Genomic DNA, 72,089 nt, shown 5'->3' on the forward strand with positions numbered 1-72,089 from the left:
GATTGCGGATGTGAGGTTAAGCATACAGTCTTAGCCAGCATAGCAATGACCTTGCCGGAGGTCAATGATGAGGGGCCTCTCGCGAGAGCCGGAGGAGGAGGCGGCGAGTGAACTCTCCAAAAGTATCTACTCATGGTGTTGCGAAGTACTAAATTGTGGACGTAACTTATTTCGGCTTTGTGATCATGGGAAAGTTAGTTCAATTGGCCCTTGCCTCTTTGAACGAGGTCTGCTAAAATAATTGAACGTTGGAATATTTGGATTTTAAGTTTTGTGAGTGATGATGTGTGATTTTGGTTGGTAATTCTAACTGTAATCAATGATTTAGAATAAAGTTACTTCCACCATGTTATAACTTATTTCAGTTGTGTGTACTTCATGTTCCCCTTTTATATGTCCCACCGGGCAGTTGGCCGTGCGGTTAGGGCCACGCAGCTGTGAACTTGCATCCGGGAGATAGTGAGTTCGAACCCACTCTCGGCAGCCCTGAAGATGATTTTCCGTGATTTCCCATTTTTACACCAGACAAATGCTGGGGCTGTCCCTTAATTTTTTTCTTTTTGCAAGCTGTTTTACGTCGCACCGACACAGATAGGTCTTATGGCGACGATGGGACAGGAAAGGGCTAGGAGTGGGAAGGAAGCGGCCGTAGCCTTAATTAAGGTACAGCCCCAGCATTTGCCTGGTGTGAAAATGGGGAACCACGGAAAACCATCTTCAGGGCTGCCGACAGTGGGATTCGAACTCACTATCTCCCGAATACTGGATACTGGCCACACTTAAGCGACTGCAGCTATCGAGCTCGGTGTGTCCCTTAATTATGGCCACTGCTGCTTACTTCACAATCCTAGGCCTTTCCTATCCCACTGTCGCCATAAGACCTATCTGTGTCGGTGCGACGTAAAGCAGGTTGTAAATATATATATATATATGTCCTACTCCATTGATCGCTTTGTTTCGTCGTTTAAGTTTGCATGTCTAATAAACCTGGAGTTTTGACAGCCAGTTTTCTTTCATTTGGCAGCTAGAGATATGTAGACAGATGTTTTTGTTGGTAATGTCCGACGAATTCGAGTTAAAGTGGTTAACTTGCTTGGTCTAAGTCAAATGAGTTGCTTCTTTTAATAATTCACATAATTCCTTGTTTCATGCAGCTAAAATGAAACACAAATGTAATGTTTTCTCCATAAAGTGGGGGCGGGGCGACTGCCGCTACTGACCACTGCCAGCTACAGGAGCATCTAGACACTTATCGGAGTGTAGACAAGCAAAGAGAAGAGAGATCGATCAAGACTTATATTCCTGACGTGAAGATGGACAGAACGTGTGCCAACCAAACTCAAGATCAAAGGCACATAAAAACGAGAGTGACTGTGGTGTTCTGGGTGGTAGTTGTGATTATTGTTTTAAGAGGAAGTACAACAAGCAGCCATCCTCTATAAAGCACTAATAAGAGAGAAAAAATGGAAGGGATCCGATACTTCAAAAAATGAAGGCATCGATCAAAGAAAGAAAAGGGCCACGAAGGAAGGGAAAATGAAAAACTCCCTAGGCCTCGGATGCTCTAATATGGTCGGGGTTGGAAAAGAACAAGTGTTGACCAAGGGAGATCGGATAGGATAAATGAAAGTGATCCTTTTTCCTTTGTGTTTCCATAAAAGATGTATTATTATTATTATTATTATTATTATTATTATTATTATTATTATTATTATTATTATTATTATTATTATTATTATTATTATTATTATTTGATATCGATGATACATTACATACTTTCTTTGTGTGTGTTCATTGGCTACCACAAAGAAGATGCTTAGAAGTTATGCGGGGAGAATTGACACCAGCAGGCATCGTGTCAGTAATGCTGCGAAGTCAGGAGTCTTGGGATAAGGTGGCAGTCTACGTAGAAAACATTCTGCCTCAGAAGAGAAGGATCTGGATGATTACGACAGATAGTAAAGCAGAAGAAGGAAGATGAATTACAAGATGCATTAAGCACGACACCGTCCTGAAGTAATGCGAGAGCGATTCCGGGGCGGAGACAGACGTCGTGGGAAAAGGGTGTGTGGTTTTTAGTGGGTAAGAATCTCCACACACTTGTTCAGTGCGGACCCTCACAAGCATCTTATGGAAGATTTTCCACACTTCCTCGCAAAAATAAATAAATAAATAAATAAATAAATAAATAAATAAATAAATAAATAAATAAATAAATAAATAAATAAATAAATAAATAAATAAATAAATAAATAAATAAAATAAACAAATGCATTATCAGTAAGTTACATGCTCCTATTCTACTTACTTGAACCTGACCGACTCGTTAGCTGAATGGCCAGCGTAGAGGCCTTTGTTTCAGAGGGTCCCGCGTTTTGATTTCCGGCTGGGTCGCGAGTGATCAATTCTGCTAGCTTGGCTGTGTTTGTATGTCCCAACACTCTCTTCTTCATATTCAGACAACACACCATACTACCAACCACCACAGAAGCACGTTGCGTTAGGAAGGGCATCCGGTTGTAAAACAGGGCCAAATCAACATGTGCTACACAGTTCGCACCTGCGACCCGACAAGGCGTTGGAAAAGCAGTAGAAGAAGATGAAGATCATATCTTAAAAATATATGATATATATGATAAGTGAGCAAAAATAATAGGAACTGTCATCTGAAATGTAAAAAGAATCACAGAATAACTTTCAGTGGTTTTTTGTATAAAAAATTAATTACCGAAAAAATCAGGGTTATCCATTAGAGCCAAAAATATACTATCGTATAAAACGTTCAATATTCAGTCTCTGATATCTGAGTACTCACCTTCTGTTTCAAAAGTATTCACAGCTTCAATAAGTTTGAACTCCGAAACCATGCGTCATCCAATACATGAAGCCGTTTTTTTTTTTTTTTTTTCATAGCCTGAGTTGCGTACTGTGCTGAGTGCATTATTTCAGATATTTGCCTGCAGATAGGTTCTAGAAATTTAGTTGACGTTGCCAACGAAATATCTCGGGCGTGTAGCAACGACGTCCCTCTCTTCATCTTTAACCCGTCTGAATCTCCTGGCTGGAGAGGAGTCACAAGCTCGTACAACCATTGCTTCAACTGATGTGTGATGCATGTCCGTTATCGTTCATCTCAAAGCACGAAGAGGGCAGTCAGCAACAATGTGGTGGGCAGTCTGAAGGAAGGCACCACAGCCACAATGTGCAGAGGTAGCCAATCCCCACTTGTGTAGCAGATATCTACATCCGCCTTGTCTAATTCGGATCCGGTTGAGTTGATGATCTTCCACAGACGTCTGGGAAGGTCAAATCCTTGTATTCGCTTAGAATGGACTTCAACTAGATGTACAGTATATTGACTACTGAAGACTGCATTCACTGGATTTTCCATCCCCACATCCAAACGCGCAGGTCGCCCATTGCCGTCAGATATAAAGACCTGCACCAGGCAAGCCAAACATGTCCTTGAACACCACCAGCACTAAAAACCATACGTTGCGATGTTAAACTCCCAGCAAATAAAGAAAAAACAAACGATAAATACATGATTCAGAAGTAAACATGTGTGGTGAATGACAACACAGTAGTCTACCGAGCGCGCACGAAGTCCTTTTACCACTACTTATGATTAATTTATTTATATTGTCAGATACCCATTGTTGTCGACTTCTATTGTTGACAGCAGTTTGTGCCAAGATATCGAAAGGATGACTGATACAAGTGATTATATTGTTGAGGAAAGTTTGTTGCCCGCTAGTGGATTCATGGGCATAAATTAGTGGCAAATCAGTTAAAAATGTGAGGGACTACTTCGTTGCGCGGTTTGTGAAAGCAGCACCGACAAAGAAGATGTTGTTAGCGTGGGAAAATAAAGCCTTTCTAACGGGCAGTGTTCGCGACACGCCGAGATGTGGAAGAACATCCACCAGACGTGGAAAAATCTATCGAAATCAACCAACAGGAAACACATCAAAGTGGATCTGAAAATGAGGTGTTGGCGCCCATTGAATGTCAATAAATTATCATATGATGTCCGGATCCATGGCTAAATGGTTAGCGTGGTGGCCTTTGTTCACAGTGGTCCCGGGTTCGATTCCCGGCAGGGTCGGGAATGTTAACCATCATTGGTTAATTTCGCTGGCACGGGAGCTGGATGTATGTGTCGTTTTCATCATCATTTCATCCTCATCAAGACACGCGGGTCGCCTACGGGTGTCAAATCAAAAGACCTGCACATGGCGAGCCGAACATGTCCTCGGACACTCCCGGCACTAAAAGCCGTACGCCATTTCATTTCATCAGATGATGATTTGGAAAGACGTGTTGATGGTTGTGGTCGGATGCTGAAACAATTCCAAACAATAGCTCGTCCCTCACATTTTTCATTGATTTGCCACTAATGTTTACGCTCATGAATCCACACAGCGGCCAGCAAACGTTCCTCATCGTATAATCAGGTGTATCAGCCATTCTTTCAATATATTGGCACCAACTGCTGTCAACAATCGAAGTCCATATCATCATTGGGCATCTGACAATAGAAATAAAAATAAATAAGTAGGGGTATATAGACTTAGTGCGCACGTTGTATGTTGATACTGTACGTAACGTCTATGAACACGATTATGTAACTTAGAAAAAACCTGCTTACTTCAATCAGTATAAGTATTAAAGATAACTCGGAGAGAAAAAGCAGCATTTTTATTTTGTTTCTGATCACTAATTAGATTTCAAGGATATGAATGTGATACTTTGCACTCTGTCATAAATCTTCACTACCTGTTTTTCCAGTTGGTTGTGTTTAAAGGAAAGAAAACCGGCCGAAAAACATCTCCATTAAGTAACGCACATTTTATATTCAGCCCACACACGCTCGGGAGATAATTTAATTATGATAATTTTCAAATTTAGTGCTGATTTCCGAGGAGAGATTACGATTTTACATATCCTGAAATAAGCTGTCGAGATTTATTCCGAGGAAATTGTGCAAGTTCATAATTCATCACTTACAAGATATAACGGTTGAGTCCAGAGATCTCGAATGCATGATAATTGTAAATGAAAGTGAGTGAATTGAATTTTACTGGCTTGAAATAAACTGGATGTTTTTACCTCAAACTTATGACTTGTTTTCGTAATGAAAGTTTTATTGAGCACCTAATCAATAATCTTATCATCTTGCTCAATACTCACCGGACAATGATAGATTAATGTCATTTGTAATTAACAAGTGTTCATTAAGATTTTAAAAATCCTTGTATGTGTACTATATCAAATATTTTAAGAACGTACATATGTGTGTTTTTGCGACCATGTTTATGGTCATAGCTATTTAGGATTCAGTTCTGTTTGACGTTTGTATTAAATCATTCCATTTTAATAACACTATATCCAGCGGCGCCGACTTTGGGTGGGGCAAGGCGTTCTTCTGCCCCCCCCCCCACCGAAAATGATCTTAGGGGGGAAAAGTGCCATTTACTCTCCCCCTCCCCCATAAGTCCCCTTAACAGTGGGGTATGGTCAGGCTACTGAAGACTTAAATCTGTAGAAAGTGGTAGATGATTTTGTATCAAGAAATGTGATCATAAAGCGGACATTCCTTCAGAGAACTACATTTCCGAATGGAGACTGTTCAGGTGGTACATCTGGTGGTAGAGCTTTTCAAATTTCGTATCATGAAATGCATAATATACAGTATGGTAACAGGATGTTTATTAAGAAAATGTATTTATGTATACTTTAAGGTTAAGTCAATATTCCACCTTTACAATACCAAAAGTTTATTGTCTAATTATTTAAACAACATTATTTAAAATAAGACGGGACATGTTTCGTCTAACTTGTAGAGATCATCAGCCGTAAAATATTCAAGAAAACGCACAAAAAAGACAAGGACAGAATATCACGTTGAAATAAATCGGGTTGCCGAATGCGTCAATTAAAATAGTGAGGCTGTTCTAGATTGTTCCGAGCAAAAACATTCAAAGGTTGTCTTTTTTGTGCTTTTTCTTGAATATTTTACGGCTGATGATGTCTACAAGTTAGACGAAACATGTCCCGTCTTATTTTAAATAATGTTGTTTAAATAATTAGACAATAAACTTTTGGTATTGTAAAGGTGGAATATTGACTTGACCTTAAAGTATATGTACGACAATACGGACTTTACAATGAAATTTATTTTATGTAATGCATTTATGTAAGCAAGTTCTAATTTTTTATTGTGAATATGTTTGATAGCTTCGTACAAAAAACACTCCTTCAAAATATTATCTGTATTTATGAATCAAGTTCTTTTTTCTGTTTGTATGTGAATATTGTTATTATATAAGAATGCTTGCATTAATAGTTGTTCCTCATTTCACATTCATGTTAATCATTCACCCTCCCCGCCCCCCATGATTACACAAAAGTCGCCGCGCCTGACTATGTCCTTATTTTAAACTATCTTGCTATGAATAGCTGAAAATGGCCGTTTACATCGGCCGAAACTAGTCCTAGTAAAATAGTACATTATGCAACAAGCCTATGATGGTATTAATTACGACACAAGTATGCATATATTGTGGAGGAGGCTTGTTAACCACAACCGGGCGACTGGAGTGGAACATTGATGATGATGATGATGAGTATGCTTATAAAACGAGCGAGTGTCTTAATTACCATTATAGGAGAGTTGAATATGACTGCTTATGATCGACGATAATTATAACTCTATTTTTTCAAATATTCTTTAATTTCGGTCGAGATGTCGCTTGACAATTGAGTTTACTGAACAGAACGCATGCGCTGGGTTATTGATTGTTCCGTGAGTGGATCAGAGACCTTGACAATGTCATATGTTTTCAAAGCTTTGATAGAAGGTTATCATAACCTAGTTTTATTTCAAATACAAATTGTTTATTGTACAGTTCGTGAAGTTAATTTGCGGGAGTGTGCCGTGTGGTTGTGGAATATTGGAAGTAAAAGATGCATTGATGTTAATATGTGTGTCCGACATGTTTGATTTTGGAAACAAGTGCGAAGCTAGTGCGTTAAGCGCAGGTGCGATGCTATCCTTACCTAATTGGTCAAACAGTTGTATCATAATGAAAATCTGAACTCTGATTGGTGGAGAACCTGTATCATAATCAAAATCTGAACTCTGATTGGTGGAGAACCTGTATCATAATGAAACTTGAACTATAATGAGCCTCATTAAGATTCACTTTTCTGGCATATAGCATTTATATTTAGGCACCGTTGAGCATAAAAATACAATGTATTGATTAGGTGGTCAATAAAACTTTCATTTAAAAACGTCATATCCATCAATACGGGACTAATAATAAAAACATTGTATGATGTAGCCACAAGTTTAAAATCTACCGGCACCGAGCTCGACAGCTGCAGTCGCTTAAGTGCGGCCAGTATGCAGTATTCGGGAGATAGTGGGTTCGAACCCCACTGTCGGCAGCCCAGAAGATAGTTTTCCGTGGTTTCCTATTTTCACACCAGGCAAATGGCAGTACCTTAATTAAGGCTACGGCCGCTTCCTTCCCAGTCCTAGCACTTTCCTGTCCCATCGTCGCCATAGGAACTATCTGTGTCGATGCGACGTAAAAGCCAATAACAAAAAAAAAAAAAAGTCTACTGGGCGAGTCAGCCGTGCGGTTAGGGGCGCGCAGCTGTGAGCTTGCATCCGGGAGATAGTGGGTTCCAATCCCACTGTCGACAGCCCTGAAGATGGTTTTCCTTAGTTTCCCATTTTCACACCAGGTAAATGCTGGGGCTGTACCTTAATTACGCCCACGGTCGCTTCCTTCCAACTCCTACGCCTTTCCTATCCCATCGTCGCCGTAAGACCTATCTGTGTCGGTGCGACGTAAAGCCACTAGCAAAAAAAAAGTTTAACTCTGCGTTAGAATATTATGAGAAATACGACGAACACTCCTACTTACCTATCTTCTAAGTTTCGTTTCCTTTCCTCATTCCATGAAATTAGTAACCCTTCTGGTTCCTTACTTGAAATTCCACTAAATCGAACGAATTCTTACAATCACTCCTTTCTGGTTACAGCATCGAGCCACTAGAATACACTCCCAATAGACATTCGGCACGTCACTTCCCCTCATAAATTTAAATCCGCCTGTCGAAAGTTTTTCCTGGGAACATATTATCGAGTAGTGTGAGTGAGTTTTCTTTTATCTATTCAGGTATTATTATTATTATTATTATTATTATTATTATTATTATTATTATTATTCCATCAATGATCTCAACGACTCACTCTGCAGTCTTGTATGGAACACCAGTATCTCATGTCGATTTTGGTGTTTGTCTCCCTAGATTTTTGACTGGGAAACTTTTATGGCGCTTTTTCATAAATAATAGTTATTATATTCTGCGTAATAAAATAGAAAATTAATAACGAAATACAGAAACACGATAGCCTTTGTTATTTTCAAGCAATTGGTATTTCTAAAATAGTAAGGACTTGATATGTCCAGATCAAAGCAGGCTACTTGAGGTGGTAGATGACCCCGGTGAACTCCAGGTTGATAAATTAAAACAGGTGAGGGACAACGAGGCGAGATCGCTTTGAAAAGTGTGAAGAGGCATCTCCATTTGCAGTGAGCGAAGAGCGGCCCGCTATTGTCACCCGAGCTACCACAGTGACCGGGCCGGCATGTGAGAGAACAAAAGACCTTCATTACAAGCCCATCCGCCATTGCATTTCGCGCTGAAATCACCCTCGTCTTTAAAAGCTTGGCGACGCGATTTAAACGGGTGGAATTGGAATGTTGTGCAGCAAGAGAGAGAAAATTACATCAAATGCTGGTGGCCCCAATGGCGAGATCCTATCTTTACCGGGCTAATACAGTGTGCCCCACTTACTAGGTGAATGTAGTTGTTGAATTATATAGAGGCCTAGGATGGCAGTGTTAATACTGTATAATGAGGTTCATAAAATAAACACGATATTATTAGGGCGATGAAATGGCGTATGGTATTTAGACAAGCGCATCGGTATAACACTACGGTAATACGACCTCGCCAATCAGAATGCATTACCGAAAAGTAGGGCCAATGTTGGCCTCTGCCTTTTGCGAAAGTGCTGCCATCTGGTATGATCTGTAATAAATATGACATTCTATTAGCAATTGTTTTTGCGTAAATGGAGATATAATTGTTGTTTGAATAATGTCACCATAATGGTCAATACGTTCGTTGGAATAATTTTTGCTATTTGTTTTAATTGCGTCAACACACGGTCAATAAGTTCACTTGGAAATCTCTATATATAAAATAAGAGTTTTGTTTGTATATTGCTCAGGATTTAAAAAGAATGGTATTTTCGTATCGGCCATGTCCTCAGTAAAAATTAAATTCGCTTTTTAAATTTCCGTCATCTCAGTCTGTCTGTCTGTCTGTCTGTCTGTCTGTCTGTCTGTCTGTCTGTCTGTCTGTCTGTCTGTCAGTACACGCATCACGAGAAAACAGCTGAAGAGAATTTAATGAAAATCGGTATGTAAAGTCGGGTGATGAACCATTACAGTCTAGGCTATAAATTATTTTTTTCACGCTGAGTGAAATGGTAGTTTAGGGGAAGGCCTGAAATGTGATCTATATATATTGCACCCATAAGCCTTGAAATGGGCACAATATAAAATAAGAGTTTTGTCTGTACATTGCTCAGAATTTGAAAAGAATAGTAATTCTGTATCGGTCATGTCCACAGTAACAAGAAAATGCATTTTTTACTTTTCCGTAATGTCTGTCTGTCTGTCTGTCTGTCTGTCTGTCTGTCTGTCTGTCTGTCTGTCTGTCTGTCTGTCTGTCTGTCTGTCTGTCTGTCTGTCTGTCTGTATGTATGTATGTATGTACAAGCATCACGAGGAAACGGCTGAAGAGAATTTAATGAAAATCGGAATGTAAAGTCGGGTGATGAACCGCTACAATCTAGGCTATAAATTATTTTAATCACTTGAGTGAAATGGTAGTTTAGGGGAAGGCCTGAAATTGTATTCTCAAATATTTATGTTATTAGTGGTCGTGTCTTAATGAAAATCGCTAGACAAAGATGGGAAATAAGTCGCTACAATATAGGCTATACACGCCGAAAAAAATGGTAGTTTAGGGGAAGACCTAAAATGTAATTTTCAAATATATATTTTATTAGTGGTCGTATCTTCACGAAAATTGGTATGCAAAGTCGGGGAATAGGTCGCTATAATCTAGGCTATCAATAATGTTATTCGCACTGAGTGAATGGTAGTTTAGGGGAAGGCCTGAAATGTAATCTATACATAAAACAAGTGTCTTGCCTGTGCATTGCTCAGAATTTGAAATGAATGATATTTCCGTATCTGTCATGTCCACAGTAACAAGGAAATGCAATTTTTACTTTTCCGTAATGTCTGTCTGTCTGTCTGTCTGTCTGTCTGTCTGTCTGTCTGTCTGTCTGTCTGTCTGTCTGTCTGTCTGTCTGTCTGTCTGTCTGTACACGCATCAATAGAAAACGGCTGAAGGGAATTTAATGAAAATCGGTATGTATTGTCGGGTGATGAACCACTGCAATCTAGGCTACAAATTATTTTATTCACGTTGAGTGAAATGGTAGTTTAGGGGAAGGCCTGAAATGTAATTCTCAAACAAGTTATTTATGTTATTAGTGGTCGTATCGATAAATACTACGTAACTAACATAACTTTAGTTATGTCGTAAGTTAGTAATAGTTATGTAAGAAGTTATTAAATTTCCGATCACTTATGTCTTATACATTGTTACCGTACCGCGTATAATCAGAGATATTCATGAATTTTGATTTTTGTTACTAGGTCCATACCAGCGCCGAGTCACGAGAAAATGGGTAAGCAGAATTTAGTGAAAATCGGTATGTAAAGTCTGAGAATAAGGAACTACAATCTACGATATCAATAATTTTGTAAGACACCCTAATATCACAGAGTCGAAAGAAAACTAATGTGAAGGCCTGCAATATAGAAAGCTCATAAACTTTATCAACAATAACATTACATTGACAATTGTTTGTTGTGATGTGCAAAAAGCATCCCCGATAGATAGGATTACTGCAGCGTTCCGATGTTTTTCAATTTGCTTGACGTCGCACCGACACAGGTAGGTCTTATGGCGACGATGGAATAGGAAATGAATAGTGGTGTGAAGGAAGCGGCCTTGGCTTTAAGGTACAGCCTGGCGTGACTGGTGTGAAAATGGGAAACCACGGAATACCATCTTCAGGGTTGCCGGCAGTGGGGTTCGAATCCACTATCTCGCGGATGCAAGCTCACAGCTGGGCGCCCCTAACCACACGGGCAACTCGTCTGGTCGTACCGACTGAAACAGCCTGCCTGTATATTGGCGGGAAGTAGCTGGGGAGTAAGATAACTTTCTTCATGAGCATGCCATTTCTCTGGTTCACACATTTTCTGATATTACTGGTACGTAACACACTGGTTCATCATAGTATTCGAGCTATTGAATCCCTACTCTGAGGCACTGATTGGAATGAGTAGTGTGCATATTTAACGGAATAATGTCAGAGAAGTGTTCACAGCAGTCTGCGACCTGGTTATTCCAGCTCTGGAACTTTGGACTCTTAGATCGGCACCGTAGTACTGTTCGTTGAAAGTGTGCGGTTTTTCATTTGATCGAGTATTTTATATGATAACATTGCTTTCAATCGCTACATTCCTACTGACGTTTTTTGTAATGACCTATGTTGAATTCAGTTAGGAAAACCACAAAGTCAGTCTTTCTGACAATCCCGTAGCGAAGCACGGGTACATCAGCTAGTTCTGAAATAAGTTATTTATGTTATTTGTGGTGGTAAGTTATCGATAAATACTACATAACTAACATAACTTTGGTTATGTCGTAAGTTAGTAGTAGTTATGTAAGAAGTTATTAAATTTCCGATCACTTATGTGTTATACATTGTTACCGTACCGCATATAATCACAGAGATATTCATGAATTTGAATTTTTGTTAATAAGTTCATATCAGCGCCGAGTCACGGGAAAATGGATAAACAGAATTTAGTGAAAATAGGTATGTAAAGTCTGAGAATAAGGAATTGCAGTCTATGATATAAATAATTTTGTAAGACGCCCTAATATCACAGAGTCGAAAGAAAATTAATGTGAAGGCCTGCGATATAGAAAGCTCATAAACTTTATCAACAATAACATTTCATTGACCATTGTTTGTTGTGATGTCCTTTTTGTCTTCTGTTTCCACTCATCCCCGATGGATAGGATTACTGCAGCGTACCGAGTTTTTAAAAATTTGCTTTACGTCGCACCGAGACAGGTAGGTCTTATGGCGACGATGGGATAGGAAAGGAATAGGGGTGTGAAGGAAGCAGTCTAGGCTTTAATTAAGGTACAGTCTGGTGTGACTGGTGTGAAAATGGGAAACCACGGAATACCATATTCAAGGATGCTAGCAGTGGGGTCCGAATCCACTATCTCCCGGATGCAAACTCACAGCTGCGCACCTCTAACCACACGGCCAACTCGCCCGGTCGTACCGAGTGTAACAGCCTGCCTGCATATTGGCGGGAAGTAGCTGGGGAGTTAAATACCTTTCTTCTTGAGCATGCCATTCCTCTGGTTCATACATTTTCTGATATTACTTGTACGCAACACACTAGTTCATCATAGCATTCGAGCTGTTCAATCCCTACTCTGAGGCACTGATTGGAATGATTAGTGTGCATATTTAACGGAATGGCGGTAGTATGGAATATTATGAGTGAGGAAAGGAAGTCTCCAGGCCAGAGATAAATCATTACAACGAAAAACCCCTGACCCGGTCGGGAATCGAACCCTGGGCTGCCGGGTGACAGCCGGACTCTATTACTCTTAATGTGCTAAAATTGACGACTTTTCAAGTTCCATAAATTAGTGTTCCATTGAAATGCGATTAATTAAACATGAAGTTCTCACTTAAGTAATAAATTACACGATAGCTGTCTATTGAAATAGTTGTGGGATCGGATCGTACTGGTGTCCGCTTGGCCATATTTGTCCTGTACTTAACATCTCTTTAACATGTAATATATGTACGTAACACGACCTAATAGGTTGAAAGGCGATTTCGATTACAATGCGGTCGTGAAAATTCAATATTCATAAGAGAAAGCATTTCGCACTACATGGATGGGGTTTGAAGTGCCCGCTTTCAGTTCATTTTCTAGCAAATCACAAGGCGTATACGGTAAGTAAGCGAAGATATGTGACCAATTCTGAATCCAGGTTTCCAGCATGCCAAACGTTTGTTCGTGAAAAGTGAATATTCACTGAATGTTGGATATTCTTTGAAATGGCCCGGAATGGGGGCTCTACAGTCGCGATGACTGAGCTGGGTAGCTGCAGTCGTTTATTCGAGAGGTAGTGGGTTTGAACCCCGCTATAGGCAGGCCTGAAGATGGTTTTTCCTCATTTCCCTTTTCTTATTTTCAGCAGAAAAATGCTGGAGCTGTACCTTAATTAAGGCCACGGCTGCTTCCTTCCCACTCCTAGCCCTTTAGTTTCTCATCGTCGCCTTAAAACCTATCTGTGTCAGTACGACGTAAAGCAAATTGAAAAAAAAAAAGATGGAAATCATTCCTGGTAGAAATAGGAGTAACAGTATACAATTAACACCTTACCTTCATTAGTCTGTTTTAAAACAAACAAACAAAAAAACAAACAAACAAACAAACAAAAGGGCTTATGAATATTGATATTTTCTGTGACTTTCTAAATAGTCCACTGGAATTTATATGTGTACAACAATTAAAATGAATGATGCAAAATTCAATAATTTTAAACACTATTTCTGTAATCAAATTAATAAATCTTTCACTCTTAATGTACTAAGCCTGAGGCTTTTCAAGTGCCATTAATTAGTTTTCCATTTAAATACTATTAATTAAAAGACAAAAATAAATTTCTCACTTAAGTAATTAATTACTCGATACCTGCCTCTTGAAGTGGGCAACTGCCATGTATTTAATAATAAAGATTACATAAGAGTTGTTGTATACTATTGCATAATTAAAATTTATCTATATACGGCTCAACGCAGCAAACTCATTCATAAATACACGAGTGTTACCTTTCACTGTGTTCTTGTAGAAGACAGTTTTGCCATTTAGAGCGACAGTTAATATGAATTCTGCCTAGCGGCGGTTTATAGCCATAAACAATTGAAACAAGTATTATAGTCTTTACGTTAACAAGGACAAGTGTAGAGTACATGCATGGCATGTTAACATCTTCATTAATCGCCCGGCAGTCGTGAAGAACAAAGATACTAATTAGTAATGCTAAGTTGAACAAAATGTTTCAGTACTCATCTATTAGGTTAAAGACAATTATTTAAATGAATTGCATTTATTTCACTTATGTCTTCTGATGAAATTCAATCGCAAGAGAGTATACTGATTGTGAGATTGAGTGAGTAAAATTTACTATTAGAATTCTGATCTGACGTGTCTTCCTTGTAAACAATTCTTGTACCATAATAGCGAACGCTAGTTCTCACGGAACATTTGTAATTCTTAGTGTGTACTAGCTGATGTACCCGTGCTTCGCTACGGGATTCTCAGAAAGACTGACTTGGTGGTTTTCCTAACTGAATTCAACATAGGTTATTAGAAAAACGTCAGTAGGGATGTAGCGATTGAAAGCAATGTTATCATATAAAATACTCGATCAAATGAAAAACCGCACACTTTCCCACTTTCAACGAACAGTACTACGGTGCCGATCTAACAGTCCAAAGTTCCAGAGCTGGAATAACCAGGTCGCAGGCTGCCATGAACACTCCTCTGGCATTATTCCGTTAAATGTGCACACTAATCATGCCAATCAGTGCCTCAGAGTTGGGATTGAACAGCTCGAATGCTATGATGAACCAGTGTGTTGCGTACCAGTAATATCAGAAAATGTATGAACCAGAGGAATGGCATGCTCAAGAAGAAGGTTATTTAACTCCCCAGCTACTTCCCGCCAATATGCAGGCAGGCTGTTACACTCGGTACGACCGGGCGAGTTGGCCGTGTGGTTAGAGGCGCGCGCTATGAGCTTGCATCCGGGAGATAGTGGATTCGAACCCCACTGCTAGCATCCCTGAATATGGTATTCCGTGGTTTCCCATTTTTACGCCAGTCATACCAGACTGTACCTTAATTAAAGCCTAGACTGCTTCCTTCACACCCCTATTCCTTTCCTATCCCATCGTCGCCATAAGACCTACCTGTCTCGGTGCGACGTAAAGCAAATTTTAAAAAAAAAACTCGGTACGCTGCAGTAATCCTATCCATCGGGGATGAGTGGAAACAGAAGACAAAAAGGACATCACAACAAACAATGGTCAATAAAATGTTATTATTTTTGATAAAGTTTATGAGCTTTCTATATCGCAGGCCTTCACATTAATTTTCTTTCGACTCTGTGATATTAGGACGTCTTACAAAATTATTTATATCATAGACTGTAATTCCTTATTCTCAGACTTTACATACCTATTTTCACTAAATTCTGTTTATCCATTTTCCCGTGACTCGGCGCTGATATGAACTTAGTCACAAAAATCCAAATTCATGAATATCTCTGTGATAATATTCGGTACGGTAACAATGTATAAGACATAAGTGATCGGAAATTTCTTACATAACTAATACTAATTTACGACATAATTAAAGTTATGTTAGTTATGTAGTATTTATCGATACGACCACAAATAACATAAATAACTTATTTCAGAATTACATTTCAGGCCTTCCCCTAAACTACCATTTCACTCAGCGTGAATAAAATAATTTATAGCCTAGACTGTAATGGTTCATCACCCGACTTTACATACCGATTTTCATTAAATTCTCTTCAGCTGTTTTCTCGTGATGCGTGTACAGACAGACAGACATACATTACGGAAAATTAAAAAAATGCATTTCCTTGTTACTGTGGACATGGCCGATACAGAAGTACTATTCTTTTCAAATTCTGAGCAATGTACAGACAAAACTCTTTATATATATATTAAACTTTAGGCCTTCCCCTAAACTACCATTTCACTCAGCGTGAATAAAATAATGTATCGCCTAGATTGTAGTGGTTCATCACCCGACTTTACATACCGATTTTCATTAAATTCTCTTCAGCCGTTTTCTCGTGATGCGTGTACATACATACATACATACAAACAGACAGACAGACAGACAGAAATTACGGAAAAGTAAAAAATGCATTTCCTTGTTACTGTGGTCATGACCGATACAGAAATACCATTCTTTTCAAATTCTGAGCAATGTACAGACAAAACTCTTATTTTATATATATAGATTCAAATAGTTTAAGAAACGAATAAGTAGACAATTGATACGTAATCTCCCACTTGGACGACAGCCCTAAATTCATATCATTGATTGATTGATTGATTGATTTATTAATTGACTGGATTGAAACTGCCACACTTTAAAACATATCAGGACTGTTCTTATTATAGAATGCAATCCTATCACCTATTTCCTGGACAGTACTAGTTCAGAGAAAAGACTTATATTTTTAATTTTCCACATATTGCTTATATAAACATAGGCTATTTCTAGATAGCATTGGTATATTACCCAAAGTAAAGTATTCTGTTCGTTATTATTGACAATTTAACAGTTCAATACAATAATCAGAAGGTTATGTTTATGTATCACAGGCTTGTTTACATTCAACCGATGCTTCGGCCATGTTGATTCTGTATTAAGGTCTGATCCGATTGTAGATGATCTTCATACTAGCTGCAGTATCCATCGTTGGCGGAACAATCATAGTACTACTTCCCGCCAATATTCAGACAGACTGTTTCACTCGGGACGCAGCAGTAATACCGTCTATCGGAGAAGAGACAAATTACATGACAACAATGGCCAATATAGTGTTATTGTTGATTAGTTTTATGAGCTTGCGATATTGTAGGCCTTCACATTTAATTTTCTACCGACTGTGGGGTATTAGAGGTCCTTCCTCCTTTCTTGACTCCCTCTTGTCCTGTTCTTCAAGCAATCCTTACTTTACTATTTTTTTCATTTTCGATACGTCTTCACATTTTGCCTTGTCAATGCGAACCTATGACCACGCGATTTTACACTTAAACAATCATGACAAAACCTATCGCCAGTTAACACTTATTAAACAATAGTTCCATGTTAACAATGCTTGGCGTTGATATGGACTAAGCAACAAAGGTCTAAGTTAGTTACTCTAATATCACAGTCGGTACGGTAAAACTGTATAAGACACAAATGATTGTAACTTGTATTCCCTATAACTTTTGTTACGGTATATAATACGTTTTGATAGGACGAATAACATAGGTATTTAAAAAATTACATCTTAGGCACTTTCCCCTAAACTACCATTTCATCCAGCGTGATTAAAAATTATTTATAACCTAGACTGTAGCACCTTATTCCCAGACTTTACATACCGTTTTCCACCCATTTTCTCGTGGTTCGGCGTTGATATGGACTTAGAATCAAAAGTTGAAATTCATAAAAATGTCTGTTATCATAGTCGGTACGGTAAAAATGTAGTCTATCCCTATAAGACATAAATGATAGGAAATTTGAATCTATATCATTCTATATAACTATAGTCTATAGTTATGTATAACTACATTCTTTATTTATGTAGTACTTACCGATAGCACAATTAATAACAGAAATATTTGAGAATTAAATTTTAGTCCTTCCCCTAAACTACCATTTCACTCAGCACAAATAAAATTATGTACAGCCTAAATTTGTAGTGCCTCGTTCCTCGACTTTACGTACTGATTTTTCTTCAATTATCTTCGGCCATTTTCTATGGATGGCTAATAAATTTCTTGAACGAGGTAGCTTATTATATTTAAAGGCATATGGTAATAGAAAGGTCATTCAAATAAATGTATTTCTAAAACAATTATTGGTTTATAGGAGGAAGATTTACGGTCTGGAATAATTTACCAAGGGTGCCCCCTGCGAAATCCTCACCAATTCATACATACACACATGTATACAGACAGACGAAAATGACTGAAACTTAAAGAAGTGCATTTCCTTGTTACTGTGGACATGACTGATACAGAAATAACATTCTTTTTAAATTCTGAACAATGTACAGACAACGTGGGAAACGGCTACGACTGGGAAGGTAGGCGCCGTGGCCTTGATGTACTGTCCCGGCATTTGCCTGATGTGGAAAGGGTAAACTACGGCTACCAGGGCTACCGAAATTGGTATTCGAACACACCATCTCCCGAATGCAAGCTCACAGTTACCCGACACTAACCACAGGGCAAATTCGCTCGATCGGCATGGTACCGATTCACGATTCAGTCAATATCTAAGTGATATCCTGCGGTAACATGTCAAGACAAGTTCCCTCTCTAACAGTGAATGCCACTCTACCGGAACAAACTATGGTTAAATTCAAAATAGGCTTCCTTGTTCTTCACCTGCTATTCGTCCGGCTTTATTGCTAAATGGTTAGCGTGCTGGCCTTTGGTCCAGAGTGTCCCGGGCTCGATTCCCGGCTAGTCGGAGATTTTAACCTCCATTGGTTGGTGCTGGGTGCTTGTGCTGTCCCCAACATCCCTGCAACTCAAACACCACACATAACACTATCCTCCACCACAATAACACGCAGTTACTTACACATGGCGGATGCCGCCCACCCTCATCCGATGGTATGCCTTACAAGGGTTGCACTCGGTTAGAGATAGGCGCACGAAATTATTATTATTATTACCTGCTATTCCAAACTTTTGTTGAGGCTTGTATCTAAGTGACTGTAATAAATATCCCGTGAAAATGTAACCAGGCCGTATTCTTTCCCTGGATCTGTTAAGTAATGAACAAAAAAGGAGAATTTAGAATCCACGCACAGTACCAGTGGACATAGATGTCGAAGGCGGTTATTGTAAAATTTTGCACGCAATAATGCCACTCTCTATGGTTATTCTCAAACTGATAGTAGGCAAGGATACTGAGGACAACATGATAGGCATCCATAATGTTACGCGTAGTTAGGTGGCTACCCCCTTGCGTGTTCTACCAATGACGTAACATCAAGTATAATATCAATAACCCTTATCCCACCTTGAGACTTGTAGTTATCAAACCTGGACTCTCGTAATTAGTGAGCCATTAAAACAACAATCACTGAACCAGAGGAGTTGACGTAGGACTGTAATGTACTCTCTAGTTGCGAGAGGCCGACGCACTGCCGCTTGATCCACGGGGGCTCCATGGCTGAATATTGGTACGGATATAAACTGATTAAAAGTCTGGGATTTTAGTCGCATCGGGTAATTTCTCTGACTTGGGGACTGCAACAACACACTTCTCTTCATATGCACACAGCACATCACAATCCCAACCACCAAAGAAACACGTAACTTAATAGTGAATACATCCTCCCACATAGGGTTGCGTCAGGAAGGGCATCCGTCCGTAAAACAAGGACAAATCGCCATCTGCGACACAGTTCACACCCGCGACTCTACCAGGGTGTGCAATAAGACGATAACATAAATTACTAGAAGTTCATTGAACTAAAATTAACTGTCTGACGTTCCATAATACGCTCCTCCCTCGCAGCGCACTAGAAACCAGATGGGCCTTGGCCTATGCTCATCCCGAACGAATGCATATTACGAGGTGACGCATGGTCAGCGCGACGTATCCTCTCGGCCATTATTCCTGGCTTTCTAGACCGGGGCCAATATCTCACCGTCAAATAGCTTCCGAATCGTTCTCACATAGCCTGAGTAGATCTCGAACCAGCCTTCATATTCTAGTAAAATATTCTCACCGGACGAGTTGGCCGTGCGGTTAGGGGCGCGCAGCTGTGAGCTTACATCCTGGAGATGGTGGGTTCGAACCCTACTGTCGGGGTTTCCTATTTTCACACCAAGCAAATGCTGGGGCTGTACTTTAATGTTTCCTTTCCACCCCTGGGCCTTTCCTATTCCATCATCGCCATCGGTGCGACGTAAAATAAATTGTAAAGAAAAGAGAAAAACCCTGACCTGGCCGTGAATCGAAACCGGGGCCTCCGGTTGAAAAGTAAGCCTACTACCCCTAGAATGTGGGACCTACGCAACAGCCCAATATTCGACCTGATAAACCCATTTATATTTCTGCCCTATTGATAAATTTCCTGTGACAGTTGCCACTAACTAATCACAAATGACCAGCGGTCTACTAATAATAACGTACTAACTTTCTCTGTTAGTTTGTGGTCCTTTCTCGTCCGCGACCTCGAGGTACGATCCGTGATATACGTTACATCCTATTGCTACATACGCCTACATAATATCGCAGAACAGTCTCTGAACTAAATGACGTAATGGAGTGTGAATGGTAACCAAATTACGATTATTCTATTATGTTGACTACTTCTAATTATACGCCATCTAACCTTGCTTTTTTCTTTAATCCGTTTCCCCGTTTTACATACCATTACTTTTCTTCTATTCATGATAATTTCAACTCCGTTTTCTGAAATACTGAACAGTTCTTTGATATGGATTTGCATACCAACTGATGTTAGAAGGAGCAAAACTTAGCTAGGAATTTGTTTATTACTACGACATGGGCTTGGCATACGCTCCTCACCATCATTATTCAAAATATTGTTAGTAAACACAATGAACAATATTGGTGAAAGTTTGTACCTCTGATTTGAATGAATCTCTCCTACGTTAAGTCTCACTTTACTTTAATTGTGGATTTAACTTCTGAATACAGTTTTTCTATGGCACGGATCATTTTATTTACCATCCCCTTTTTAACCAGCTTCGCAGCGATCGCCCGTCTGCTGACAGAATCCAAAGCTTTCTGTAGATCGATAGCATTAACACTTTTCTCTTTAAATGTTTATCCATTACTGTATAGAGTAATCCTTCGCCCATTTTATGAGCGACAAAGTAGGGGTCCGCAAACTACGTAAACAGTGTTGCCAACTTATATTTTCAAGATCCGCTAAATACTACTAAATATCCGCTAAAATTCCGCCAAGAAATCCGATCTCAAATAATGAGCAATAAAATGAGCAATAATGATAATAATAATAATAATAATAATAATAATAATGTCTGCACTCACCTGATCTGTGAGTTTCACTGGGATTAACCTCTGTCTGCGAGCCGGCGAGCTAAAACTTGTAGGCGTTTTAGTGCCGGGTGCAAACTAGGTGAATCCCCTACCTCATGAGCCATACACAAAACAGGCCAGTTCATAAAACGGTCTTTCTACGCAGCATAAATGCTACTCTCTCACAGTTTTCTTATCTGTCGTCATTCGTCAACTAAGGGAAAAGTACCTTTCCCCACGCATTACACATTTATGATACCATGATCTCATAACATCAAATCCAAATAACATGTTTTCCTCATGTGACTGCTAGCTCCTGATAAGAAATATGGAATAGATTGGAAACAGACTGGAGTAAAAAATTTTTAAAAAAACTTAAAATGGATAAAACACTAAATTCTGCTATAATAAATCTAGAATTCCGCCAAAACAATCCGCTGTACGCTAAATTATATTTTTTTCCGCCGGCAGTCTTCGAATTCCGCCAAATTTAGCGGAAAATCCGTTAAGTTGACAACACTGTACGTAAAACCGAATTGTGCCGAAATTTGAAAATCCAAAGGGCCCGTAAAGGATTCAAATTGTGAGTCTTTGATAGCTGAATCAAACTCAAAAAGAAAATTTCGATAATCACTTCCGGCCTAAATGCAGTTCTGAAAAAACAGCCTGAAATCGCTCCTCTATTTACACATTTTCTTTTTTATTCAAATCCTAGCCAAATTAACTGGATCGGTGTTGCAGAATGGGGTTCAGCTGATCCGATAGTTCTGCACTCCGACCGACCAACCGAACAGAGGAGGGGTGGCTACGGCTTTTACCGTGACTCTACACCTCTGTATTCGGGAGACAGAGAGGGGGTGGTCCCCTCCGTCACCTGTCCTGAGAATGGTTTTCCGTAGTTTACCATTCTCCTGCTCCAAGGCGAATGCCAGGACAATTCCTACTATAGACCACGGCGGCCAACCCTCTCATCTTCTCTGATACAAATCTCTTGGCCTGAGAGACGGCGTCGCCGACTAGGAGGCCCGCCTCCACCTTCAGGGGAAGAATGAAAACATTTTAGTATTAGTAAGGAACTTATTTCCACAATACTTTCTGTAATGTGTTCCTTGGATCAATACCCTCAGGCGTTTTCTGATTTTTGAAAAACGTCCACACCGAATTAAGTTATATGGTCTAAAGTGAAACTCTGCACTGACTCACATCAGCGCTCGTAGTGGTAGAAAAAGGCAAATTAGTAATCTAATCGACCGGATAACATTATTAAGAATAGGGTTGTGATTTTTAGGAATAAGTAAAGAATATATTCACATACTTTATTATATTTACCTAAAATACGTATCTCATACACCCTAGGATGTTTTCAACGTTGAGTTGCTTGCATGAAGGGCCAAAACTGTGGAATTTTTGTAGCTAAAATGCAAGTATAAATCTTGCAAATTGTATCCAAGTTATTTATATTGGATCACTCTCCCTTCCAGTCCGACTCGTTGGCTGAATGGTCAGCGTACGGTCCCGTGTTCGATTCCCGGCCTGGCCGAGGATTTTAACCATCATCGGTTAATTCCAATGGTCCTAGGGTTGGACGCTTGTGCTGTCCCCAACATTCCTGCAACTGACACACCACACATAACACTATCCTCCACCACAATAACACGCATTTACCAACGTATAGCAGATGCCGCCCACCCTCATCGGAGGGTCTGCCTTACAAGGGCTGCACTCGCTAGAAATAGCCACACAAAAATTATTATTTTGTTTTTGATTTTGTTCGTTCTATCAAAGCACTGTACCAACAGATCGTTTACAGACGCTTCCATATAGATAATGGGGGTGCACTTTTCAAATATCGGACATTTGAAAAGAGTCTAGCAAAAACGTTTACATACGCGTACCAGGAAATTCTTAAGCTTGGGGGATTAAGAAACAGCAATAGCCTCCTTAATCATTAGTTTCTTGAGAGGAGGTTTACACCAAAATAGAGGATAGGAACTGCAATTTCATTATTATCATGTTACCGGGCGAGTTAGCCGTGCGTTCAGGGGCGTGCAGCTGGGAGTTTGCATTCGGGAGACAGTGGTTTCTAACCCCACTGCCGGCATCCCTGAAGATGGCTTTCCTTGATTTCCCATTTTCACATCAGACAAATGCTGGGAATGTACCTTAATTAAGGCCACAGCCACTTCCTTCCCATTCCTAGGCCTTTCATGTCCCATCGTCCACATAAGACCTATCAGTGTCGGTGCAACGCAAGGTAAGGTAAGGGTTGTTCTGCTCGAAGGCAGGTCCGAACCTCCGCAGAGGTGTTCCTGAGCCGGAGTTTACGTGCGGTAGGGTGGCCAGTTCCTTTCCGCTCCTCCATTCCCTTACCCCTCACCAACAGCGCGTGGCAACCCATCCAACTCCTGACCACGCCCAATATTGCTTAACTTCGGAGATCTCACGGGATCCGGTGTTTCAACACGGCTACGGCCGTGTGCAACGTAAAGAAAATAGAAAGAAAAAAAACACCATCATGTTAGTATGCACGCAGCAAGTATCTTGTTACTTCTGCGCTCTAGCTCATGCCTCTCATCTGACATTAAACGCGGGAATGGACAGGTAATGTGTCCACGAGGCGTTCCCAATTATCTACAGAAAAGAGAGAGACGTAAAGCAGGGAGAGTGAGTTCCCGCGAGCAGTGTCGGTTGAATAATTTTGCCGAGTAAGGAAGCTCCGACACTGCTTCTAGGAAGCATTATGGTCTGCAGTTTCAGAGTCAACGTGTCGCACTAATAAGCAGAAATGTGAAGATCATGAAAATGTTTGTGGATCAGAATTGATTATACAGTATGTCGGCCCATGTACAGGGACGAGATCAACATCAACTCCCAGGGATATAGGTGTATCTTACATGGTGTGTGTGAAAATTTTGCCATTTCAGGCAGTGTGTTGTGAGCTGACATTCATTTAAAACATACTTTACTGGGCGAGTTGGCCGTGAGGTTAGGGGCACGCAGCTGTGAGCTTGCATTCGGGATATAGTGAGTTCGAACTCCACTGTCGGCAGTCTTGAAGATTTTCCGTGGTTTCCCATTTTCACACCAGGCAAAAGCTGGACCTGTACCTTAACTAAGGCCACGGCCGCTTCTTTCTCACTTCTAGCCCTTTCCTATCCTATTGTCGCCATAAGACCTGTCTGAGTCGGTGCGGCGTAACGCAAACTGTAAGAAAACACATTTCTCTTTTACAGGAACATTCACATATTGTATATTTTCGGATTCAGGAAATCTCACTATTAAAATTAATGAAAGATCTACATATGAATTTTCTGATAACTTTACGTCCAGGTTTCCTTAAGAAGAAAGCAGTCTTTAGAGATTTTATAAAATTGCATTCACTCCATAATATGATAAACTTCTATATAAGAAGTATCCTGTCATTCTAGTCATGCTTTTATTGTTGTATATTAGATTAATATCATTCCCTACAAGTATTTCTAATTATCTATTAACGTACTGTAGAATATGAATATTGAATTTTCACGACCGCATTGTAATCGAAACAGACTTTCAACGTATTAGGTCGTGTCCAGCTGGCCATTTTTGTTCTGTACTTAACATATCTTCAACACGTACTACATGTACGTAACACGACCTAATACGTTGAAAGTCTGTTTCGATTACTGTAGAATAGTTTAGATATTATATTATTAGACTGATTGAAACATTTAAAAAAGCATGTGTAAACATTTGCCACTGTAATTGGGATAAGAAATCCTGTAGTGCGCAGTAACTAACTACGTAACTAAATAAATAAATAATTAAATAAATACATAAAAATAAATAAATAAATAACATTTTGAAGCTTTCAATACTGTGTTAAATAGAATAGGTGGTAAAGGAAAGCAAATAGGATTTTGGAAAAGGAATCACAATCCCAGGAGAAGAAATCAAAGCACTGAGATTTGTCAACGATATTCCTATTTTATCCGAGTCCGCGTAAGATCTAGGGAAATTGCTGAATTGCACGGACACACGCTTAACGAAGGAGTGCGAGAAGAAAATAACTAAATCGAAAACCAAAGTAATGGAGTGCAGTTGAACGAAATCATGTGATGCAGGAAATTCTGGATTAGGAAATTCTTAAGGGAAGTAGGTGAATATTGTAACTTGGATTGTAAAAAAACTAATATTTGCAGATGCAAGAAGGACATACAATACAGACTAACATAAGCAAACAAGAACTTTCTTAAGAAAAGAAATTTGCTGTTTTCGAACATTGATATAGAAATTAGAAGGATGTGTTTGAAGACCTTCGTCTGGAACATGGCTTTGTACGCAAGTGAAACATAGAAGAAAACTAGCTCAGAAAGAAAGAGAATGTAAGCTTTTGAAATGTGGTGTTACAGAAAGATGTTGAAGGTAAGATCTCATCACAAACAAAGACATACTGAACTGAATTGGTGGACGAGAACGATTTGGTAAATTTGACGAGAAAAAGAGTTTTTGCTCGTTGCTTTACGTCGCACCGTCATAGATAGGTCTTATGGCGACAATGGGATGAATGAATGAATTTCGTGTGGCTATTTCTAGCCAAGTGCAGCCCTTGTAAGGCAGACCCTCCGATGAGGGTGGGCGGTATCTGCCATTTGTAGGACACTGCGTGTTATTGTAGTGGAGTATAGTGCTATGTGTGGTGTGTGAGTTGCAGGGATGTTGGGGACAGCACGAACACCCAGCCCCCACGCCATTGGAATTAACCAATGAAGGTTAAAATCCCTGACCCGGCCGGGAATCGAACCCGGGACCCTCTGAACCGAAGGGCAGTACGCTGACCATTCAGCCAACGAGTCGGACAATGGGATAGAAAAGGACTAGGAATGGGAAGGAAGCGGCCGTGGCCTTAATTAAGGTACAGCCCCAGCATTTGCCTGCTGTGAAAATGGGAAACCACGGAAAACCATCTTCAGGGCTACCGACAGTGAGATTCGAACCCACTATCTCCTGGATGCAAGCTCACAGCCGCGCGCCTCTAACAGCAGGCCAACTCGCTCGGTAGAAGAAGAAGAGATAGAATGATAGGACGCATCTTAAGACACCCAGGACTTGTTCAGTTGGCTTTTGACGGAAGTGTAGGCGGTAAGAACGGTATGGGTAGACCAAGGTATGGATATGACAAACCGGTTAGAGTACAAGTAGAATGTATTAGTTATGTAGAAACAAAAAATTAGCACAGGATAGCGTGGCATGGAGTGTTGCATGGAACTAGTATATGCTGTGTGTATACTTCCGCCCCCTGAAAGCTCCCCAACCCGCAATCACACCGACGTTTCTGGAGACCACGGGAGGTTTCACCTCAGGACATCTTCGCCTCAAGTTATCCTGCCTCCCGTATCACCGACATACGTCCTGCCTAGCATTCTGCTATTCATGAACTTTGTTCCGAGTTCCCTTCAAGCTCTCAAGCTTCTGCCTAGCATTTTGCTACCACGAACTTTGCTCCAAGTTCCCTTTATAATTCTCCAAACTACAGATAGTCATCAGCTATCACGAACATTCATTCCTTCGGGCATCCTATCTCATCAAGATAGATATCATTGTACATATAAAAATCCAAGTGTATAAATGTATATATTTCTCAGACCATCAGTCAACTAGCTTATGTTGTTATTTAACATGTACAGCACTTCAAGCAGCAAGTCATATTTCGTTCATTTTTGTACATACTGTGTGAATATTTACAAACTAACAAACTTTTATGTTGTTCTTTGTATATTGTGATTCTTGTATACACCAGTAAACGGACTGATGACTCAAACAACAACAATAACAACTAGTGTTGTTAACTTGCAGAAACGCATTTATGACTCATTTTCTTTGGAAATTGTACTTCAGTTAATTGTGGTAGAAATGTGAATTTGTGAGAGTAATTTGTTGTTAGTATCATCCCTGTTGATTAACTAAGAGGGAAACATTATTTATTTATTTATTTATTTATTTATTTATTTATTTATTTATTTATTTATTTATTTATTTATTTATTTATTTATTTATTTATTTATTTATTTATTGATATGTCGTAAGTCTGTTCAGAGTTATCCTCCACATGCAACAGACACTATGCCTGAATTGAATAAATAAATGAATGAATGAATGAATGAATAAATGTTTATGAATGAATGAATAAATAAATATTTATGAATGAATGAATAAATAAATAAATGTTTACCTGACTGAATTGTATTCATGCATTCATGAATGAATAAACCCTTCTCTGCCAGTCACTACTAACCAACAACTGGGGAGAAAGAATTTCTAAATGAATGCGTTAATGAATGAATGAATGAATGAATGAAGGAAGGAAGGAAGGAAGGAAGGAAGGAAGGAAGGAAGGAATGGGTAGAAATCATGCATGCATGCATTAAAAGCAAAGGCAACTCTTCACTCCCACTCACGGAAAAGGAGTACCTGCCAGGAGAGCTAGAGGAAAATGCAATTGTTGTTTACTCTTTCGCTGCGCAAGTCGACTTTTCTCGACTTAATTCCCTATAGCATGCGCTGCGGTAATCGACTTTTGTACACTTGGTACTTTCCAGCCATAGTTTCCGCGCGCTTCTTTAATAAAAGCGCATTTAATAATACAAACATCTATAGTCATGTACTGACTATGTACTAAGCATTGTTTGAAAACTTTGCCACAAATACTGGACCTATGTTTATTTGTTATCATTCACCCGCCCGCCCGTCAACATTCCTGTCAGCTGTCTGGCCAATATCAGGCTTCACTCAGCAGCTATCAGCGCGCGGAACAACATAAGTAATGACTGAAGAAATCTTCAATCTTTTAGTGGCCGATTCTGATTCAGATTGTTCAGTAAATTTGGACAATTAAACAATATTGATGATGTGCATAGTGATTGTTCGGAAGAAAGTGCCAACGAGGAAGGTCTTCATTTCGTATCGGACTAGCGGTGTATTAATGATGACATCGAAACTGCACTAATGAATGGAAGAATATCATACAGTAAGCTTCAAAAAAGGGCAATTACTGCTCCTTACTTCAGAAATCCTGTCCTAATGGGACTTCTACGAGAGTATCAGAGCATTCCGCCGGCGAAACGAAGACCTTCTGATTACATACTGAACCCGACAGGGGCATGATCCAAGGACCTTAGGTTGATATCGATATCCGTAATTACGCACGCAATGCTATTAAAGGGAAAGAACGCTGAAAATGATTAATATTCATATCATTAATGGAGGTCATACCGGAACTAATTAATATTCATACCATTGAGATAGATAAATTGTGTATTTTAAAATTATTCGACGAGATTTCTTTGTCTGCGACTTATTGCGCAGTATTATCCTTTGTGTAGCGGGGGCCCCGCAGATGAAGCCAAGCCAACTTAGACCCGGGAGGGGTTACGAATGGGGATTCCCTGTGACATCACTCGAGAGAAGACATCCCTCCTCAAGGCTCACAGAATGAGGGGAAACTAACTTTTTCGAAACGGAATATAGGAGCCATCTTGGAATCGGACTGGCCAACTTAATTACCTACGAGGTAGAAAATTAATAAAACTCGAATTAGGGGATCATCTCCCGATTTAAAAGGGATAAATGTTACTGGGACATTTATTTAGAGTGTTTAATGTCCTCTTCCGTGATAACTTTCAGCAGAAGAAAGAATACTGTGTTGTTTCTGCGTGGAAAAGTACTGGGGCCATCTGGTTAGTCTCATGACACGTCCTCGACGGAGGGACTTCACCCCGTGTGGTAGGGGAAGCAGAACATATTTTAATTAATTTAAAGAGATTCACCGAAGGATAATTGAGTGGTTATGTCTCAATCGCGCCAACTAGATACTGGTCACCGACCATCCGCACTATTTTACCTCGAGTACGCCGGGAATAGGCGCTACACAAATTAGTGGAAGGGGTATCGCTCCCTAGTAAAAACTACTGCAGAAAGGGAGAAGAGTCAGTCGGGATTTGTGGCTTACGGACGGCGAAGCTTCGTGCCGTCGAGCTTCCAGCGATCTTTTGTTTGAGTGAATTTCAATTTAATTTACAAGTGAAATCGCGTACTGTGCGTAAATAATGCAGAGATTGGATAGACGTGATGCTAGTGTCTAAACTTTAAAGATCAGGGACGTGTCGCGAACATTAAATATAATTTGTAATAATATTATTATTATTATTACTACGGCGCTACTGTGTCGAGTAGTAACAAAGGTACGCGGAATCCGATACTGAATCGTGGATTGCGGAGTGAGGTCCGATATCGTGGCTGGACGTTCACACTGAATGTAACTACACAAATCTTGGAATAAATAGTGACGTGTTGTGTGCCTCAGGAATACTGCCAGCGGTTTCGTCAACTTAGAACAATGGACTCCCGGTTGGAAAGAAGAATGGTGCCTCCAGTAACTGCTTTGGTGCCTATGGATCAGCACTAAACCAGCCATGGACTCCCTGAGCTGACAACGGGTCACCGAGATGGAGATGAGTATAAATCATAATTAATATGACGAAATCAGATTGGGCGGGGAACAGTTATCATTACCTGACGCTATAATGTTAAAGATTGTAACTTCAGTAATGTAGATGTGCTACCATGATACACGTAGCTTCTATTTACTTTATCTAGGTAGTAACACGTCTGAGCAATCAATTGTAAATAAAGGGGTAATACGATGAGTTTGCATGCAGTAGTAGATTGACTTAATCATTTTATTTGGGGAAACTTGTAATTATTGATGCGTCAGGAGACTAATTGTTAGTAATTCAGAGTAATTCAAGTTAGGTTGTAGTTAGTCCAGTGATGATAATGCATGGCTGGTAAATAGTGTAATTTTATTCCGTGAGCACCCAGAACTACGAGATGTGACTTCGGAACTGACACCCAGGCCTCCACTGACATATATTTAGATAGGAAGTGTACGATTTTAATTGGCAGGCTTATCACAATTTAAGTGCAAATTGAGGAATATTTAATTCATAATTGTATTACCGTGTGACGATTTATCAGAAATCACGATTTAGATATGGATTAATTACACCGTTATTACGAGGAAGTTAATTATGATCATGCAGTATGGTCTAATTTCCAGGTAAGTCGTGTAGGGAGATGGTGTAATGATGAACCCAATAATAATAATAATAATAATAATAATAATAATAATAATAATAATAATAATAATAATAATAATAATAATAATAATAATAATAATAATCATAATAATAATAATAATAATAATAATAATAATAATAATAAATTGTAGTTATGGTAATCATGCAAGTATTGGTATCATAGAAACCGGTGTCGCGTCACGGGATCATGATATTGTAAACGAATGTGTATGTTGAATTGAAGTGAAGTATTGAGAGCCGATGTAATTTTGTTTAATGAACAATGAAGTTCAGTTTATTAGTGAACGATCCCCGAGATGGGGTGTTTTGTTAAGAAAGGGCGTTATGCCTGTGAAGGCCGAGGCCACTGACCACCCGCCGTGCAAAGGGGCTGGGGCAGTTGACCTAGTGAGGAGAAGTGTTGTTTTTTTTGTATGCTCTTTCGCTCGTGTAAGGGGGAGCCTTGAGTTGAAGAGAATGAGGGCGGAAGAATCGCCCAATAATGAAATATTCAACACGCCAGAATGATGTAGTCGCTAATAAATGACACGGCGATTGTTACCAGTACTTGTTAGCTTACTGTCATTACACACTTGAGTATAATCTAGCTTAGGGTTTTCAGAGTCCCACTTCCATCCCAAGGGGTGTTAGTTCAGTTCCCGACAGCGGCATTGGTACCCCAATGCTCAACCGAAGGCTGGATGTCTCACGTGTTTACAGTATATAATTTGTGTTCTTTAAGGGTTTATGTATCTTGTTGTGATTATAATTGAGTTGCCGATGGTGTTGACCATCGGGGTGGTGAATTGTATACAAGTGAGGGTCGGTTCAAACCCGGGCGTTTGTTCCACATTTTTATGAGTTCGTTCTTGGCATTTCGTTGGGGAATAGTTGTGTGTTTAGTATAGGGATTGCTCAGATTCGTTGCATGCATGTTAATCCTATTGATCAATGATGTCACATAGCCTCAGTGTCTATGATAAGTGTTTTCCCGTTCGAATCTCGTCATAATGGATCGCTCTGCGATAGATAATACTCGGATCCATCACATACGACTAAAAGTCGATAACAAACAACAACAATTGATAATAATCCATGTAATTCATTTGTATATAAATGCATCATTACCATCATCATCATTAAGGCCTAATAAACCACTTGTATTAACCTAAACTTTAACCCGAATGTGTTCTCATTGTAATTAGGTATGATCCGTCTCCTACCCTGTATGCCTTTAAGCTTAGTCTTGTTAAGCGCCTATTTGTTTTATTCCAACCCGTTAACGCCCTGTAGATATCATGCCGGAGCCATTAGGCGTAGGGACGGGTGCATACTAAATGGCGCCCAACGTGGGGCTAGTTAAATAGGCGCGTATATTTATTCTACATGACTTTTACACGTTGTGCACCATACTAAAATGGCGGCCCAATGTGGGACGTGTTCTAATGTTAAATAGGCGCGTATATTTATATTACCCGACATTTACACGTTGCGCACCATACTAAAATATCAGTCCAATGTGGTGCGAAAAGGGGGCGTAAGTGAACTGTGGGGGCTCGATATGTCCGTAAATAAGGGCTACCCAGATTTAGGAAATTTAGCGCCATATAGAATGACATCCAATGTCTGGCTATATAAATACGGCCCAAGGTGGGACATATTCTACGGTTTAATAGGCGTATTTTGATGTTTAATAGGCGCATAATTATCCCACCTATTGCATACCATTAATGCAAAGATAGGGGCGTGTTGTGTTGTGTATTAGGCAAGGCATACTTGTGCGGCTTCCAGGAGTGGGCACGATTATTTTGGTAACCCATGTCTGCTTCTGACATTTCCACGCGAGGCCCAGTTCATTATAGTTGAATAAGTGATACCTTGATGTCAATATTAAATCGTTTTATGAATGAGAACACAGTCATGGTCCAATGATATGGGCAGAGCCATGACATTCGCGTAAGCAGGGGCGTATCCAAAATTCAAGGGGATTAGTTCGAATCCCGGGAAACTATAAAATGAATTTCCCATAAGTGAGGTTTGAAGTGAATAGTGGCTTTTTCTTAGTGCCTATTTATTCACGGATATCAGCCAGTGGTGCGTGTTTCTTCACCAAACAACCTGCTATTAGGAAATATATTTTACGTTAGTATAACCGTGGATGAGAAGAGGTAACCTCACGCCTACTTTTCTTTTTCGAGTGGCAGTAGGTTGATTTCATGGGTTCAGTTTGAGATTCTGATGACTTTGTGTGTTTGAAGGACCTCAATGCTGAGGGCATGGGTTGATTTACTGGCACTATACCACATGTGTTGGTATTTAAAATCGAGCCCGATTTTAGAATTACAGGTCAACCGGCAACTGTATTAATTGAATTTGAGGGCTAATATTATAATCATTTTCGGAAATTTCCCGTTGCCTTCTTATATAAATTTCATGAACCTTAATGATGTTAAGCGGTTAGGCAGCTTCAATGATAGCCGTTTTTGAGGCTTAATTTGCAATGATGATTAAAGTAAAGATTATTTGAAGCTGGAAAAACGTAAAGTTTGGATAGAGGAATCCTTTCTTTCAAAATAAATAATAATTATATATTGTTGTGGTTTGTTGACGCCGACGTTAGCGAGGGGGGTCCTGTCATCTCAAAGGATAGCGACATGGATAGTGAAGCCATGCGGGCTTTGATGGACGCCTTTAAGGCACTCGAAAATAGGATGGAAGAGAATAGTGCGCAGATCAGGGACAGTGTGAAGGACGATATTAAGACACTTGAAAATAAGATGGAGAATAGGATGGAAGATAACAGTGCGCAGATTAGGGAAATGAAGGACGGTATGAAGGACGATTTAAAGGCGAATCGGGAGGAAATGAAGGACGCCTTTAAATCACTCGGAGATACGATAGATCGGGGTTATGCGCAGATTAGAGACGGTGTGAAGGACGAAATTAAGACGCTTGAAAATATAATGGACCGGCAGTTTGCAGGTATGAGGGAAGCAAGTAGTGGGATAAGAAGGCTCACAGAGGAACTGAGACAGGACAGATTAAAAGGGTTCGGAGTTAAATCGAAAGTGCAAATGGGTCAGAATAGTCCAGAGAGTAGTGAAGTGATGAACAGTACAAATGATTCTGAGGATAAGTTTACAAATCTTGAGGATAAGGCAGAAGAAAAACGAATAGAGATAGAGGCAGTGAATGAAAGGAAAGTTGAGGGAATAGTTGAGCGGCATGATCAGGTTGAGACCAGTATCACGCGAGACAATATCCACGTAAACGATGAAATCAGGAGCGAAGAGAAAGGCTCGAAAACAATGGTGAAATTGGAGATCCACGAAGAACAAATTAACGCACTTCGCGAAGAAATAGAGGGAATGAAGAAATTAGACATTCAGGATGAACCACATTTCAAAATGGAGAATATGGAAGACGAGATGAAAGCTGAGGACGGAGCAGAAAGGAAGAGATCATCAGGTCGATACAAGAGACGACAACGCAACAAGCAGCGCCGAATTAAGTATGGATGGCTTACCAGTGAAAGAGGGACATGTTTAAGAAGAAGACGTCGTGATACCAGAGGTTCGAAGCTACACCATGTGAACTGGAGAGACGAGATGAGAGATGAACGAGTTCTGAAACCCAAACGCTACGTAGAGCAATTGAAACGTAAGCGAGGAAGCACGAAGGGCCAGCCCTTGCCAATATTACAAGTAACAAGAAGAAGTGGAAGTCTTGAGTTCGTAGCACATGGGGACTCAAGCCGGAAGAACCTGAAGGTTACTGACGAGAGTACAGAGGATCCAGGAGGATGTTCTGACGACCGAAGGCAGATCTAACCTATCGGCGGTCATCTTATGTATGTAAATATTTGTAAATATTATCATCCAGGCGCAGCAGATGAATTACATTAATTACCCGAACGTGACAAGATCCAAGAAGAAGTGAACAACGCAGAAGAACTTGGGGCAACGGACGAAGAAGAGGCTGAGGATGACGGAGAAGAAGATTGACGTGACGTGTCAGATGAAGAGTCGGGACCAAATGAGGAAGCCGAAGAAGTCAATTATTTGGAGAATGTGTTTTCACAGAGAGATCTTGGGGATGAAGAATGTCCAGAATGTCAGTACCTGGAGAACTACAGAGAAGCATTGCGTCAGATAGCATATTATTTGGAAAGAGAGAACCAGGAACTTCGCCAGAAAGCAAAGGTTTGGAAACAGTTGTGAATCGATATTGCCAATTGTATATTTAGCGACGAAATGTGTCCAGTGCCTGTACCCATTTCTTCTCGGGGAGAGGGGAATATGAACCCGACAGGGGCATGATCCAAGGACCTTAGGTTGATATCGATATCCGTAATTACGCACGCAATGCTATTAAAGGGAAAGAACGCTGAAAATGATTAATATTCATATCATTAATGGAGGTCATACCGGAACTAATTAATATTCATACCATTGAGATAGATAAATTGTGTATTTTAAAATTATTCGACGAGATTTCTTTGTCTGCGACTTATTGCGCAGTATTATCCTTTGTGTAGCGGGGGCCCCGCAGATGAAGCCAAGCCAACTTAGACCCGGGAGGGGTTACGAATGGGGATTCCCTGTGACATCACTCGAGAGAAGACATCCCTCCTCAAGGCTCACAGAATGAGGGGAAACTAACTTTTTCGAAACGGAATATAGGAGCCATCTTGGAATCGGACTGGCCAACTTAATTACCTACGAGGTAGAAAATTAATAAAACTCGAATTAGGGGATCATCTCCCGATTTAAAAGGGATAAATGTTACTGGGACATTTATTTAGAGTGTTTAATGTCCTCTTCCGTGATAACTTTCAGCAGAAGAAAGAATACTGTGTTGTTTCTGCGTGGAAAAGTACTGGGGCCATCTGGTTAGTCTCATGACACGTCCTCGACGGAGGGACTTCACCCCGTGTGGTAGGGGAAGCAGAACATATTTTAATTAATTTAAAGAGATTCACCGAAGGATAATTGAGTGGTTATGTCTCAATCGCGCCAACTAGATACTGGTCACCGACCATCCGCACTATTTTACCTCGAGTACGCCGGGAATAGGCGCTACACAAATTAGTGGAAGGGGTATCGCTCCCTAGTAAAAACTACTGCAGAAAGGGAGAAGAGTCAGTCGGGATTTGTGGCTTACGGACGGCGAAGCTTCGTGCCGTCGAGCTTCCAGCGATCTTTTGTTTGAGTGAATTTCAATTTAATTTACAAGTGAAATCGCGTACTGTGCGTAAATAATGCAGAGATTGGATAGACGTGATGCTAGTGTCTAAACTTTAAAGATCAGGGACGTGTCGCGAACATTAAATATAATTTGTAATAATATTATTATTATTATTATTACTACGGCGCTACTGTGTCGAGTAGTAACAAAGGTACGCGGAATCCGATACTGAATCGTGGATTGCGGAGTGAGGTCCGATATCGTGGCTGGACGTTCACACTGAATGTAACTACACAAATCTTGGAATAAATAGTGACGTGTTGTGTGCCTCAGGAATACTGCCAGCGGTTTCGTCAACTTAGAACAATGGACTCCCGGTTGGAAAGAAGAATGGTGCCTCCAGTAACTGCTTTGGTGCCTATGGATCAGCACTAAACCAGCCATGGACTCCCCGAGCTGACAACGGGTCACCGAGATGGAGATGAGTATAAATCATAATTAATATGACGAAATCAGATTGGGCGGGGAACAGTTATCATTACCTGACGCTATAATGTTAAAGATTGTAACTTCAGTAATGTAGATGTGCTACCATGATACACGTAGCTTCTATTTACTTTATCTAGGTAGTAACACGTCTGAGCAATCAATTGTAAATAAAGGGGTAATACGATAAGTTTGCATGCAGTAGTAGATTGACTTAATCATTTTATTTGGGGAAACTTGTAATTATTGATGCGTCAGGAGACTAATTGTTAGTAATTCAGAGTAATTCAAGTTAGGTTGTAGTTAGTCCAGTGATGATAATGCATGGCTGGTAAATAGTGTAATTTTATTCCGTGAGCACCCAGAACTACGAGATGTGACTTCGGAACTGACACCCAGGCCTCCACTGACATATATTTAGATAGGAAGTGTACGATTTTAATTGGCAGGCTTATCACAATTTAAGTGCAAATTGAGGAATATTTAATTCATAATTGTATTACCGTGTGACGATTTATCAGAAATCACGATTTAGATATGGATTAATTACACCGTTATTACGAGGAAGTTAATTATGATCATGCAGTATGGTCTAATTTCCAGGTAAGTCGTGTAGGGAGATGGTGTAATGATGAACCCAATAATAATAATAATAATAATAATAATAATAATAATAATAATAATAATAATAATAATAATAATAATAATAATAATAATAATCATAATAATCATAATAATAATAATAATAATAATAATAATAATAAATTGTAGTTATGGTAATCATGCAAGTATTGGTATCATAGAAACCGGTGTCGCGTCGCGGGTTCATGATATTGTAAACGAATGTGTATGTTGAATTGAAGTGAAGTATTGAGAGCCGATGTAATTTTGTTTAATGAACAATGAAGTTCAGTTTATTAGTGAACGATCCCCGAGATGGGGTGTTTTGTTAAGAAAGGGCGTTATGCCTGTGAAGGCCGAGGCCACTGACCACCCGCCGTGCAAAGGGGCTGGGGCAGTTGACCTAGTGAGGAGAAGTGTTGTTTTTTTTGTATGCTCTTTCGCTCGTGTAAGGGGGAGCCTTGAGTTGAAGAGAATGAGGGCGGAAGAATCGCCCAATAATGAAATATTCAACACGCCAGAATGATGTAGTCGCTAATAAATGACACGGCGATTGTTACCAGTACTTGTTAGCTTACTGTCATTACACACTTGAGTATAATCTAGCTTAGGGTTTTCAGAGTCCCACTTCCATCCCAAGGGGTGTTAGTTCAGTTCCCGACAGCGGCATTGGTACCCCAATGCTCAACCGAAGGCTGGATGTCTCACGTGTTTACTGTATATAATTTGTGTTCTTTAAGGGTTTATGTATCTTGTTGTGATTATAATTGAGTTGCCGATGGTGTTGACCATCGGGGTGGTGAATTGTATACAAGTGAGGGTCGGTTCAAACCCGGGCGTTTGTTCCACATTTTTATGAGTTCGTTCTTGGCATTTCGTTGGGGAATAGTTGTGTGTTTAGTATAGGGATTGCTCAGATTCGTTGCATGCATGTTAATCCTATTGATCAATGATGTCACATAGCCTCAGTGTCTATGATAAGTGTTTTCCCGTTCGAATCTCGTCATAATGGATCGCTCTGCGATAGATAATACTCGGATCCATCACATACGACTAAAAGTCGATAACAAACAACAACAATTGATAATAATCCATGTAATTCATTTGTATATAAATGCATCATTACCATCATCATCATTAAGGCCTAATAAACCACTTGTATTAACCTAAACTTTAACCCGAATGTGTTCTCATTGTAATTAGGTATGATCCGTCTCCTACCCTGTATGCCTTTAAGCTTAGTCTTATTAAGCGCCTATTTGTTTTATTCCAACCCGTTAACGCCCTGTAGATATCATGCCGGAGCCATTAGGCGTAGGGACGGGTGCAATACCTCAAGCGCGCCTGACGGAGACGCACTTTCTAGGGGAGCAGCAGGACAAGGGTCAAAAACATAATTGTGTTGTTTGTTCCAAATTCCCAGAAAAATGTTCAAAGAAAGGACAGGGAATGTTCAAGAGAAAACAGTGTTTGTTTTTTGTTTTTTTGTTTTTTGTAAAAATTGCCCAGGACAGCCTGCAATGTGTCCAGTTCCATGTTCGGAGATGTATCACAGTAATGTGTGTTTCAAGGTCAAATGTCACTGCTAGTTTGCCAATGTTAAGTTAAAAATGGTGAAATTTGTGTTGAATGTCACTAACCTTTTAAAAAAATAAAGTTCAGTTCATTTGCAAAATACGAAACAAATACATATTTCTGTAAGTGTTCTGTTTAAAAAATAGCGCAGCGAAAGAGCTAAACATGTATCTTTCGCTGATTGCTGTTAAAAGAAGTCTTGGAACAAGTTGTTTCTTAGAAAAATGAGAACCTACTGCATTAGCCTTAAAACATGCAAGTTTTACGCCATAAACTGAGAACTTTGTGATCTTGTTTCTATTTTTCTACATCTTATTATCGATGACACTTCACTCGACGTCACTACACTTAACAAGCCGACAGCTTACGTGCGGGTGGCCTTAATACCGCTAAGTGCAACCTCTCCATTAGCAGAGAGCTTTCCCACAGGCTCTAACCTCGAATGATGTCACCGTATTATATACAATGCAGTAAACTAGCCTCATTATTTATAATATTGAAAGGTGGAACAGACTCTAAAATATTATAATGAAGGACAATATTATCATCAATGTTAAAGAGCAGGTAAGCTTGCAATTGTGACTGTTGATGTCCTGATTATAACCAGAAATATCAATTCCTACGTGAAATCGAAATCGAGTATCTAATTGCGTTTCAAAGATCCACCGTGCATTAGCTTGGATATAATCTCGTAGGAATATGGACCAGTGGACCTCAAACATTTCAAGTCACACCAACTTTCTGAAACGTAAAATGGCATGAGTCCCCCTTTATTCCTCCTTTCTTCGCATTATTCTTCATTTGCACAAAAAATAGGCTTATAAGATCTCCTGTTTGGGGCTATGTGTAATTTCTTATTATTGTTACCATTTACTGGGCGGGTTGGCCGTGCGGTTAGCGGCGCGTGGCTGTGAGCTTGCATCCGGGAGATAGTGGGTTCGAGCCCCACTGTCGGCAGCCCTGAAGCTGGTTTTCCGTGGTTTCTCATTTTTACACCAGGAAAATGCTGGGGCTGTACCATAATGAAGGCCATGGCCACTTCCTTCCCACTCCTAGCCCTTTCCTGTCCCATCGTCGCCATAAGACCTATCTGTGTTGGTGCTACGTGAAGCAAATTATTATTATTATTTCTGCCACTTACACCCATTTCCTTGATATGGGGTCGGGGATGATGTGAAGTATTCTTTACGTCGCACCGATGCAGATATATCTTACGGCGACGTGTTCCACATTAAACTACTACGTTCTTCCAGATTGCGATGGAAGGTAATTCACTGACATTCAATTTCAAACCACACATGACTTTCATGAAGTCCGAAACTTGGGGTCGACGGACCAAAAAATGTGTATGAAAAGACGATCGAGTGCCTCGTCAGTCACGCCACGCAAATACAGCAATGCTGTGATTACTGTTTATCGACTACGCCCAGCTACATGTTTCAACACCTGAAGCATTATTTTTGTGCTGTAATACGCTCAGTATTCCTGTCATTATAGCTTCTTTAGTAGAAGGCCTGTGACTAAAGGACGTGTATATAACAATTTGATAGCGTCAGTAATCGGCAATGCAAATAATATTCCTTTCAACTTACCGAACACGAACCTCTTTCAAAGAATTTCATGTTACTTGTTAGCATTTTCAAATATATTCTAAGTAAGTAATGTCTAAGAAAATATTTCTTGTGTATAATTTAACATGCACGTATAAAGTTAAACAAATATAATCAATTTATTCCCTGAAATACTGTTTGAGAAGGAATGAGCTCCTGTACAAGATCAGTGAACACAGAAGCGTACAAATGCATGCAGGGATGAGAAAAATTGAAGAAGCAGCCCATTTATTAGTTGGTTGTAGGGTGGAAGGATGACACTTTAGAGCAGGGCCTCTGAAACGCCCAAAATCTCACGCGTGCAAACAGCGGTGCTGAGTTCCTGTGCACAGTACATCGGTCCCGCTTGGCTCGGCTCGGACCAACGCTTGGTCTCTGGGCTACTCGGCTAAGCTCGGCTCAACTCGGCTCGGATTTGGAGCGCTACGGAGCAAGTTAGGAAGAGGGTGACAGGCGTGGGGAAAGAGAGAGACAGCGCTATTGCTCCAAATCGAGGAGTGGGGGGTCTGTACTCTGGTCAACCAAGCGAAGTCGTCTTTTGCACCGTGCACTGTGCATGCACCCTGAGAGGCCCTGCTTTAGATATATTTCCAGTAAGGCAGACACAGTTCGAATCTGGACCGATGCATATGAGAAATAAAAGAAAGTGAAAAGCTACGTCGTCGAACTTCAGATTTCACGTAAAGCTGATGGTTCTATGGCTGTTGTAACTACTCCAACACTAAAACATACTACTTTACCTTCTCAAATATTTTGACAAATACTGGCTGCAAATACAGTACATAGGAATATAACGTATAGCATGCCGCCATTACAATACGAGTTACAATACACAAAACAAGTTATACTGTATTAAATCCACTACTATATTTGGGAGTAGACTAATCACCTCACTGCATTTCTTCAACCGTGAATTAAACGGCTGTCATATGAAACACTCGTTCTGGGCAGGAACGCTCGATGTCGTGTGTCCGGAATGGCCGTTAGGAATGTGTTCATTCATTGAGAATGTTGCATCCAGTATGTGTGTATTTAATATTAACCACGAGTGTTAAGCGTTTGACCATTAAAACTGGGTTTAAGAATTCCTATGCTTTTGCTAACGTCTACGTTTTCATGTTCCGTGTCTAGTTACTGGGTTAACTAATGGTGATTCTGTATTTGATTTTGCTCGTGTGACTGTGCATCTCATTTTTAAATTTCGATCGGCTTGTTCGATGTCGAGTTTTGCGGCATTCACTGTATTTCAAATTTAAACACCAGTTAAATTACACAAGTCTGTTTCCTCGGATGGGTCTACTAGAACATATGATATTATTTCAGATCCTAATACCTCTTGACCCTTCTGTCCAATTCGAGGTTGGTTTTCGACAAGCTGAGGAGGTGGATAAAGAAAAGAACCTACTGTTATTTCATAAGCTCAAATGCGTTGATGCAATAATACTACTGATAGGAGCACGAGGTTCTATACCACGTTTTTTTTAGGAATTTAGAAACAAATATCAAATTGCAACTTCCGTACGAGATGAAATAGTCACTATAGTACTAAAGAAGAGTTGTCAAATTCTGGATCACCACCTGAATCCAGGCCTCTAGGTGTTTGAAATTTTATAATATATTATTATATTTCAATATAGTAATAATAATTGTAACGTGAATTGTTATTGCCATGGGGGTATACTGACTCCTTTGGAGCTATCTCCATTGGGGAGCAGTTTTACAAATAAATCAAGTCTCAGGATGGTAATATAGTAAGTGATATTGAATCAAGGTGCAGTAAAGCTAACGCAGTGAGCTCGCTGTTGCAATCAACAGTAATAATAAATAATAATAATAATCGTATGGCCTCAGCTACCGTGTGCAGACATTTCAATTTGACGCCATCTGGCTGTCTGCTCGTCAATTTCGACGTTCCGTTTTACTCTAGGCCCCCACTAGATGGCAGACCGAGTAAACCGAAACTCTCTTGGGCGTCTATGGCTGAGATTTAATTAATTTTGTCGGGTAAACACCAAATGTATCACCAGAGATCTTTTACATGCCGACATCGTACGACATGGAGTGTCGAATGGACTTTTTTCCGCCCTTCAAAAATCCGACTACCTCTGCCAGGTTTGAACCCGCTATCTTGGGATCCGGAGGCCGACACTCTACCGCTGATCCACAGTACTTATTCTGTAAGAAGGAAGTCAGCTCCCGGACGAAACTCTCTTTAAATCGGTCTGTTTTCAGACCAACTTTGATTTACGGGAGTGAAAACTGAATGGACTCAGGATACCTTATTCATAAGTTAGAAGTTACAGACGTGAAACTAGAGAGAATTATTGCTGGTACAAACAGGTGAGAACAATAGCAGGAGCGTACCCGGAATGAGGAGATAAAGACTAAGTTAGGAATGAACTCGATGGATGAAGCTGTACGCATCAAACGGCTTCGGTGGTGGGGTCATGTGGATCGAGTGGAGGAGGATAGGTTACCTAGAAGAATAATGGACTCTGCTATGCAGGGTAAGAAGAGTATAGGGAGACCAAAACGACGATGTTTAGACACAGTTTCTAACAATTTAAAGATAAGAGGTATAGGACTAAATGAGGCCACAGCACTAGTTGCAAATACAGAATTGTGGGCGACGTTTAGTAAATTCATAGAGGCTTGCAGACTGAACGCTAAAAGCATAACAGTCTATAATGATGGAAACGACTGGAAACGTTTGAGATGAGGGTCTGGAGACGAATACTAAGGTTTAAATTGATTGAAAAGAGAACAGACAAAAGCGTCATCGTGGGTGTGCATACATAACAAACACTTATAACTAGCGTGTACTCCGTAATAAGTCAGAAAATATTAATAAAAATGGGTTTTTATATAAAACGGCTGTTTTTGATGGAACGGCAGTTCGGAAGGACAGTATTTATAGAACTCCAGCCTATCCGGATTTTTTGTTATTCGGTTTGATCTTCCGCCACATTAGGCCGGATGCAGGGCGTAAGGAATGCCATACGGTCTCACCTGCGAAAATAAAATTCCGCCCTCCCCCACAAATAAATGTAAACACTTATGAATAACTCAAGTAAATTTAATTACTTCATGTAGAAGTAATGCAATAAACAGTATTGTCAAGTTATATAAACAAACGGACTATTCGTCTTAAAACGATTAATTAATAGTGTTTAATAGATTTTATTTGATTGTCTCCGTAGTTTAAGGAATAATAATAAATTTATCTGCTTTACGTCCCATTAACTACTTTTACGGTTTTCGGAGACGCCGAGGTGCCGGAATTTTGTCCCGCAGGAGTTCTTTTACGTGCCAGTAAATCTACCGACACGAGGCTGACGTATTTGAGCACCTTCAAATAGCACCGGACTGAGCCAGGATCGAACTCACTAAGTTGGGGTCAGAAGGCCAGCGTCTCCACCGTGTGAGCCACTCAGTCCTTCCCTCCCTAGTTTAACGGCTAAGCTCCTCAACTGCCAACCATGCACCATTTAGCGTTTAAACTTTAATTGGTTTCATTTGTCAGTAACTACACAACTATGCTCTGTAACTGGTACCTGAGTCTCGGTTATACTGATTTATTCGATTTTAAAAAATCAGAAACTGATCAAATAAAGTTTGAATACATCACACCGCACAACTTATAAGCCTAATTTATTATTAACTTCGTGCTCATTCGAAAACTGAGCTGACTTATTGTTACTACAAGTTCTTATTGGCATTCTTCTGCTTCTGTTCGATTTTGGCCGCTGAGTAACAACTACGGCATATTGGATCATCTTTTCCCTGCCCTGGATTTGATCTCCTGCCAATATAGCTTCATTCGTTGGATTATCCGCTTCCTTCTTACTTCTGAAAAAAATCTCTTTTTGAAGACTTCTTTTCTCCTTCTTACCGGAAGCCTCGGAACTCTGAAACCAATTGTCGAAAGTGGTTCCTGTTTTGGATGTCTTCATGACTGATGCCAATTCTCTCCAAATCAGCAACTCCATAAACCACCTGTGAACATTTTTTCCCCTTCAAAATGTGTAACGAGTTTTCGAGTCAGCCTTTCTCGATTCATACGTAGGAGATGTCCATAAAATTGTACTCGTCTCTTCTTCATCGACTCTATAATCCCCTCAGTCTCTTTGTATAACTGTTAGGTCTTAATCTTCGTTGTCCACCAACATAAATAAGTACCAGAATCTTCCTTAGGAACTTCTTTTCTTTCTTCTCCGGTTGTTCCAGCAATCCTGTGCTTGTTAAATTCAATCCACCGTCTCAGCAGCCTTCTGGTTTGGTCACGGTGTTATAGTGCCTTAGTTTTATTCTTATACTTAATGATTTCTTGTTATACACATATTTCGTCAACTTGTACGCTAGTTCCATATTTCTGATTCTTGCCACGATTGCCTCCTGTTCTAAGCCATTAGACTGGATCATTTCACCAAGATATTTGAAGCTCTTGACTTTTCTACCTTCCCTCCTGTTGTATTGGCATTATACATAGTTGTCCAATAAATGTGTGACAAAAGTTAAATGTTCATCAAACTTTGTGCATAATACGATCTCAGGTGGATTGCATAAACAAATTATCATTTTCTAACTGAAATATATTTTGGTAATAATTTTCATTGTTGTAATTATTTTGAGCAGGTCTTTTTTTTTGAGGATCGTGTCGCGGTGCTGTGCGAGAAGGCGAGGGCAAGCATTGTTTACGACTGTGCTGTGTTACACTCGGTACAATAAACTGCTCCGGTGGTCGCGCTCGAAAATGTAACGCCAGTAGTCGCGTGGATTACAACAGTAGCCCCATTTTCAATGGGTATTTTATTGGCTCTTTTTTGTTTTCAAATGTCGATTTTCGAAGTCAGAAGAAGGATGGAGTATGATATTATATACTAATCAGAGGGAAGTACACGAAATATCAAATATTTTGACACATCATGGAAAATGAAATCAATTTGAAATTTTTACAGAAAATTGGTAACATATCCCGTACTGAATAAAAACATGAAATATTTGATAACAGATGAGCATTTTTACTAGAATTAATTGTTTTAGGTACCTATATTCAGTTTTCACATCTTACACAATCAAACCAACGCAGTTGAAGAAGCGTTCTAATCTGAACCTCAGCCACAGTCTTGATCAGCACTCGAACATTTCACACAAACCTTCTTCATGTGCTCTGGACACATCCATTTCGTGCATTTCCTGCAGTGCTGCTGGGTGCTCTTGTTCTTCTGTCGACTGCAAAGAAAACATCGTCCTAAATGTCCTTTAGGTGGTTCCACTGGCATCGCAGACTCTTCCTGAATGCCGAGTAGCGGCTTTCCACGTACTCTTTTCGCCCTTGGCACAGCTTTGCACATTACATTTCTGGTTTCATAAGTGCCAAGTAGGAATGATCTCCTCGTTAACTTCTCACAATTATTGTTTTTGGAGTACACGTTCAGTGCATTTATGGCATCGGTGTTCCTAACAAAACCTCTCCACAATCCCCGTTTTCATCATCCTGCTCTTCTAATAACCACCGATATATCTGTCCTTCACTCATGAAATTAAATTAAATGGCATATGGCTTTCAGCGCCGGGAGTACCGAGGACATGTTCGACTCGCCAGATGCAGGTCTTTTGATTTGACACCCGTAGGCGACCTGCGCGTCGTGATGAGAATGAAATGATGATGGAGACGACGCATACACCCAGCCCCCGTGCCAGCGAAATTAACCAATTAAGTTTAAAATTTCCAACCCTGCCTGGGATCGAACCCGGGACCCCTGTGATCAAAAGCCAGCACGCTAACCATTTAGCCATGGAGCCGGACCCTTCACTCATAATCGCTAGAGAATACTAATTTGACCGTCACAGAACCTATACGGTACGCCACGAAAACAGTCCATCTAAGCACACTGACTCATACGACAGCCACTTCACAAGTGGTGATGGCAAAACTTTTCAAAATAACGATATGTCGGTGTTTCGATACATCGGTGTTAAAATATTCATGCCATTGAAATACCGGTTTCAAAATATCGATATATCGCCGATATATTTGTTTTTAAAAATATTGGTGCTATTATCCATTATTATAAGTCTAGTTTTACATTAGGTTTAATACGTCTTGACACAGATCAAAAAACGAGCTTAAAACAATAACCAAGTAATATGACCTATTCACTACAATGACACATTATAAAAACGTTTACAGCCGAAAGATGTTATGATACATAGAAAAACATTATATGCAGGGTGTCTAGTAACGAGCTAATAACTTACACCGAAAAAACATATGAAAAAAACATATAATTTGTGTACGAAGTACATCTGATAATTATCAGAGCTCTATAAAATAATAAAACATTTTCCTCCCAACTTCTTCCTCAGTACTGCAATTCTATTTCTTCGTGAAAAAACATAATGATGATCTTAGGTCAATTTCCAATACCTCTTACGTAAGTCATTTAGAAAAAGCACTTTGGATAACATTTTGCCATTTAATCGGGTTCCCTTTTCCGTGATGGTGTTACTGGCCTTTCAAAACAGTCTCTCTGCTGGACAGAGGTCGCTATAATGCTCTAGTTTTGCCTAGATAACGTGTTAAGTGCATACAAGGTATGCACGACGAATGAGTTGTGATATTATCACTGTATTTACCGAAGTGAATTGAGAAATAAAAATTCTAATTTTGTAACTGTAGCATGCAAATATTGAAAGGGTCTGAAAAAGAATCAAATCGTAGCCCAAAATATTTAATTAGACAGAAATATCGATATATTGGGCACAAAATATCCTTATGGACAATACATCAAACCTCAAAATATCGATGTCGATATGTCGATATTTCCATCTCAAAATATCGATATTTCCGATATATCGATATTCGTTTGCCATCTCTATTCACAAGTAGTTCCGTAAATAGTCGCGTGGACTACATTTGTAATCCAAATTAACTCTTGGGTATGCCACTGGCACGGTAGTGGTCAGTGATGTAATATCTCACAGTGATTGTAGTGGGGAGACCTTCTAGGAAAAGTACTGAGCAGTCTGTACCAAAACCAAGTGTATTATGATAGCAGATATAAAACAAATACGGCTAGATTACAATAGTAATCCACGCCACCACTGGAGCGTTAAAAATCGACTGATTCTACGAAATCGCCGTGATCATTTCTGTGAATAGTGACATTAGGCTAGATCTATATTATTTTTATTTATTTGTGAGGACTGAACATTGGAGGCCCTAAGGTTACGCCGAGCGTCTACTGTACATGTTCGGTACACGGAATTACACAAGGCTGAGACAAACAACGTAATTTTGCAGTCATAATTTAAGTTCACAGACTAGTGAGAAGAGATGAAAGGCCCGCTCCATTTTATATTACACAGCTCACAAGTATCCAAGTGATAGAGGTGAATTAGAATGTCGTAAAAACATAAGCACAAAGTTACCGTCAGATCCATGATGGTAGTGATCATGAACTTATGTTAGCATGGTCCTTTAGAACGCAATGAAGGTGCTTGTGCGTGTCCGGTGCGCGCATGCGTGAGTGTCACAAGGACACTGGTACAAGAGAATTATTTTGATATTCAGATTACAGTAAACTAACAAATCATACTGAAACAGTACAGTGCCCTGTACAGTTCACTGTAATTAAAGGTGCCTTTCTACTTCATTAAAATCACTCCTAAAGGTCGCGTCATTGGTAGCAGTATGGGCGATGGGGATCGAGCGGCGTCCGACCACAATGGAAACCGCGAAAGAGCGCCTGCAAAACAAAGGGAAGACAGAGCAGTAGCCAAGCCCCCGCGGAAATACCCTCTCAACTTGCAGAGAGAGCTAGAAGAGGACGCGATGCTGGAGTAGTCAGATACGCCCCGAGGTGTGGCTTAACTTCCCAGAGTTCCAAACTAACATAAGGAACTTCCGGTTTTTTATGCACGTGTCACGGGTGCCAACGTCGGATTTTGGCGCGTAAAAATGGGATGATATTTTGATCCAGACATAGGAAAATTATGTGAGACACACCAATGAATAGAGCTGAATTTTCTGCGTTTCCCAGACTAAAAATATGTAATAATTAATTCAGGGGAAGAAATGAGGTCACCAGCTGTCCAGATGTAACATATCGCTAACACATGTGAATACAACAGCGTCACCCAAGCTAAGAGTCGCGCTCAAAAGATGACTCCACCCCCCAAGGGACGCTATGAATTAATCAAAGGCGGGAAGCAAATTGCATAAAAACTGCCGATCGTAGGTCCAGCACGCCTTGCTCAAATGAAAGGGGAGATAGAGGGCTACAAGATGCACTATTTAAATGTCTTCAATTCTTGGTATGAAAGGAGCTCTTGTTCTTAATGAACCGTGAACGTTTACGCCCCCAGGCTTCCGGCGGGCAAAATAATATAGGCTGGGCTGGCCATCGCAGAAGACAGTTCTTTGCGGGTCGTTGAGAAGGGACACTGGGTCCCGCGGTACTCCAGTTTTACAGTCCGAACCCATTGACCGCTTACTAAGAGGGTTATTGTGTCCATCGCCGCTGTGAAGTACAAAAGCCTTTGTGAAGTGTAACGGGAGGCCAAACGAGCCTAGGTGAATTGTCTCTGTGCCGCGTGTCAAAGTAGTTAATCCGCGAGCATAATTTACAAACGAGTAGCGGAAAACGGCTGGGACGGTGCCGGCTTTAATGAGTCAGTGAAATTCATAATTTGGTATCACCCAAAGTGTTACTCTGAATCAGGGTGCTCGAGTCTCGTAAGCCACCCGATCCCTGCTGTGAACGCGCCCGCCGTGATTTGAAAGACCGGCTTATCCGTGGTGTAAACTCTGGAAATAGAGGCCGTGTGACGAGTGGTGAAGTGTTACCCATTTTGGATTACTGTAAGATTTCAGCTGTGAACGAGTTCCCCAGGATGTTGGACTTGTATGGACCAGGGATGAAGGACTGCACGTCCGCCACCAGCCCCGGGGTCATGCAGCACTAAACTCCACCATGGGTCTCCCGTGGAAGGAAAAACAACGGCCACCAAACAGATGAGTGATGTCCAAATCTAATTTCTTAAGCATGATAATGTAACCGGGGATAGGATTAGCTTTCTTTTGTAAATATCAAAATGTTGTAAGATAATGCATGTCCAAATATGGAAATTTTATTGATCTTTATAATGTTGAAGTAAATTCAAGGGGGCTAAATTCCCGGACGACTCATTTCTTTTTCTTAATGATTAGCTTATCGTGAGGGTTATATTTTTAGTAATATGTAGAATGTCCTAGCAAATATGGGAACAAGGTTAGGAGAATATTTGAGTTCCCCTTAGGGGTGGCTGGAACAATAATGCTGGCGAGCAAGGAAAACCATGTCAAAATGTTGGTAGTTACTGTCCCACGTGGCTGTCGTATATGCCGGGGAAACTCATGGGTCAGTCAGACAATGCATGCCTAGCTTACACATATAATCAGTGCATGTACAGCAAGAGAGAAGAAATCCCGACCGGGAGAGGTATATGCTGTGTTATTTAGGTAGGTGTGAGGGACCATGTGCAAGTCTCCCGTGATTTTTGATTAATTGGCCAGAATGGTTTGGAGTGGTTTTTTTAATCTATAGCCGGGGTGAGACCCAGAGGCAGGAGTCCCTAATCATTGGTCAGAAGATTTAAATATAGGTATATTTCTTGTGGTAGGAGCGAGGAGTATGGAAAAGTGGACTGAGGAGTCATGAGAGTCCTATGCCCAAGGGAAGAAGATACGCGATATGAGACGTAGTGAGAGGGCCGAATGCCCGAGGAATTTACGATGAGATGAGTTAGAAGTGATCGTGCCCACAGTCGGCGTTCAGCGGTAATAATGAGAAGGGAGAGAATAAAAGAGTATTTCATGGGAATTCCACGATAATATGAATAAACAAATGAAGTGGGCCATGGATATATGTCCCCGAGATGAGAAGGGTGGACGTGTGAGGGAGAGAAGAATCTGGCGTGGCCAATGAATGAGAAATGGTCGTGCGAAGTGAATGGCCGCCCTTCTTTTTTTTGTGTGAATGTCTGGCTCTCGCCTTCCTGACAGAGGGATCCCGCTGTACTATTGTATTGAGACTTGGGGCTCTGGGTCTTCACCGTGCTCTTCTGTTTGGTTTAAATGGCTTAGCGAAGAATACTTATATAATGATATTATCACGCTGATTTAGAAGGTATTTAATGAATGAGTAGGGATCTCCCCCAGATATCCGGTGATATGAGACTGTAGCTAGCCTAGGGATTTCCTGAAATCCACAGTACCTCTCGGTCGGGAGTCGGCCAGTTCGACCCTGGATTATGATGGCGCCCTTGAGCGAGCTGCCCCAAGCTTGCGCCTAGGGCCGGAGACAGTGATAACCACGCTGTTTCTTTCGAGGAATGGCTCTTCTTTATGCATGAAGTGTATATATATATATCTGTGTTGTGTAGAATTAATGTACATATATATTTTTTGAGTTCAAACAGAACCTTTGTTCAGCGTTGACTGGTCTTGGTGACAGATGAGGGAGTCCGGGTTTTAGCTAAATGGTATGTGTGTTTGTTTGTGTATCATGCAAATGTTTCTATTAATATGGTAATTATGTAGCGTAGGCCCCGGTTATTTTCGTGCTAAGAACAGGAAGTAATATGTGAGTAGGGACATCAGATCATCTCACGGTGTGATCGACAGAAGTATATTTAAAAAAATGTCATGAACGGTATGAACTAATGAGGAAAGATGAACGATAGCAATCGCAAAACTTCAATCACACCGTTATGAAGACGACGCCCATGGGCGATTCATATTTTAAAGTGATCACTATTTTCTTTTCCTCCCATATGTGGAGAGTTCATTGTATAGAGCTGTGTCAATTTCTTTAATATGTCATATTTGAATAAATTAGTATTCGTAACCCCTATTTTATGATTATTGTCATTTGTAGCAGTGCTAAGCAGTATCCAGTAGGCATTTGAACCCAGAGATCCTACTTTCATATTATATACATAAGGCTCCATCTTAAGTATTTGTTTTTTTTTCTTTCTTTCGAACGTACCACTCCCCAAGTGCTCAGGCTGCCGGGCAAGCACAGAAAGTAGGAAGGGGAGCGGCTCGAAGCTCGTTAAGCAATTCGACCCGCTCTTCAATCCAATCTCATCCGTATGTGTTTACCCCGTTACGTGGAGGCATTCTTATGCGTGGGTTATCCATTCGAGGCCCGGAAGGGTGTAATACATTAAGTAAAAATGCAGAAGAACAACTATACAGCCAAGGTCAACAATTTTACAGCGAATGATATGTTCAGTTTACAATCTAAAATACAAATATCGAGGTTTCTTAGGAAATATATTCAGCAGATCTGTTGGTTTTTACAATTATATCTCTGAATGTTTATCATATACTGTATATTATGTCAGTAGCATAGATCCCTTTTGCGGCGCTCACAAGTAACCGATCGTGACGAATGGGCATTGAAAAGAAAGAAAATAGACGAATTGCACTCTCATTTCATAAATATCGATAATTTTTTAGTTCAAAGAATTGTACGAAGTGTGCGATTTGTAAATACTGATGCTGTAGGAAAATACGCGCCATCATTGCTGTCCACTTCACATTTTGGCCGCTGGGACGCCTGTTTTTGACATTATATGTTGTAATTATCAGCTAAGAAACGAATGTTAGTAAAAATCAAACATTACATTAAGTGGTAAGTAAGACTGTCTAATATTGTACTGATTTGTACTGTTAGTTCACCAGGAGTCTACTCCACCACATATATTATGAACATGCGAGATTTCTCGCACGGTTCCCCTAGTGTAGTTAATTGTCATTTTTTGTTAATTTTCTTTCTTGTGAAATTTACATGGAGGTTTCTAATCCCCAGTAACCCCCCTTGGCTACGGCGCTGTTCTGAGGGCTAGTTCGAGGTCCACTCAGCCTATATGATAACACTTGACGAGCCATCTGACGGTGAGATGGCGGGCCCGGTCTAGAAAGCCAAGAATAAAGGCTGAGAGGTTTAGGTTTCATCATACCGACCACTCGACATTTCGTAATGTGCAGGCCTTCGGGCTGAGCAGCGGTCGCTTAGCAGCGGTTTGGTTTGGTTTGATTTTCAATTGACCAAGAGGCTAAATGGAAGAAAATGACCGGAGGGAAAAGAGGGAAAAGAAGCCCACAGCAAAATAATGAGCGAAATATGGGCACAACGTAACACCTCTAAATAGGAATAAAACACTGCCTGTTTTACCTCACTAATTCAATCTAAGATGATCAATCAGTACACACACATAATTACACTCGACAATGAATGACAATACTTCACTAATTACCGGTTATTTATAGAAATATCTTGTCCCCACAACGGGTATTCAGCTGGCAGTCTTTACCTGGAAAGGGCGATCCTTATTAATTTTGACTGACAGGTTTCACTTTTCACTCCTCTGCACACGCACCACAGTAGCCTCATAGTCAGTTTCGAACGCACGAACGTTGGCTATTACAAAGCACGACGAATATATGCTTGGCTGGATTCCGGACACGACCAATAAATCGCACAATCAACTCACGTGACTTCTCCACACACACACACACACTCAAATTACTCTTATATGTTGCACCCATCGGATGAGTCTGATTGGCAACATTTTAATAATTGTATTTGTTAATAAATAGTAATAGCCAGCGTTCTTAAACAAAGGGACAGCATTGGAAATTAATGGTAGCTAGCTCGTGAGAATGAAGCCTTGATAGGAACCCACGCTTCTTTCTCTGCTAAAAATAAATTATTGGGACACCTGTTATTACATCATCTTTTGGAACTGCGTAGTTAGAATGGAAAAGTACTGGCAGGAGTGACTGAGATGGAGAATCATGGTTCTAAATACCCGAATCCCCTTATTTTGGAATGAACTCGTCCATATAGATGAACAGCGGAGTATGTGCTCCAATCAGATTGCTGCATTTAAATAATTTCAAAATTAGCGCGACCAAATGATATGTGGCTTGTAATTAATCTCTGTCAGTATTTAAGGAAGATTATATTAAGAGGAGATGTCAGTAATTATTATAGTAATTCTGAACTAACTTATTGGTTTGTGGCAAATGGATTGGAATATTGTGTATCCAGATGTTTGTTATCACCGGCAGTGGGAACCCCTTGCCAGCGTGGAGAGTGGTTTATCAGCGCGGCAGAAGATATAGTCCAACTAACGCCTACTGTATTGTAAAAGAAATTACGAACAATTTTAGAGTCACGATGCATCATGGCAGTAACAGGAATTGATGCAATTTGTGTGTACAAAGCATTTCATGTTTTTGGTAACTTTGTTTTGGAGCTACCCAGCATTCCTTTGGTTGGGATTTTTAGTGGCAAGAATTAGTGTTCCTACGCCGATTAGTGCGCCAACATCCCCGAGTAGTGGCTTCTCACGGGGCAGTCATCATCAAGAGTCCTGTGGCGGTCAGACGTGTCTTAACTTTGCTCCGTATTCAAGTACAAAGGTACAGAATTGTGTGTATTTATTACTACAGTGGAGGTGGAAATACGCTTTATAAACAGTAGTTGGGCTGTTAAGGTATTTAAAACCACCCAAGTGAGTGGAGTATTAAATTGACAGATTTTACGAGTGTTCAGTCTATGCAGGGCGAAGACGAAACTTTGAATTATGCAGTGGTTGCATCTTAGGTGACGCAGTTAGAGTGTGTAGCCCGCAAAGCAACCCAAACAGTTTAAAATATATGTGTAAGCCGTAAATGGTGGAAAACAATTAGCCTGCTACCGCGGAGCTGTTAGTATGTTTGAAACATTTGAGCGGAGGAAATACTCTCCCTCTCTATAAGTATTTAGGTCGAGTGGGGGTGGACACTTTCTCCCGCGGCTGGGGCTTTACAAAGGAAACCGTTGAACCCATGCAAGACTTCGCTTCGTGAGAAGCAGCAGTGTGTTAAAGCAGAGTACGTAAAATCCGGCCTAAGTTCCAAAATATCTGAGTACTGCGTATGTGTGTATATATGTATTACAGTGTAATGTCTAGTTTTAAAACAAGTTGTCGTGTTTAATATTATGGGTAGGAAATAAACGTGTGCAAAGTGTCAAGCGAGAGTGGAAAGTAGTAATATAAGCCAATGCCGGATACAGCAAGAATGGTCAATGATATTAACATGTTGGTCATGAATCTGTAAGACAACATGGCTGCCTTTAGTCCTGGTGATCCCGAAATGGCATCAATGTGAGTACACAATCTCATGTTTGATTTAAAAATCTAAAGCTTTCCTTTGATAATGGTATCTTTATTTAGATAGGTATGCGAGTGACGATGATGTAACTAAACCCGAGTACACAGCCAGAAAATTAGGATAATTCTGTTTATGAGTAGTGTAAATATTTATTATTATTATTATTATTGTTATTAATCGTGTGTGTACTAAATTTGATCTGTTAGTATCGAACAAGTTATATATTTGAGGCAATTATAATGGTGTTTCGCATATACCCGCACTATTATTATTATTATCAGTAGCATTGTCAGTATTGCATTTAGGCGGAATTTTTTTTGTTTCACGCAAGCACAGTTATCGTGGTGGGGGAGTGATGAAGTCAATTAATGATAATAAAACATATATATATATATATATATATATATATATATATATATATATATATTCAATAGTTACTGTCGAGAATTCTGTTGGGACGACAGTAACACTGATACATCCACATATTGGTTGCTATGGCAAGTAACGCGGTTAGACAGTTGAGTGAACAATGCTAAATAAAAGGATTTATTTTGGCTCAGGTAAAACAAGGTGTTGTCAAATGATAAGAACGATATTGAGCAACGGTAATTTATTTGAGATGTTTGAAGGTCCGTAGTTGAGAGTATATGGTAACACATGAGGTTATTTACCTGAAGATAATTATGGAGAACAAAGAGTATGGTGAACATATTCTCAATAAAAATGGAAATATAAGTATCAGCGTGATAGCTGGAGGTAATAGAATTCGTGCAGAATAAGAAATGATGATGACGTCGTAAATGAATAAATGTGAGGAAATAAATAAGCCAGTTAAAGAAGGTATACGAGTTAGAAGAACCAGATGATACATGTAAATGGTTTAGCCGTGACACAATATCGTTCTATTCAGAGAAAGTATAGTACGCATTTAAATGATATTTTAAAGCTAGGTTGGTAACATGGATCACGCAACTGGGCTGGTGTGGATGCTTGCCAGTAGGAACTATTTTATTGGTTTTAACAGATGATTATTATTATTATTATTAATATTAAATATATTTATTACTTTATTTGCCTCGTATTAGCCATCATTTAGGTACATTCTTTTATTGTCTGTGCATTGTCTATGCATTTTATTCTGAAGAAACCACAGTAACATTTGCAATGGGTCATGGCTATATTTCAGCGAATTATAATATGTTGAGACGCTGAAATAAGCCAAAAGTGTGGTGTGTGCTGATGACAAGGTTCATATATGTATATATTAGTGGAACTTTAGGTATTAGGTTAGGATTTCTGGCTGCGTTATCTCGCTTGGTGTACATATTAGCATAAATTAGTGTATGTTTATTTAAAGTAGGAGAGTCTGTCTTTTCTAGATTAATTTTACGATATCTAAGTAAGGGTCACTCGCATATATCGAAAGTAAAGCTTTAGATTTGTGTGCAACAACAACCAAGGTCCATTATGTGAGTTAAAGTTACTGAATTCTCAGGTTAAAGCAAGTATTGTTTATTGCACCTAAAAGGAAGATATTGAAATTATGGGAACTCAGTAACGGTTTTGATAAGAGAAATATTATTATTATTATTAATATTGGTGAACTCTATTATGAGAATTTCATGGTTATGCCTTTACACAGTGGATTAGGTATTTCATTAAATTATGGCAAATATGGTTTTATAGATAAAGAAAACCCAATAAGCACTGTTAAGAAAGATTCTATTCAAATGGTGTTACTCATGGCAAATGAATGTTCTAAGATAACTGACATAAACATACTATAATTTATCAGGATGGTGGATCAAGAGTACCGTAATTACAGGTCATGTTAAGATATTATTTATTATTATTATTATTATTATTAATATTGAATATTATTATTTAACATTTTACCAATGCAATTCACAAGCAATTAGGGAGTCTTGATGAATACCATATTAATCACTTGTGTCAATCAATTGTGGATTTATTAATTAATTAAATAATTTACATTTTATATTTTTTTAATTCAATTTATCTACGATTTGGTTAACAACAGTATTGGATTTTGGTAGGCGATTATAAATTCTTTAGGATTTTTTTATGATATCCAACATAGAAATAACATTCATTAAGTGATATTACTATTATCGTTTCAATTATTATTATTATTATTATTATTATTATTATTATTATTATTATTATTGTTATTACAATATTATTATTATTATCATCTCGATGCATTGTAAATTCACTGATATCACTATATTGGAGGATTTGAGTCACAAGATAATGATTTCCAGTGGTCAGTTAGGCAATTAATTATGTAATTAATAAATTTGAGTACAATCAAATTAGTAAAATTAATTATTATATTATGGTAACTTTTGGTATGTTTGTTTGCAAACTTATTTCACATATCTGAGAGGTTAGTAGTGACATTCCTAGATTTTGATCTGCGCAAAATCGTCGTATTATTTCAATTATTATTATTATTATTATTATTATTATTATTATTATTATTATTATTATTATTACTATTGTATTACATTTTAGGTTGGTTTTCCAAACTACAGATATGCATTTGGGATACACTGTGGAGACTTTCCTGTATTTTTTTAATTGGTTTACAATGTAATTCAGTGATATCAAAACAATTTTATTAATTAGTTAATCGATACTTTATTTTTTTTATAAAACAATTTTATCTATTATAATTATTTTGACTGATGGCAAGTTTTTTTTGATGAATAACTTGAATTGGCTATACAAAAATTTATTCACATCAATATTATTATTATTATTATTATTATTATTATTATTATTATTATTATTATTATCATCACTAAGAGTTCTCATGATTATATTGTTATTCAATTGATCCACCTGGTTTATAAACAACATTATCCTAGTATATATGTACAGTTACACAGACATTATATAATTGGATGAATTAATATGGGAAACATCATTTAAAACATAATTATATGGAAAATTATAAATATTATTCTTTAGGGATTAATGAGGTAGTCATGTGTGTCATTATTGAGAATTCTAGTTGTACAGTCTCATAAGGTAATAATGTAACATTATCTTATTTTACATTTATAAAATTTATTTACTTTTCTCTTTTGATTTATAAATAAAAGTTTATATACATATTTAAACTCAAGTCAGTCTGAGTCATAAGTCATTGTAGTCAATAGTTTTACCGAATGCACTATCCCTATGCATCCTGATTCGACGACAGGGACTGATCGCGCCTGAGAAGAGGACCTCACCACCTTCGGTAAGTATTTTTTTTAGGGCAGCCGAGGCAACGTTGACATCTAATCTACACCGAAGGAGCTCTGGAAGGGTGCATAGGTAATCAGGAATAAGTTGTAAAATGGTCACCCAACGCTGGGGCTTGACTGTCGTCTATAAGGGAATGGTAAGTCAACGTTAGGGTTATTTAAATGACCAGACTGAAACTTAGAACATTCATTGAACTTGTAGTAAAATGAACACTGTGTAAAAGGCGGAATTTCATATATGTGATACATATTGAATATATGTTATTAATGTTTATTTATGTAAAACATGGGACATTTGTTGTTGTTGTATATAGCACGTAAGGTCACCTAGGCATAGAGGCAGACTTTTATGCATAATGGTTATAACACAGGAGCAGTGGGAGCAGCTGGTCGCGAGCATTAATATGCTCAACACCAAGGTAGAAACTGTACAGAGTGAGATGAAGGAAGGACAGGACGAAATTACTAAAAACTTTGAAAATAGTCAAACAGTACTCAAGGACGAAATTACTAGGAACTTAGCGAAAAACTTAGAAAGTAGCCAAACAGTACTCAAGGACGAAATTACTAGGAACTTAGCGAATAGCCAAACAGTACTCAAAGAAGAAATTACTAAAAACTTAGAGAATAGTCAAACAGTACTCAAAGAAGAAATTACTAAAAACTTAGAGAGTAGTCAGGCAGTGCTTAAAGATGAAATCACTAGGAACGTAACTGAAAGTTTTTCCCAGAAACTAGAGGATACGCGGGCTATGTTGGAGACACTCGATGATAAAATTGTTAGTAGTCAGGGCGAACTGAGAAAGGAATTCCTAGATAACCAAGAAAAGTTATTAAAGCTCTGCGAGACTAATAGGGCACACACTAAGCAGGAGTTGCATAGTTTAGCCGTTGCACATAAGCAACTAATTAAGCAGATAGGCGATGTAAGCATATCATTTACAAAAAGTTTGCAAGAAACCAAAGAAGAAGTGCAAGCTCAGTGTGAAAAGATGTCACAAAAGATCGTTATGATCGAAGATAGGGTCAATCAGGTGGAGATGGAGACACGTGATAACCTTACGGCGGTTAGCACAAAAATGCAGGAGACCATGGAAAGGTTGGACCAGGGATTCAAAACGGTCGAGGCCAACCGGGTAGCAGACCAGGAAAAGGTGACACAACAATTCGCTGACATGAAAGAAGACATAGTTGAATGGCAGGTGGACATGAATAGTAAATGGGAACAGTTAGATAAAGGCTTGATCTCTAGTGAAGAAGGGGTTAGAGAAGAGGTGAAACAAGTCCTAAATAAGGAAATACACCAGTTGCAAGTACAAAGTGATAACTTAGCAACGTTAATAAAATTTGTGACAGAGGAACAAAGCGAAATTAAGAAACAGCTGGCTCAAACCACGACACCACAGGTAGTGACAGATGCTAATCCGTTCCGGGATTTGTTGATTAACAAGGAATCCAATACTCCATTAACTTCAGTTGGAGGTGGACAAACAGTTGCTGCACCGGCAAATCTCATAAATGTGCTTAAGATTACTGACGAACAACCGAGAAAATTTAACGGGAGTGGGTCGTTAACTCCAAAAATGTTTCTGAAAGATCTTAAGGCCTACTTTAGGGAAATGCAAGTACCTGAAGAAAAGAGGTTGAGAATCGCAGAAAGATATCTCGAGGGCTCTCCTAAAACATGGTTTATTGGTTTCCGATTTTTATTTGAAACTTTCGAAGATTTTGAAAAGGCATTTCTGAATCGGTATTGGGGAAGCGACGCTCAACAGAATTTAAGGCTTGAGTTGTATTCCAGAAAGTACAATTCCAGTATGCCTACGAGATACAGTGATTACTTTTTGAACCAGCTGGTCAAGATGAAAGAGCTAGATAATCCTCCTTGTCAACAGGAGTTGGTTCAAGCCATAGTAAAGCAGTTTCCTCCAGATGTACAAAGGATGATGATTACCGCCAAAGCACAAAGTCCTGAGGAAGCGGAAGGAATTTTGCGACAGTTGGACAACACTGTAAATATGAGCACTCCGAGGCAAGCCAAGGCCACAGAGCACAGGGCATTTGTAGTTGACGCGGTGAATGCAAATGATAAACAAGACGAGAAGGGACGTGTCACTGGTACAATTTCAAGACGACTACCGAACGAGAGGAATACATCAAGTGGTCGAGAATTTTATGAACATCGGCAGTATCAACAGAACTACAATTATCCCAGGTCATATTCGAGAAGATACTCGAACAAGGAGCAAAATAGATACCAAAATAGGAATAGAAGTCAGCCATATCAACGGTACAGTCGAAGAGGAACGTGGAGTGATCATCCATCGCAGAGATCAGGCTACAGGAATCCGGAATACCGCAATTATGAGAAGAAAAGGTATGTGCAGGAACTGCGGGAGCAACAGCAACAGCAAGAGCAACAAAAGTGGAAGCAAGCGTTGGACAGACAAGACTTAAATCCCGATCTCACTGGAGCAGAGAGTATTGAATTTCAGCGAGCAAGGGAGCAGGATGGTCGACGCCAACAATCGCTTAATCCAATGGCTCAAGCTTACCCACTTGGAGGTAATAGTCAAGAAAAGAAGAAGAGCACCAATTTTGAATTCTCAACTAAACCTAACTGGAATTAATAGATGAAAATGCTAATAAAAGGAATTGAGGAGAGTTCAGGGAAGAAGATTTCATCGTCCGCTGAGAGTGGGAGAACTTGTATTGGTCCGACGTCCAGCTACTTCAGTACCTGCAGCTAGATACTATGCTAAATTCGCACCACTTTACATAGGCCCATATCGTGTCACTCAAACCTTTAACAACAATGCATACAAGATAACGGATCTGGACGGGAACAACGAAGTCATTTTCAATGCTTCAAACTTGAAACTCTATAGACAGCCACGACACGAGGTTCCACCACAAGTTAATATCGCCGAACAGTGGGGAATATCATCAGAAGAAGATGACGTCTGCTCCGAGAAGGAGGAAGAAGATGCGGAGGACACGGATTCATCATCAGATGAGGAAACGACATCCCTTGTTTCCGAGGATGAAGACAACACCATTTCGGCCCAACGCCAGGGAGAAGAGAGAAGAGAATGCTGTCCAGTATGTCTGCAAGAACAAGTAGAATTGAGGAAGGTTTTACTAAATATAGCAGAACAGTTAATAGAGGAACAGAGACGCCTTCTTCAAGAGAATCAAGAGCTCCGGAGTAACTTGCTTAAGTCAAATAGAGCATAAAATAGTACAGACTCACAGATGGTTGCAAGTGATGCACACAAGTTACATTATCAACATATAGGTGGAAAAATTTTCTCGATACTCTCGAAAATTTTATTTAAAGTGGGAGAGTGTTGCACCCATCGGATGAGTCTGATTGGCAACATTTTAATAATTGTATTTGTTAATAAATAGTAATAGCCAGCGTTCTTAAACAAAGGGGCAGCATTGGAAATTAATGGTAGCTAGCTCGTGAGAATGAAGCCTTGATAGGAACCCACGCTTCTTTCTCTGCTAAAAATAAATTATTGGGACACCTGTTATTACATCATCTTTTGGAACTGCGTAGTTAGAATGGAAAAGTACTGGCAGGAGTGACTGAGATGGAGAATCATGGTTCTAAATACCCGAATCCCCTTATTTTGGAATGAACTCGTCCATATAGATGAACAGCGGAGTATGTGCTCCAATCAGATTGCTGCATTTAAATAATTTCAAAATTAGCGCGACCAAATGATATGTGGCTTGTAATTAATCCCTGTCAGTATTTAAGGAAGATTATATTAAGAGGAGATGTCAGTAATTATTATAGTAATTCTGTACTAACTTATTGGTTTGTGGCAAATGGATTGGAATATTGTGTATCCAGATGTTTGTTATCACCGGCAGTGGGAACCCCTTGCCAGCGTGGAGAGTGGTTTATCAGCGCGGCAGAAGATATAGTCCAACTAACGCCTACTGTATTGTAAAAGAAATTACGAACAATTTTAGAGTCACGATGCATCATGGCAGTAACAAGAATTGATGCAATTTGTGTGTACAAAGCATTTCATGTTTTTGGTAACTTTGTTTTGGAGCTACCCAGCATTCCTTTGGTTGGGATTTTTAGTGGCAAGAATTAGTGTTCCTACGCCGATTAGTGCGCCAACATCCCCGAGTAGTGGCTTCTCACGGGTCAGTCATCATCAAGAGTCCTGTGGCGGTCAGACGTGTCTTAACTTTGCTCCGTATTCAAGTACAAAGGTACAGAATTGTGTGTATTTATTACTACAGTGGAGGTGGAAATACGCTTTATAAACAGTAGTTGGGCTGTTAAGGTATTTAAAACCACCCAAGTGAGTGGAGTATTAAATTGACAGATTTTACGAGTGTTCAGTCTATGCAGGGCGAAGACGAAACTTTGAATTATGCAGTGGTTGCATCTTAGGTGACGCAGTTAGAGTGTGTAGCCCGCAGAGCAACCCAAACAGTTTAAAATATATGTGTAAGCCGTAAATGGTGGAGAACAATTAGCCTGCTACCGCGGAGCTGTTAGTATGTTTGAAACATTTGAGCGGAGGAAATACTCTCCCTCTCTATAAGTATTTAGGTCGAGTGGGGGTGGACACTTTCTCCCGCGGCTGGGGCTTTACAAAGGAAACCGTTGAACCCATGCAAGACTTCGCTTCGTGAGAAGCAGCAGTGTGTTAAAGCAGAGTACGTAAAATCCGGCCTAAGTTCCAAAATATCTGAGTACTGCGTATGTGTGTATATATGTATTACAGTGTAATGTCTAGTTTTAAAACAAGTTGTCGTGTTTAATATTATGGGTAGGAAATAAACGTGTGCAAAGTGTCAAGCGAGAGTGGAAAGTAGTAATATAAGCCAATGCCGGATACAGCAAGAATGGTCAATGATATTAACATGTTGGTCATGAATCTGTAAGACAACATGGCTGCCTTTAGTCCTGGTGATCCCGAAATGGCATCAATGTGAGTACACAATCTCATGTTTGATTTAAAAATCTAAAGCTTTCCTTTGATAATGGTATCTTTATTTAGATAGGTATGCGAGTGACGATGATGTAACTGTAAACCCGAGTACACAGCCAGAAAATTAGGATAATTCTGTTTATGAGTAGTGTAAATATTTATTATTATTATTATTGTTATTAATCGTGTGTGTACTAAATTTGATCTGTTAGTATCGAACAAGTTATATTTTTGAGGCAATTATAATGGTGTTTCGCATATATCCGCACTATTATTATTATTATTATCAGTAGCATTGTCAGTATTGCATTTAGGCGGAATTTTTTTGTTTCACGCAAGCACAGTTATCGTGGTGGGGGAGTGATGAAGTCAATTAATGATAATAAAACATATATATATATATATATATATATATATATTCAATAGTTACTGTCGAGAATTCTGTTGGGACGACAGTAACACTGATACATCCACATATTGGTTGCTATGGCAAGTAACGCGGTTAGACAGTTGAGTGAACAATGCTAAATAAAAGGATTTATTTTTGGCTCAGGTAAATCAAGGTGTTGTCAAATAATAAGAACGATATTGAGCAACGGTAATTTATTTGAGATGTTTGAAGGTCCGTAGTTGAGAGTATATGGTAACACATGAGGTTATTTACCTGAAGATAATTATGGAGAACAAAGAGTATGGTGAACATATTCTCAATAAAAATGGAAATATAAGTATCAGCGTGATAGCTGAGAGGTAATAGAATTCGTGCAGAATAAGAAATGATGATGACGTCGTAAATGAATAAATGTGAGGAAATAAATAAGCCAGTTAAAGAAGGTATACGAGTTAGAAGGACCAGATGATACATGTAAATGGTTTAGCCGTGACACAATATCATTCTATTCAGAGAAAGTATAGTACGCATTTAAATGATATTTTAAAGCTAGGTTGGTAACATGGATCACGCAACTGGGCTGGTGTGGATGCTTGCCAGTAGGAACTATTTTATTGGTTTTAACAGATGATTATTATTATTATTAATATTAAATATATTTTATTACTTTATTTGCCTCGTATTAGCCATCATTTAGGTACATTCTTTTATTGTCTGTGCATTGTCTATGCATTTTATTCTGAAGAAACCACAGTAACATTTGCAATGGGTCATGGCTATATTTCAGCGAATTATAACATGTTGAGACGCTGAAATAAGCCAAAAGTGTGGTGTGTGCTGATGACAAGGTTCATATATGTATATATTAGTGGAACTTTAGGTATTAGGTTAGGATTTCTGGCTGCGTTATCTCGCTTGGTGTACATATTAACATAAATTAGTGTATGTTTATTTAAAGTAGGAGAGTCTGTCTTTTCTAGATTAATTTTACGATATCTAAGTAAGGATCACTCGTATATATCGAAAGTAAAGCTTTAGATTTGTGTGCAACAACAACCAAGGTCCATTATGTGAGTTAAAGTTACTGAATTCTCAGGTTAAAGCAAGTATTGTTTATTGCACCTAGAAGGAAGATATTGAAATTATGGGAACTCAGTAACGGATTTGATAAGAGAAATATTATTATTATTATTAATATTGGTGAACTCTATTATGAGAATTTCATGGTTATGCCTTTACACAGTGGATTAGGTATTTCATTAAATTATGGCAAATATGGTTTTATAGATAAAGAAAACCCAATAAGCACTGTTAAGAAAGATTCTATTCAAATGGTGTTACTCATGGCAAATGAATGTTCTAAGATAACTGACATAAACATACTACAATTTATCAGGATGGTGGATCAAGAGTACCGTAATTACAGGTCATGTTAAGATATTATTATTTATTATTATTATTATTATTATTAATATTGAATATTATTATTTAACATTTTACCAATGCAATTCACAAGCAATTAGGGAGTCTTGATGAATACCATATTAATCACTTGTGTCAATCACTGAACTCCGCCACCTTGACATCAATTAATTCTTCTAGTTCCGATTGAATCTCACTATTAAAAATATCCTGAAAAATTTCCTCGTGATCCAAAACATGCTCTATCTCTTCAAGTTCCACACCAGCCTGATCTACACAGTTAATTTCCTCACTCCTTCCGACCTCTTGACTCATTTGTATACGTTCGTTGCCATCTATTTTGCGAAATTTAATAGTGTTCCGTGCCAAATCTACTACAGCATTAGTTTCCCTTAAGAAGTCTGCTCCCAGGATGACATTGTAATTCATCCGCGACATGATGACAAACGGATGTGTAAAGGATGAATTTCCAATCTGTATATCTAAAAGTGTTTGTGACTTGCAAGTTGTAGTTTTGTCCGGCACGATTCCTCTAATTTTTACAGCCGATACAGGTATTTCTGGTAGGTTGTGCCTTTCTTTCAAATCCTCAAATAATGTTCTAGAAATAATGCTAATCGTGGCGCCGGTGTCAGCCAATGCCCTTGCCTGTGTGCCATGTATTCGGACATTAATAACAGGTAGTTTCCTAACTTGCGTTGCTTCCCTTTTAATTGGATCCTCTAGCAGATCTGATGGTTCAACAACCCAAGAGTCTACTTGTGCTACCACCCATTCACTTGCATTTTCATCCACTAAGCCAGTATCCTTCCATTTAGATGCATTTAGCAATTCAAAATTGACGTTTTTTTTTTCTTGACTGTTACCCCCAGGTGGGTAAGCTTGAGCCATTGGATTAAGCGATTGTTGGCGTCGACCTTCCTGCTCCCTTGCTCGCTGAAATTCTATACTCTCTGCTCCAGTGAGATCGGGATTTAAGTCTTGTCTGTCCAACGCTTGCTTCCACTTTTGTTGCTCTTGCTGTTGCTGTTGCTCCCGCAGTTCCTGCACATACCTTTTCTTCTCATAATTGCGGTATTCCGGATTCCTGTAGCCTGATCTCTGCGATGGATGATCACTCCACGTTCCTCTTCGACTGTACCGTTGATATGGCTGACTTCTATTCCTATTTTGGTATCTATTTTGCTCCTTGTTCGAGTATCTTCTCGAATATGACCTGGGATAATTGTAGTTCTGTTGATACTGCCGATGTTCATAAAATTCTCGACCACTTGGTGTATTCCTCTCATTCGGTAGTCGTCTTGAAATTGTACCAGTGACACGTCCCTTCTCGTCTTGTTTATCATTTGCCTTCACCGCGTCAACTACAAATGCCCTGTGCTCTGTGGCCTTGGCTTGCCTCGGAGTGCTCATATTTACAGTGTTGTCCAGCTGTCGCAAAATTCCTTCCGCTTCCTCAGGACTTTGTGCTTTGGCGGTAATCATCATCCTTTGTACATCTGGAGGAAACTGCTTTACTATGGCTTGAACCAACTCCTGTTGACAAGGAGGATTATCTAGCTCTTTCATCTTGACCAGCTGGTTCAAAAAGTAATCACTGTATCTCGTAGGCATACTGGAATTGTACTTTCTGGAATACAACTCAAGCCTTAAATTCTGTTGAGCGTCGCTTCCCCAATACCGATTCAGAAATGCCTTTTCAAAATCTTCGAAAGTTTCAAATAAAAATCGGAAACCAATAAACCATGTTTTAGGAGAGCCCTCGAGATATCTTTCTGCGATTCTCAACCTCTTTTCTTCAGGTACTTGCATTTCCCTAAAGTAGGCCTTAAGATCTTTCAGAAACATTTTTGGAGTTAACGACCCACTCCCGTTAAATTTTCTCGGTTGTTCGTCAGTAATCTTAAGCACATTTATGAGATTTGCCGGTGCAGCAACTGTTTGTCCACCTCCAACTGAAGTTAATGGAGTATTGGATTCCTTGTTAATCAACAAATCCCGGAACGGATTAGCATCTGTCACTACCTGTGGTGTCGTGGTTTGAGCCAGCTGTTTCTTAATTTCGCTTTGTTCCTCTGTCACAAATTTTATTAACGTTGCTAAGTTATCACTTTGTACTTGCAACTGGTGTATTTCCTTATTTAGGACTTGTTTCACCTCTTCTCTAACCCCTTCTTCACTAGAGATCAAGCCTTTATCTAACTGTTCCCATTTACTATTCATGTCCACCTGCCATTCAACTATGTCTTCTTTCATGTCAGCGAATTGTTGTGTCACCTTTTCCTGGTCTGCTACCCGGTTGGCCTCGACCGTTTTGAATCCCTGGTCCAACCTTTCCATGGTCTCCTGCATTTTTGTGCTAACCGCCGTAAGGTTATCACGTGTCTCCATCTCCACCTGATTGACCCTATCTTCGATCATAACGATCTTTTGTGACATCTTTTCACACTGAGCTTGCACTTCTTCTTTGGTTTCTTGCAAACTTTTTGTAAATGATATGCTTACATCGCCTATCTGCTTAATTAGTTGCTTATGTGCAACGGCTAAACTATGCAACTCCTGCTTAGTGTGTGCCCTATTAGTCTCGCAGAGCTTTAATAACTTTTCTTGGTTATCTAGGAATTCCTTTCTCAGTTCGCCCTGACTACTAACAATTTTATCATCGAGTGTCTCCAACATAGCCCGCGTATCCTCTAGTTTCTGGGAAAAACTTTCAGTTACGTTCCTAGTGATTTCATCTTTAAGCACTGCCTGACTACTCTCTAAGTTTTTAGTAATTTCTTCTTTGAGTACTGTTTGACTATTCTCTAAGTTTTTGGTAATTTCTTCTTTGAGTACTGTTTGACTATTCGCTAAGTTCCTAGTAATTTCGTCCTTGAGTACTGTTTGGCTACTTTCTAAGTTTTTCGCTAAGTTCCTAGTAATTTCGTCCTTGAGTACTGTTTGACTATTTTCTAAGTTTTTAGTAATTTCGTCCTGTCCTTCCTTCATCTCACTCTGTACAGTTTCTACCTTGGTGTTGAGCATATTAATGCTCGCGACCAGCTGCTCCCACTGCTCCTGTGTTATAACCATTATGCATAAAAGTCTGCCTCTATGCCTAGGTGACCTTACGTGCTATATACAACAACAACAAATGTCCCATGTTTTACATAAATAAACATTAATAACATATATTCAATATGTATCACATATATGAAATTCCGCCTTTTACACAGTGTTCATTTTACTACAAGTTCAATGAATGTTCTAAGTTTCAGTCTGGTCATTTAAATAACCCTAACGTTGACTTACCATTCCCTTATAGACGACAGTCAAGCCCCAGCGTTGGGTGACCATTTTACAACTTATTCCTGATTACCTATGCACCCTTGCAGAGCTCCTTCGGTGTAGATTAGATGTCAACGTTGCCTCGGCTGCCCTAAAAAATATACTTACCGAAGGTGGTGAGGTCCTCTTCTCAGGCGCGATCAGTCCCTGTCGTCGAATCAGGATGCATAGGGATAGTGCATTCGGTAAAACTATTGACTACAATGACTTATGACTCAGACTGACTTGAGTTTAAATATGTATATAAACTTTTATTTATAAATCGAAAGAGAAAAGTAAATAAATTTTATAAATGTAAAATAAGATTGGTTAATGTTACATTATTACCTTATGAGACTGTACAACTAGAATTCTCAATAATGACACACATGACTACCTCATTAATCCCTAAAGAATAATATTTATAATTTTCCATATAATTATGTTTTAAATGATGTTTCCCATATTAATTCATCCAATTATATAATGTCTGTGTAACTGTACATATATACTAGGATAATGTTGTTTATAAACCAGGTGGATCAATTGAATAACAATATAATCATGAGAACTCTTAGTGATGATAATAATAATAATAATAATAATAATAACAAGAATGATAATAATAATAATAATAATATTGATGTGAATAAATTTTTGTATAGCCAATTCAAGTTATTCATCAAAAAAAACTACTTGCCATCAGTCAAAATAATTATAATAGATAAAATTGTTTTATATAAATATAAAAAAATAAATAAAGTATCGATTAACTAATTAATAAAATTGTTTTGATATCACTGAATTACATTGTAAACCAATTAATAAAATACAGGAAAGTCTCCACAGTGTATCCCAAATGCATATCTGTAGTTTGGAAAACCAACCTAAAATGTAATACAATAGTAATAATAATAATAATAATAATAATAATAATAATAATAATAATAATAATAATAATAATAATAATAATAATAATAATAATAATAATAATTGAAATAATACGACGATTTTGCGCAGATCAAAATCTAGGAATGTCACTACTAACCTCTCAGATATGTGAAATAAGTTTGCAAACAAACATACCAAAAGTTACCATAATATAATAATTAATTTTACTAATTTGATTGTACTCAAATTTATTAATTACATAATTAATTGCCTAACTGACCACTGGAAATCATTATCTTGTGACTCAAATCCTCCAATATAGTGATATCAGTGAATTTACAATGCATCGAGATGATAATAATAATAATAATATTGTAATAACAATAATAATAATAATAATAATAATAATTGAAACGATAATAGTAATATCACTTAATGAATGTTATTTCTATGTTGGATATCATAAAAAAAATCCTAAAGAATTTATAATCGCCTACCAAAATCCAATACTGTTGTTAACCAAATCGTAGATAAATTGAATTAAAAAAATATAAAATGTAAATTATTTAATTAATTAATAAATCCACAATTGATTGACACAAGTGATTAATATGGTATTCATCAAGACTCCCTAATTGCTTGTGAATTGCATTGGTAAAATGTTAAATAATAATATTCAATATTAATAATAATAATAATAATAATAATAATAATAATAAATAATAATATCTTAACATGACCTGTAATTACGGTACTCTTGATCCACCATCCTGATAAATTGTAGTATGTTTATGTCAGTTATCTTAGAACATTCATTTGCCATGAGTAACACCATTTGAATAGAATCTTTCTTAACAGTGCTTATTGGGTTTTCTTTATCTATAAAACCATATTTGCCATAATTTAATGAAATACCTAATCCACTGTGTAAAGGCATAACCATGAAATTCTCATAATAGAGTTCACCAATATTAATAATAATAATAATATTTCTCTTATCAAAACCGTTACTGAGTTCCCATAATTTCAATATCTTCCTTCTAGGTGCAATAAACAATACTTGCTTTAACCTGAGAATTCAGTAACTTTAACTCACATAATGGACCTTGGTTGTTGTTGCACACAAATCTAAAGCTTTACTTTCGATATATGCGAGTGACCCTTACTTAGATATCGTAAAATTAATCTAGAAAAGACAGACTCTCCTACTTTAAATAAACATACACTAATTTATGCTAATATGTACACCAAGCGAGATAACGCAGCCAGAAATCCTAACCTAATACCTAAAGTTCCACTAATATATACATATATGAACCTTGTCATCAGCACACACCACACTTTTGGCTTATTTCAGCGTCTCAACATATTATAATTCGCTGAAATATAGCCATGATCCATTGCAAATGTTACTGTGGTTTCTTCAGAATAAAATGCATAGACAATGCACAGACAATAAAAGAATGTACCTAAATGATGGCTAATACGAGGCAAATAAAGTAATAAAATATATTTAATATTAATAATAATAATAATCATCTGTTAAAACCAATAAAATAGTTCCTACTGGCAAGCATCCACACCAGCCCAGTTGCGTGATCCATGTTACCAACCTAGCTTTAAAATATCATTTAAATGCGTACTATACTTTCTCTGAATAGAACGATATTGCGTCACGGCTAAACCATTTACATGTATCATCTGGTCCTTCTAACTCGTATACCTTCTTTAACTGGCTTATTTATTTCCTCACATTTATTCATTTACGACGTCATCATCATTTCTTATTCTGCACGAATTCTATTACCTCTCAGCTATCACGCTGATACTTATATTTCCATTTTTATTGAGAATATGTTCACCATACTCTTTGTTCTCCATAATTATCTTCAGGTAAATAACCTCATGTGTTACCATATACTCTCAACTACGGATCTTCAAACATCTCAAATAAATTACCGTTGCTCAATATCGTTCTTATCATTTGACAACACCTTGTTTTACCTGAGCCAAAATAAATCCTTTTATTTAGCATTGTTCACTCAACTGTCTAACCGCGTTACTTGCCATAGCAACCAATATGTGGATGTATCAGTGTTACTGTCGTCCCAACAGAATTCTCGACGGTAACTATTGAATATATATATATATATGTTTTATTATCATTAATTGACTTCATCACTCCCCCACCACGATAACTGTGCTTGCGTGAAACAAAAAAATTCCGCCTAAATGCAATACTGACAATGCTACTGATAATAATAATAATAGTGCGGATATATGCGAAACACCATTATAATTGCCTCAAAAATATAACTTGTTCGATACTAACAGATCAAATTTAGTACACACACGATTAATAACAATAATAATAATAATAAATATTTACACTACTCATAAACAGAATTATCCTAATTTTCTGGCTGTGTACTCGGGTTTACAGTTACATCATCGTCACTCGCATACCTATCTAAATAAAGATACCATTATCAAAGGAAAGCTTTAGATTTTTAAATCAAACATGAGATTGTGTACTCACATTGATGCCATTTCGGGATCACCAGGACTAAAGGCAGCCATGTTGTCTTACAGATTCATGACCAACATGTTAATATCATTGACCATTCTTGCTGTATCCGGCATTGGCTTATATTACTACTTTCCACTCTCGCTTGACACTTTGCACACGTTTATTTCCTACCCATAATATTAAACACGACAACTTGTTTTAAAACTAGACATTACACTGTAATACATATATACACACATACGCAGTACTCAGATATTTTGGAACTTAGGCCGGATTTTACGTACTCTGCTTTAACACACTGCTGCTTCTCACGAAGCGAAGTCTTGCATGGGTTCAACGGTTTCCTTTGTAAAGCCCCAGCCGCGGGAGAAAGTGTCCACCCCCACTCGACCTAAATACTTATAGAGAGGGAGAGTATTTCCTCCGCTCAAATGTTTCAAACATACTAACAGCTCCGCGGTAGCAGGCTAATTGTTCTCCACCATTTACGGCTTACACATATATTTTAAACTGTTTGGGTTGCTCTGCGGGCTACACACTCTAACTGCGTCACCTAAGATGCAACCACTGCATAATTCAAAGTTTCGTCTTCGCCCTGCATAGACTGAACACTCGTAAAATCTGTCAATTTAATACTCCACTCACTTGGGTGGTTTTAAATACCTTAACAGCCCAACTACTGTTTATAAAGCGTATTTCCACCTCCACTGTAGTAATAAATACACACAATTCTGTACCTTTGTACTTGAATACGGAGCAAAGTTAAGACACGTCTGACCGCCACAGGACTCTTGATGATGACTGACCCGTGAGAAGCCACTACTCGGGGATGTTGGCGCACTAATCGGCGTAGGAACACTAATTCTTGCCACTAAAAATCCCAACCAAAGGAATGCTGGGTAGCTCCAAAACAAAGTTACCAAAAACATGAAATGCTTTGTACACACAAATTGCATCAATTCTTGTTACTGCCATGATGCATCGTGACTCTAAAATTGTTCGTAATTTCTTTTACAATACAGTAGGCGTTAGTTGGACTATATCTTCTGCCGCGCTGATAAACCACTCTCCACGCTGGCAAGGGGTTCCCACTGCCGGTGATAACAAACATCTGGATACACAATATTCCAATCCATTTGCCACAAACCAATAAGTTAGTTCAGAATTACTATAATAATTACTGACATCTCCTCTTAATATAATCTTCCTTAAATACTGACAGGGATTAATTACAAGCCACATATCATTTGGTCGCGCTAATTTTGAAATTATTTAAATGCAGCAATCTGATTGGAGCACATACTCCGCTGTTCATCTATATGGACGAGTTCATTCCAAAATAAGGGGATTCGGGTATTTATGC

This window comes from Anabrus simplex, chromosome 4 (genome assembly GCF_040414725.1).
Source record: "Anabrus simplex isolate iqAnaSimp1 chromosome 4, ASM4041472v1, whole genome shotgun sequence".
NCBI lineage: Eukaryota > Metazoa > Arthropoda > Insecta > Orthoptera > Tettigoniidae > Anabrus > Anabrus simplex.